This window comes from Eschrichtius robustus, chromosome 7, assembly GCF_028021215.1.
Source record: "Eschrichtius robustus isolate mEscRob2 chromosome 7, mEscRob2.pri, whole genome shotgun sequence".
Taxonomy (NCBI): Eukaryota; Metazoa; Chordata; class Mammalia; order Artiodactyla; family Eschrichtiidae; genus Eschrichtius; species Eschrichtius robustus.
This window is the reverse complement of record NC_090830.1, coordinates 28,341,531-28,413,619: the sequence shown is the minus strand read 5'-3', so window position 1 is coordinate 28,413,619 and position 72,089 is coordinate 28,341,531.

The window sequence follows — 72,089 nt, the reverse complement described above, 5'->3', positions numbered from 1 at the left end:
TGTGAGCTGATAGGTTTTTGTAATTTGGGTTTACATGCCTGTCAAAATTCCTACAATTCATCATTTGTCCACGCCTTTTTCTTTTCTGTTAAAAGAAAAAAGAAAAAAAGTGTGAGTATAATATACCTCTTCAAATTTTCTTTTTGGAAGGTTGCACTCTAGAATTTTTTGGTCGATTTTCGACCTCAGTATTTTTTGGAGGGCAGGTGCCATTTACAGAACTGCCATTGGTGAATATTTAGTGACCTTTGGCAGTGGGTTTAAAGCTGCTGTTGTGGGAAACGGCCACAAGGATGCAGCATTTCTCCATTCCCAAATCTGGGTACTAGGGCAGCAGAGCCGTTCTGGAAGTCGTTTGCCTAGGTTGTAAATTTGGATGGAATGTGCCAGGAAAACCCCCCATAAGTTTATGTCTCATTACTCCTAGTTCGTTGTTTTAATTTTTTCAATTGGGGTAATGGTTAGAATGTTGCTTGTCCAAGGTGTACACACTCTGGTCCATCTACATATTCTATATACCTATTTATGTAGAGATCCTCTTCCCCTGTAAATTATTACAGAGTGTTCCGTAAACCTTCCTTGCTATAGGGTCGGTCTTTTTGATATATGTATATAATATGTATTTGTATACATATGGTAACGCTAATCTTCATTTATCCATCCCCCCCACCTTTCCTTTTAGATAAGCATAGTTTTTTTTTTTAAATAAGTCTGTGATTGACTTTCTTTGTGGAAATATGTTCATTTGTGTCCGTTATTAGATAACGCCTATAAGTGATATCATAGGATATAGGACTTTTGCTTTCCGACTTACCTCATGTTCTGTGATTATCTCCAAGATCATCTATGGTGCCTCAAAGAGCAGTGTTTCACTGTTTTACATGGCTAGTATTCATTGTCTACATGGACCACCACTTCTTCTTTATCCTTTCATCTGTTGATGGACATTTTGGTTGCTTCACTGTCTTGTCTATTGTGAATAAGGCTGCAGTGCAGCTTTTGCAACCCGGGTCTTCTTCATTCTGGTCTTCTCAGGTGAGAGGCCCATTGGTGCGCCTGCTGGATTGAATGGTACCTCAGTTTTTCCTTTTCAACGCAGCTCCTTTCTGTTCTCATTATTAGCGTTTAACCCTTTTACATCTCACCAGCAGCTAGAGGATACACAGTTCTCTAAAACCTCTTCAGCATTTATTGTTTGTAGACTTTTTGCCAATGGTCAGTCGACTGGTGTGAGTTGAAAACTTTTTGTAGATTAGATTGCATGAGTCTAATACTTCCTGAGGTGGAACTTTTATCCATTTTCCTTTCTTTAAAAAGAGAGTGAGTAAAACTTACCTCTTTATACTATCTTGAAAATCCTGCGTGTTTTGAATTTTTTTTTATCCATTCCCTACCTCAGCACACTTTTTTAGGGCAGGTGTCCTTTACAGCCCTGAGTCCTTGTGAATGGTAAGTGACCATTAGCTGTGGGTTAAAAGCTGCTCTTGCGGGAATCGGCCACAAGGCGGCAGCATTTCTCCTTTACCAAATCTGGTTACTAGGGCAACAGAGCCTTACTGGAAGTGGTGTTCTAGGTTGTAAATTAGAATGGAATGTGCGAGGAAAAAGCCCTTTAAGTTTATGTCTCATTACTTCTTGTTGGTATTTTTAACTTAATTTTTATTTTTTATCACAGCAAACTTGATTACAATGTTTTCTTTGTTCTAGGTGTGCAAGATGTGGTTCTTTCACACATATGCATATATCTATTCTTCTTCGGATCCTTTTCCCATGTCGGTTATGACACAATGTTGAGTAGTCTCCTCTTGGTATTGCGTAGGTCTTTGGTGATTATATATTTCACATGTGTTTGTATCTCTCTGTTAACCTCAATATGGTAATGTATCCAATCTCACACCTTTCCATTTGGTGAACCATAAGTTTTTTTAATGAAGCTATGATAGTGTTTCTCTGTGGAAATATCTTTGTTTGTATCATTTTTTAGGTAACACCTATATGTGATATGATAGGATATGGGTCTTTCGCTTTCTCACTTACTCCAAGTGGCGTGATTACTTCTAGACTCATCTATGGTGCTGCAAATGGCATTGTTTCATTTTTTCACAAGCTCATATTCCATCTGTACATGTAGCAGTCCTTCTTTGTCCGCCCATCTGTCGGTGGACTTTCTGGTTACTTCCATATCTTGGCTATGGGAATACTATGCAATGCAGATTTGCGTACCTGTGTCCTTCCAATTCTGTCTTCTTAGTTTATAGGTCCAGGAATAGGTCTGCTGGATCCTATGGTAGCTCAATGTTTACATTTTAAAGGCACCTCTATTCTGTTCTCTTTAGTGGCTCTTTCCAGGTTACGTCCCACATAAAGTTGAGGGTATGCATTTCTTCCCAGCACCTTCAGCATTTATTCTTTGTAGTTTTTGCTGATGGTTATTCTGAGTGGTGTGAGCTGATACCTCTTTGTGGTTGAATTTGCATGTGTCTCATAATGCGTTGAAATTGAGCTTTTAGACATGTCCTTTTTATTTTTCCAGCTGTGATTAGAGCTTATTTCTTCAAAGTGTTTTCTTAAAGTATGTGTCACCATTTGAAATATTTTGGCCATTATCTCCCTCAAGATATTTTGAGGGCAGGTTTCATTTACAGCCCTGCAGTACTTGTTCATATGAAGTGACCATTAGCTCAGGCTTTAAACCTGCTTTTGCAGGTAACGGCCAGAGAGCGGCAGCCTTTCTACGTTCCCCATGCTGGTACCAGGGAAACAGACCTACCGGCCAGTGGTGTTCTTCGGTTATAAACTAGAGTGCAATGTGCCCGGATAAACCCACAAATGTTGATGTCTCCTTGCTTTTGTTTGTTTTTAAATTTAATTTATATTTATTATTAGAGTAATATTCCATTGTGTACGTGGACCACTTCTTCTTGGTGCATTCCTCGGTTGATGGACATTTTCATTGCTTCCAAGTACTGACTATGGTAAATCTTGCTGGCGTACAGGTTTGCCAGCCTGTGACTTTTTGATTCACATTTTCTCAGGTGATAGGCCAAGCAGTGGTTGTGATTGATTGACTGGTAGCTCAATGTTTCCCTGTTCAAAGCGCCTACATTGTGTTTTCATTAGTGGCTCTTTACATGCCCCCCCCTTACAACCGAGTGTATGCATTTCTCCACACTCCCTTCACTATTTATTTTTTGCAGCATTTTTCCTAATGGCCATTCTGACTGCTCTGAGCTGATAGGTTTTGTAATATGGGTATGCATGTCATTAAAATTTTTAAAATTCATCATATTCCTACGCCTTTGTCTTTTCTCTTAAAAGAAAAAAAACGTGAGTACAATATAGCTCTTGAAATTGTCTTCTTCGAAGGTTGCCCTCTTTTGAATTTTTTGGTCGATTTTTGACCGCAGAAATTTTCTGGAGGGCGGGTGCCATTTACAGAACTGCAAGTTGGTGAAAATTTAGTGACCTTTTGCAGTGGGTTCAAAGCTGCTCTTGTGGGAAACGGCCACAAGGAGGTAGCATTTCTCCATTCCCCAATCAGGGTTCTAGGGCAGCAGAGCCTTTCTGGAAGTCATTGTCCTAGGTTGTAAATTAGAATGGAATTTGCCAGGAGAAATCCCTATAAGTTTATGTCTCATTACTTCTTCTTGGTTTTTAATTTTTTTTTTTTAATCTGGGTAAAGTTTAGAACATTGTCTGTCCTAGGTGTACACAATCTGGTTCATTTGTACATTATGTATGTCTATGAATGTACAGATCCTCTTCCCATGTAAAATATTACAGTGTTCCGTCGACCTCCCTTGCTATATGTTCGGTCTTTTTGATACATGGATATAATATGTATTTGTACATGTATAGTAACACTAATCTTCATTTCTCAATTTCCCCCCTCCTTTCCTTTTAGATGAGCATAGTTTGTTTTCTAAGCCTGTGAGTGTCTTTCTCTTTGGAAATATGTTCATCTGTGTCAGTTATTAGATAATGCCATAAGTGATAATATAGGCTATAGGTCTTTGGCTTTCCGACCTACTTCATGTTTTGTGATTATCTCCAGGCTCATCTATGGTGCCTCAAAGAGCAGTGCTTCAAGGTTTTCCATGGCTAATATTCCATTGTGTACATGGACCACTTCTTCTTGGTGCATTCCTCTGTTGATGGACATGTCCGTTGCTTCCAAGTGTTGCCTATGGTAAATATTGCTGGAGTGCAGGATTGCCAGGCTGTGATTATTGATTTTCATTTTCTCAGGTGATAGACCCAGCAGTGGGTATGATTGATTGACTGCTATGGTAGCTCAACGTTTACCTTTTCAAGGCACCTCAATTGTCCTTTCATTAGTGACTCTTACCACGTCCCCCTTAGAATCGAGGGGACGCATTTCTCCACAATCACGTCAGCATATATTGTTTGCAGGATTTTTGTTGATGGCCATTCTGACTGGTGTGAGCTGATAGGTTTTTGTAATTTGGGTTTACATGCCTGTCAAAATTCCTACAATTCATCATTTGTCCACGCCTTTTTCTTTTCTGTTAAAAGAAAAAAGAAAAAAACTGTGAGTATAATATACCTCTTCAAATTTTCTTTTTGGAAGGTTGCACTCTAGAATTTTTTGGTCGATTTTCGACCTCAGTATTTTTTGGAGGGCAGGTGCCATTTACAGAACTGCCATTGGTGAATATTTAGTGACCTTTGGCAGTGGGTTTAAAGCTGCTGTTGTGGGAAACGGCCACAAGGATGCAGCATTTCTCCATTCCCAAATCTGGGTACTAGGGCAGCAGAGCCCTTCTGGAAGTTGTTTGCCTAGGTTGTAAATTTGGATGGAATGTGCCAGGAAAACCCCCCATAAGTTTATGTCTCATTACTCCTAGTTCGTTGTTTTAATTTTTTCAATTGGGGTAATGGTTAGAATGTTGCTTGTCCAAGGTGTACACACTCTGGTTCATCTACATATTCTATATACCTATTTATGTAGAGATCCTCTTCCCCTGTAAATTATTACAGAGTGTTCTGTAAACCTTCCTTGCTATAGGGTCGGTCTTTTTGATATATGTATATAATATGTATCTGTATACATATGGTAACGCTAATCTTCATTTATCCATCCCCCCCACCTTTCCTTTTAGATAAGCATAGTTTTTTTTTAAATAAGTCTGTGATTGACTTTCTTTGTGGAAATATGTTCATTTGTGTCCGTTATTAGATAACGCCTATAAGTGATATCATAGGATATAGGACTTTTGCTTTCCGACTTACCTCATGTTCTGTGATTATCTCCAAGATCATCTATGGTGCCTCAAAGAGCAGTGTTTCACTGTTTTCCATGGCTAGTATTCATTGTCTACATGGACCACCACTTCTTCTTTATCCTTTCATCTGTTGATGGACATTTTGGTTGCTTCACTGTCTTGTCTATTGTGAATAAGGCTGCAGTGCAGCTTTTGCAACCCGGGTCTTCTTCATTCTGGTCTTCTCAGGTGAGAGGCCCATTGGTGCGCCTGCTGGATTGAATGGTACCTCAGTTTTTCCTTTTCAACGCAGCTCCTTTCTGTTCTCATTATTAGCGTTTAACCCTTTTACATCTCACCAGCAGCTAGAGGATACACAGTTCTCTAAAACCTCTTCAGCATTTATTGTTTGTAGACTTTTTGCCAATGGTCAGTCGACTGGTGTGAGTTGAAAACTTTTTGTAGATTAGATTGCATGAGTCTAATACTTCCTGAGGTGGAACTTTTATCCATTTTCCTTTCTTTAAAAAGAGAGTGAGTAAAACTTACCTCTTTATACTATCTTGAAAATCCTGCGTGTTTTGAATTTTTTTTTATCCATTCCCTACCTCAGCACACTTTTTTAGGGCAGGTGTCCTTTACAGCCCTGAGTCCTTGTGAATGGTAAGTGACCATTAGCTGTGGGTTAAAAGCTGCTCTTGCGGGAATCGGCCACAAGGCGGCAGCATTTCTCCTTTACCAAATCTGGTTACTAGGGCAACAGAGCCTTACTGGAAGTGGTGTTCTAGGTTGTAAATTAGAATGGAATGTGCGAGGAAAAAGCCCTTTAAGTTTATGTCTCATTACTTCTTGTTGGTATTTTTAACTTAATTTTTATTTTTTATCACAGCAAACTTGATTACAATGTTTTCTTTGTTCTAGGTGTGCAAGATGTGGTTCTTTCACACATATGCATATATCTATTCTTCTTCGGATCCTTTTCCCATGTCGGTTATGACACAATGTTGAGTAGTCTCCTCTTGGTATTGCGTAGGTCTTTGGTGATTATATATTTCACATGTGTTTGTATCTCTCTGTTAACCTCAATATGGTAATGTATCCAATCTCACACCTTTCCATTTGGTGAACCATAAGTTTTTTTAATGAAGCTATGATAGTGTTTCTCTGTGGAAATATCTTTGTTTGTATCATTTTTTAGGTAACACCTATATGTGATATGATAGGATATGGGTCTTTCGCTTTCTCACTTACTCCAAGTGGCGTGATTACTTCTAGACTCATCTATGGTGCTGCAAATGGCATTGTTTCATTTTTTCACAAGCTCATATTCCATCTGTACATGTAGCAGTCCTTCTTTGTCCGCCCATCTGTCGGTGGACTTTCTGGTTACTTCCATATCTTGGCTATGGGAATACTATGCAATGCAGATTTGCGTACCTGTGTCCTTCCAATTCTGTCTTCTTAGTTTATAGGTCCAGGAATAGGTCTGCTGGATCCTATGGTAGCTCAATGTTTACATTTTAAAGGCACCTCTATTCTGTTCTCTTTAGTGGCTCTTTCCAGGTTACGTCCCACATAAAGTTGAGGGTATGCATTTCTTCCCAGCACCTTCAGCATTTATTCTTTGTAGTTTTTGCTGATGGTTATTCTGAGTGGTGTGAGCTGATACCTCTTTGTGGTTGAATTTGCATGTGTCTCATAATGCGTTGAAATTGAGCTTTTAGACATGTCCTTTTTATTTTTCCAGCTGTGATTAGAGCTTATTTCTTCAAAGTGTTTTCTTAAAGTATGTGTCACCATTTGAAATATTTTGGCCATTATCTCCCTCAAGATATTTTGAGGGCAGGTTTCATTTACAGCCCTGCAGTACTTGTTCATATGAAGTGACCATTAGCTCAGGCTTTAAACCTGCTTTTGCAGGTAACGGCCAGAGAGCGGCAGCCTTTCTACGTTCCCCATGCTGGTACCAGGGAAACAGACCTACCGGCCAGTGGTGTTCTTCAGTTATAAACTAGAGTGCAATGTGCCCGGATAAACCCACAAATGTTGATGTCTCCTTGCTTTTGTTTGTTTTTAAATTTAATTTATATTTATTATTAGAGTAATATTCCATTGTGTACGTGGACCACTTCTTCTTGGTGCATTCCTCGGTTGATGGACATTTTCATTGCTTCCAAGTACTGACTATGGTAAATCTTGCTGGCGTACAGGTTTGCCAGCCTGTGACTTTTTGATTCACATTTTCTCAGGTGATAGGCCAAGCAGTGGTTGTGATTGATTGACAGGTAGCTCAATGTTTCCCTGTTCAAAGCGCCTACATTGTGTTTTCATTAGTGGCTCTTTACATGCCCCCCCCTTACAACCGAGGGTATGCATTTCTCCACACTCCCTTCACTATTTATTTTTTGCAGCATTTTTCCTAATGGCCATTCTGACTGCTCTGAGCTGATAGGTTTTGTAATATGGGTATGCATGTCATTAAAATTTTTAAAATTCATCATATTCCTACGCCTTTGTCTTTTCTCTTAAAAGAAAAAAAACGTGAGTACAATATAGCTCTTGAAATTGTCTTCTTCGAAGGTTGCCCTCTTTTGAATTTTTTGGTCGATTTTTGACCGCAGAAATTTTCTGGAGGGCGGGTGCCATTTACAGAACTGCAAGTTGGTGAAAATTTAGTGACCTTTTGCAGTGGGTTCAAAGCTGCTGTTGTGGGAAACGGCCACAAGGAGGTAGCATTTCACCATTCCCCAATCTGGGTTCTAGGGCAGCAGAGCCTTTCTGGAAGTCATTGTCCTAGGTTGTAAATTAGAATGGAATTTGCCAGGAGAAATCCCCATAAGTTTATATCTCATTAATTCTTCTTGGTTTTTAAATTTTTTTTTTTAATCTGGGTAAATTTAGAACATTCTCTGTCCTAGGTGTACACAATCTGGTTCATTTGTACATTATGCATGTCTATGAATGTACAGATCCTCTTCCCATGTAAAATATTACAGTGTTCCGTCGACCTCCCTTGCTATATGTTCGGTCTTTTTGATACATGGATATAATATGTATTTGTATATGTATAGTAACACTAATCTTCATTTCTCAATTTCCCCCCTCCTTTCCTTTTAGATGAGCATAGTTTGTTTTCTAAGCCTGTGAGTGTCTTTCTCTTTGGAAATATGTTCATCTGTGTCAGTTATTAGATAATGCCATAAGTGATAATATAGGCTATAGGTCTTTGGCTTTCCGACCTACTTCATGTTTTTTGATTATCTCCAGGCTCATCTATGGTGCCTCAAAGAGCAGTGCTTCAAGGTTTTCCATGGCTAATATTCCATTGTGTACATGGACCACTTCTTCTTGGTGCATTCCTCTGTTGATGGACATGTCCGTTGCTTCCAAGTGTTGCCTATGGTAAATATTGCTGGAGTGCAGGATTGCCAGCCTGTGATTATTGATTTTCATTTTCTCAGGTGATAGACCCAGCAGTGGGTATGATTGATTGACTGCTATGGTAGCTCAACATTTACCTTTTCAAGGCACCTCAATTGTCCTTTCATTAGTGACTCTTACCACGTCCCCCTTAGAATCGAGGGGACGCATTTCTCCACAATCACGTCAGCATATATTGTTTGCAGGATTTTTGTTGATGGCCATTCTGACTGGTGTGAGCTGATAGGTTTTTGTAATTTGGGTTTACATGCCTGTCAAAATTCCTACAATTCATCATTTGTCCACGCCTTTTTCTTTTCTGTTAAAAGAAAAAAGAAAAAAACTGTGAGTATAATATACCTCTTCAAATTTTCTTTTTGGAAGGTTGCACTCTAGAATTTTTTGGTCGATTTTCGACCTCAGTATTTTTTGGAGGGCAGGTGCCATTTACAGAACTGCCATTGGTGAATATTTAGTGACCTTTGGCAGTGGGTTTAAAGCTGCTGTTGTGGGAAACGACCACAAGGATGCAGCATTTCTCCATTGCCAAATCTGGGTACCAGGGCAGCAGAGCCGTTCTGGAAGTCGTTTGCCTAGGTTGTAAATTTGGATGGAATGTGCCAGGAAAACCCCCCATAAGTTTATGTCTCATTACTCCTAGTTCGTTGTTTTAATTTTTTCATTTGGGGTAATGGTTAGAATGTTGCTTGTCCAAGGTGTACACACTCTGGTTCATCTACATATTCTATATACCTATTTATGTAGAGATCCTCTTCCCCTGTAAATTATTACAGAGTGTTCCGTAAACCTTCCTTGCTATAGGGTCGGTCTTTTTGATATATGTATATAATATGTATTTGTATACATATGGTAACGCTAATCTTCATTTATCCATCCCCCCCACCTTTCCTTTTAGATAAGCATAGTTTTTTTTTTAAATAAGTCTGTGATTGACTTTCTTTGTGGAAATATGTTCATTTGTGTCCGTTATTAGATAACGCCTATAAGTGATATCATAGGATATAGGACTTTTGCTTTCCGACTTACCTCATGTTCTGTGATTATCTCCAAGATCATCTATGGTGCCTCAAAGAGCAGTGTTTCACTGTTTTCCATGCCTAGTATTCATTGTCTACATGGACCACCACTTCTTCTTTATCCTTTCATCTGTTGATGGACATTTTGGTTGCTTCACTGTCTTGTCTATTGTGAATAAGGCTGCAGTGCAGCTTTTGCAACCCGGGTCTTCTTCATTCTGGTCTTCTCAGGTGAGAGGCCCATTGGTGCGCCTGCTGGATTGAATGGTACCTCAGTTTTTCCTTTTCAACGCAGCTCCTTTCTGTTCTCATTATTAGCGTTTAGCCCTTTTACATCTCACCAGCAGCTAGAGGGTACACATTTCTCTAAAACCTCTTCAGCATTTATTGTTTGTAGACTTTTTGCCAATGGTCAGTCGACTGGTGTGAGTTGAAAACTTTTTGTAGATTAGATTGCATGAGTCTAATACTTCCTGAGGTGGAACTTTTATCCATTTTCCTTTCTTTAAAAAGAGAGTGAGTAAAACTTACCTCTTTATACTATCTTGAAAATCCTGCGTGTTTTGAATTTTTTTTTTATCCATTCCCTACCTCAGCACACTTTTTTAGGGCAGGTGTCCTTTACAGCCCTGAGTCCTTGTGAATGGTAAGTGACCATTAGCTGTGGGTTAAAAGCTGCTCTTGCGGGAATCGGCCACAAGGCGGCAGCATTTCTCCTTTACCAAATCTGGTTACTAGGGCAACAGAGCCTTACTGGAAGTGGTGTTCTTGGTTGTAAATTAGAATGGAATGTGCGAGGAAAAAGCCCTTTAAGTTTATGTCTCATTACTTCTTGTTGGTATTTTTAACTTAATTTTTATTTTTTATCACAGCAAACTTGATTACAATGTTTTCTTTGTTCTAGGTGTGCAAGATGTGGTTCTTTCACACATATGCATATATCTATTCTTCTTCGGATCCTTTTCCCATGTCGGTTATGACACAATGTTGAGTAGTCTCCTCTTGGTATTGCGTAGGTCTTTGGTGATTATATATTTCACATGTGTTTGTATCTCTCTGTTAACCTCAATATGGTAATGTATCCAATCTCACACCTTTCCATTTGGTGAACCATAAGTTTTTTTAATGAAGCTATGATAGTGTTTCTCTGTGGAAATATCTTTGTTTGTATCATTTTTTAGGTAACACCTATATGTGATATGATAGGATATGGGTCTTTCGCTTTCTCACTTACTCCAAGTGGCGTGATTACTTCTAGACTCATCTATGGTGCTGCAAATGGCATTGTTTCATTTTTTCACAAGCTCATATTCCATCTGTACATGTAGCAGTCCTTCTTTGTCCGCCCATCTGTCGGTGGACTTTCTGGTTACTTCCATATCTTGGCTATGGGAATACTATGCAATGCAGATTTGCGTACCTGTGTCCTTCCAATTCTGTCTTCTTAGTTTATAGGTCCAGGAATAGGTCTGCTGGATCCTATGGTAGCTCAATGTTTACATTTTAAAGGCACCTCTATTCTGTTCTCTTTAGTGGCTCTTTCCAGGTTACGTCCCACATAAAGTTGAGGGTATGCATTTCTTCCCAGCACCTTCAGCATTTATTCTTTGTAGTTTTTGCTGATGGTTATTCTGAGTGGTGTGAGCTGATACCTCTTTGTGGTTGAATTTGCATGTGTCTCATAATGCGTTGAAATTGAGCTTTTAGACATGTCCTTTTTATTTTTCCAGCTGTGATTAGAGCTTATTTCTTCAAAGTGTTTTCTTAAAGTATGTGTCACCATTTGAAATATTTTGGCCATTATCTCCCTCAAGATATTTTGAGGGCAGGTTTCATTTACAGCCCTGCAGTACTTGTTCATATGAAGTGACCATTAGCTCAGGCTTTAAACCTGCTTTTGCAGGTAACGGCCAGAGAGCGGCAGCCTTTCTACGTTCCCCATGCTGGTACCAGGGAAACAGACCTACCGGCCAGTGGTGTTCTTCGGTTATAAACTAGAGTGCAATGTGCCCGGATAAACCCACAAATGTTGATGTCTCCTTGCTTTTGTTTGTTTTTAAATTTAATTTATATTTATTATTAGAGTAATATTCCATTGTGTACGTGGACCACTTCTTCTTGGTGCATTCCTCGGTTGATGGACATTTTCATTGCTTCCAAGTACTGACTATGGTAAATCTTGCTGGCGTACAGGTTTGCCAGCCTGTGACTTTTTGATTCTCATTTTCTCAGGTGATAGGCCAAGCAGTGGTTGTGATTGATTGACTGGTAGCTCAATTTTTCCCTGTTCAAAGCGCCTACATTGTGTTTTCATTAGTGGCTCTTTACATGCCCCCCCCCTTACAACCGAGGGTACGCATTTCTCCACACTCCCTTCACCATTTATTTTTTGCAGCATTTTTCCTAATGGCCATTCTGACTGCTCTGAGCTGATAGGTTTTGTAATATGGGTATGCATGTCATTAAAATTTTTAAAATTCATCATATTCCTACGCCTTTGTCTTTCTCTTAAAAGAAAAAACCGTGAGTACAATATAGCTCTTGAAATTGTCTTCTTCGAAGGTTGCCCTCTTTTGAATTTTTTGGTCGATTTTTGACCGCAGAAATTTTCTGGAGGGCGGGTGCCATTTACAGAACTGCAAGTTGGTGAAAATTTAGTGACCTTTTGCAGTGGGTTCAAAGCTGCTGTTGTGGGAAACGGCCTCAAGGAGGTAGCATTTCTCCATTCCCCAATCTGGGTACTAGGGCAGCAGAGCCTTTCTGGAAGTCATTGTCCTAGGTTGTAAATTAGAATGGAATTTGCCAGGAGAAATCCCCATAAGTTTATATCTCATTACTTCTTCTTGGTTTTTAAATTTTTTTTTAATCTGTGTAAAGTTTGGAACATTGTCTGTCCTAGGTGTACACAATCTGGTTCATTTGTACATTATGTATGTCTATGAATGTACAGATCCTCTTCCCATGTAAAATATTACAGTGTTCCGTCGACCTCCCTTGCTATATGTTCGGTCTTTTTGATACATGGATATAATATGTATTTGTATATGTATAGTAACACTAATCTTCATTTCTCAATTTCCCCCCTCCTTTCCTTTTAGATGAGCATAGTTTGTTTTCTAAGCCTGTGAGTGTCTTTCTCTTTGGAAATATGTTCATCTGTGTCAGTTATTAGATAATGCCATAAGTGATAATATAGGCTATAGGTCTTTGGCTTTCCGACCTACTTCATGTTTTGTGATTATCTCCAGGCTCATCTATGGTGCCTCAAAGAGCAGTGCTTCAAGGTTTTCCATGGCTAATATTCCATTGTGTACATGGACCACTTCTTCTTGGTGCATTCCTCTGTTGATGGACATGTCCGTTGCTTCCAAGTGTTGCCTATGGTAAATATTGCTGGAGTGCAGGATTGCCAGCCTGTGATTATTGATTTTCATTTTCTCAGGTGATAGACCCAGCAGTGGGTATGATTGATTGACTGCTATGGTAGCTCAACGTTTACCTTTTCAAGGCACCTCAATTGTCCTTTCATTAGTGACTCTTACCACGTCCCCCTTAGAATCGAGGGGACGCATTTCTCCACAATCACGTCAGCATATATTGTTTGCAGGATTTTTGTTGATGGCCATTCTGACTGGTGTGAGCTGATAGGTTTTTGTAATTTGGGTTTACATGCCTGTCAAAATTCCTACAATTCATCATTTGTCCACGCCTTTTTCTTTTCTGTTAAAAGAAAAAAGAAAAAAAGTGTGAGTATAATATACCTCTTCAAATTTTCTTTTTGGAAGGTTGCACTCTAGAATTTTTTGGTCGATTTTCGACCTCAGTATTTTTTGGAGGGCAGGTGCCATTTACAGAACTGCCATTGGTGAATATTTAGTGACCTTTGGCAGTGGGTTTAAAGCTGCTGTTGTGGGAAACGGCCACAAGGATGCAGCATTTCTCCATTCCCAAATCTGGGTACTAGGGCAGCAGAGCCGTTCTGGAAGTCGTTTGCCTAGGTTGTAAATTTGGATGGAATGTGCCAGGAAAACCCCCCATAAGTTTATGTCTCATTACTCCTAGTTCGTTGTTTTAATTTTTTCAATTGGGGTAATGGTTAGAATGTTGCTTGTCCAAGGTGTACACACTCTGGTCCATCTACATATTCTATATACCTATTTATGTAGAGATCCTCTTCCCCTGTAAATTATTACAGAGTGTTCCGTAAACCTTCCTTGCTATAGGGTCGGTCTTTTTGATATATGTATATAATATGTATTTGTATACATATGGTAACGCTAATCTTCATTTATCCATCCCCCCCACCTTTCCTTTTAGATAAGCATAGTTTTTTTTTTAAATAAGTCTGTGATTGACTTTCTTTGTGGAAATATGTTCATTTGTGTCCGTTATTAGATAACGCCTATAAGTGATATCATAGGATATAGGACTTTTGCTTTCCGACTTACCTCATGTTCTGTGATTATCTCCAAGATCATCTATGGTGCCTCAAAGAGCAGTGTTTCACTGTTTTACATGGCTAGTATTCATTGTCTACATGGACCACCACTTCTTCTTTATCCTTTCATCTGTTGATGGACATTTTGGTTGCTTCACTGTCTTGTCTATTGTGAATAAGGCTGCAGTGCAGCTTTTGCAACCCGGGTCTTCTTCATTCTGGTCTTCTCAGGTGAGAGGCCCATTGGTGCGCCTGCTGGATTGAATGGTACCTCAGTTTTTCCTTTTCAACGCAGCTCCTTTCTGTTCTCATTATTAGCGTTTAACCCTTTTACATCTCACCAGCAGCTAGAGGATACACAGTTCTCTAAAACCTCTTCAGCATTTATTGTTTGTAGACTTTTTGCCAATGGTCAGTCGACTGGTGTGAGTTGAAAACTTTTTGTAGATTAGATTGCATGAGTCTAATACTTCCTGAGGTGGAACTTTTATCCATTTTCCTTTCTTTAAAAAGAGAGTGAGTAAAACTTACCTCTTTATACTATCTTGAAAATCCTGCGTGTTTTGAATTTTTTTTTATCCATTCCCTACCTCAGCACACTTTTTTAGGGCAGGTGTCCTTTACAGCCCTGAGTCCTTGTGAATGGTAAGTGACCATTAGCTGTGGGTTAAAAGCTGCTCTTGCGGGAATCGGCCACAAGGCGGCAGCATTTCTCCTTTACCAAATCTGGTTACTAGGGCAACAGAGCCTTACTGGAAGTGGTGTTCTAGGTTGTAAATTAGAATGGAATGTGCGAGGAAAAAGCCCTTTAAGTTTATGTCTCATTACTTCTTGTTGGTATTTTTAACTTAATTTTTATTTTTTATCACAGCAAACTTGATTACAATGTTTTCTTTGTTCTAGGTGTGCAAGATGTGGTTCTTTCACACATATGCATATATCTATTCTTCTTCGGATCCTTTTCCCATGTCGGTTATGACACAATGTTGAGTAGTCTCCTCTTGGTATTGCGTAGGTCTTTGGTGATTATATATTTCACATGTGTTTGTATCTCTCTGTTAACCTCAATATGGTAATGTATCCAATCTCACACCTTTCCATTTGGTGAACCATAAGTTTTTTTAATGAAGCTATGATAGTGTTTCTCTGTGGAAATATCTTTGTTTGTATCATTTTTTAGGTAACACCTATATGTGATATGATAGGATATGGGTCTTTCGCTTTCTCACTTACTCCAAGTGGCGTGATTACTTCTAGACTCATCTATGGTGCTGCAAATGGCATTGTTTCATTTTTTCACAAGCTCATATTCCATCTGTACATGTAGCAGTCCTTCTTTGTCCGCCCATCTGTCGGTGGACTTTCTGGTTACTTCCATATCTTGGCTATGGGAATACTATGCAATGCAGATTTGCGTACCTGTGTCCTTCCAATTCTGTCTTCTTAGTTTATAGGTCCAGGAATAGGTCTGCTGGATCCTATGGTAGCTCAATGTTTACATTTTAAAGGCACCTCTATTCTGTTCTCTTTAGTGGCTCTTTCCAGGTTACGTCCCACATAAAGTTGAGGGTATGCATTTCTTCCCAGCACCTTCAGCATTTATTCTTTGTAGTTTTTGCTGATGGTTATTCTGAGTGGTGTGAGCTGATACCTCTTTGTGGTTGAATTTGCATGTGTCTCATAATGCGTTGAAATTGAGCTTTTAGACATGTCCTTTTTATTTTTCCAGCTGTGATTAGAGCTTATTTCTTCAAAGTGTTTTCTTAAAGTATGTGTCACCATTTGAAATATTTTGGCCATTATCTCCCTCAAGATATTTTGAGGGCAGGTTTCATTTACAGCCCTGCAGTACTTGTTCATATGAAGTGACCATTAGCTCAGGCTTTAAACCTGCTTTTGCAGGTAACGGCCAGAGAGCGGCAGCCTTTCTACGTTCCCCATGCTGGTACCAGGGAAACAGACCTACCGGCCAGTGGTGTTCTTCGGTTATAAACTAGAGTGCAATGTGCCCGGATAAACCCACAAATGTTGATGTCTCCTTGCTTTTGTTTGTTTTTAAATTTAATTTATATTTATTATTAGAGTAATATTCCATTGTGTACGTGGACCACTTCTTCTTGGTGCATTCCTCGGTTGATGGACATTTTCATTGCTTCCAAGTACTGACTATGGTAAATCTTGCTGGCGTACAGGTTTGCCAGCCTGTGACTTTTTGATTCACATTTTCTCAGGTGATAGGCCAAGCAGTGGTTGTGATTGATTGACTGGTAGCTCAATGTTTCCCTGTTCAAAGCGCCTACATTGTGTTTTCATTAGTGGCTCTTTACATGCCCCCCCCTTACAACCGAGGGTATGCATTTCTCCACACTCCCTTCACTATTTATTTTTTGCAGCATTTTTCCTAATGGCCATTCTGACTGCTCTGAGCTGATAGGTTTTGTAATATGGGTATGCATGTCATTAAAATTTTTAAAATTCATCATATTCCTACGCCTTTGTCTTTTCTCTTAAAAGAAAAAAAACGTGAGTACAATATAGCTCTTGAAATTGTCTTCTTCGAAGGTTGCCCTCTTTTGAATTTTTTGGTCGATTTTTGACCGCAGAAATTTTCTGGAGGGCGGGTGCCATTTACAGAACTGCAAGTTGGTGAAAATTTAGTGACCTTTTGCAGTGGGTTCAAAGCTGCTGTTGTGGGAAACGGCCACAAGGAGGTAGCATTTCTCCATTCCCCAATCAGGGTTCTAGGGCAGCAGAGCCTTTCTGGAAGTCATTGTCCTAGGTTGTAAATTAGAATGGAATTTGCCAGGAGAAATCCCTATAAGTTTATGTCTCATTACTTCTTCTTGGTTTTTAATTTTTTTTTTTTTAATCTGGGTAAAGTTTAGAACATTGTCTGTCCTAGGTGTACACAATCTGGTTCATTTGTACATTATGTATGTCTATGAATGTACAGATCCTCTTCCCATGTAAAATATTACAGTGTTCCGTCGACCTCCCTTGCTATATGTTCGGTCTTTTTAATACATGGATATAATATGTATTTGTACATGTATAGTAACACTAATCTTCATTTCTCAATTTCCCCCCTCCTTTCCTTTTAGATGAGCATAGTTTGTTTTCTAAGCCTGTGAGTGTCTTTCTCTTTGGAAATATGTTCATCTGTGTCAGTTATTAGATAATGCCATAAGTGATAATATAGGCTATAGGTCTTTGGCTTTCCGACCTACTTCATGTTTTGTGATTATCTCCAGGCTCATCTATGGTGCCTCAAAGAGCAGTGCTTCAAGGTTTTCCATGGCTAATATTCCATTGTGTACATGGACCACTTCTTCTTGGTGCATTCCTCTGTTGATGGACATGTCCGTTGCTTCCAAGTGTTGCCTATGGTAAATATTGCTGGAGTGCAGGATTGCCAGCCTGTGATTATTGATTTTCATTTTCTCAGGTGATAGACCCAGCAGTGGGTATGATTGATTGACTGCTATGGTAGCTCAACGTTTACCTTTTCAAGGCACCTCAATTGTCCTTTCATTAGTGACTCTTACCACGTCCCCCTTAGAATCGAGGGGACGCATTTCTCCACAATCACGTCAGCATATATTGTTTGCAGGATTTTTGTTGATGGCCATTCTGACTGGTGTGAGCTGATAGGTTTTTGTAATTTGGGTTTACATGCCTGTCAAAATTCCTACAATTCATCATTTGTCCACGCCTTTTTCTTTTCTGTTAAAAGAAAAAAGAAAAAAACTGTGAGTATAATATACCTCTTCAAATTTTCTTTTTGGAAGGTTGCACTCTAGAATTTTTTGGTCGATTTTCGACCTCAGTATTTTTTGGAGGGCAGGTGCCATTTACAGAACTGCCATTGGTGAATATTTAGTGACCTTTGGCAGTGGGTTTAAAGCTGCTGTTGTGGGAAACGGCCACAAGGATGCAGCATTTCTCCATTCCCAAATCTGGGTACTAGGGCAGCAGAGCCCTTCTGGAAGTTGTTTGCCTAGGTTGTAAATTTGGATGGAATGTGCCAGGAAAACCCCCCATAAGTTTATGTCTCATTACTCCTAGTTCGTTGTTTTAATTTTTTCAATTGGGGTAATGGTTAGAATGTTGCTTGTCCAAGGTGTACACACTCTGGTTCATCTACATATTCTATATACCTATTTATGTAGAGATCCTCTTCCCCTGTAAATTATTACAGAGTGTTCTGTAAACCTTCCTTGCTATAGGGTCGGTCTTTTTGATATATGTATATAATATGTATCTGTATACATATGGTAACGCTAATCTTCATTTATCCATCCCCCCCTCCTTTCCTTTTAGATAAGCATAGTTTTTTTTTAAATAAGTCTGTGATTGACTTTCTTTGTGGAAATATGTTCATTTGTGTCCGTTATTAGATAACGCCTATAAGTGATATCATAGGATATAGGACTTTTGCTTTCCGACTTACCTCATGTTCTGTGATTATCTCCAAGATCATCTATGGTGCCTCAAAGAGCAGTGTTTCACTGTTTTCCATGGCTAGTATTCATTGTCTACATGGACCACCACTTCTTCTTTATCCTTTCATCTGTTGATGGACATTTTGGTTGCTTCACTGTCTTGTCTATTGTGAATAAGGCTGCAGTGCAGCTTTTGCAACCCGGGTCTTCTTCATTCTGGTCTTCTCAGGTGAGAGGCCCATTGGTGCGCCTGCTGGATTGAATGGTACCTCAGTTTTTCCTTTTCAACGCAGCTCCTTTCTGTTCTCATTATTAGCGTTTAACCCTTTTACATCTCACCAGCAGCTAGAGGATACACAGTTCTCTAAAACCTCTTCAGCATTTATTGTTTGTAGACTTTTTGCCAATGGTCAGTCGACTGGTGTGAGTTGAAAACTTTTTGTAGATTAGATTGCATGAGTCTAATACTTCCTGAGGTGGAACTTTTATCCATTTTCCTTTCTTTAAAAAGAGAGTGAGTAAAACTTACCTCTTTATACTATCTTGAAAATCCTGCGTGTTTTGAATTTTTTTTTATCCATTCCCTACCTCAGCACACTTTTTTAGGGCAGGTGTCCTTTACAGCCCTGAGTCCTTGTGAATGGTAAGTGACCATTAGCTGTGGGTTAAAAGCTGCTCTTGCGGGAATCGGCCACAAGGCGGCAGCATTTCTCCTTTACCAAATCTGGTTACTAGGGCAACAGAGCCTTACTGGAAGTGGTGTTCTAGGTTGTAAATTAGAATGGAATGTGCGAGGAAAAAGCCCTTTAAGTTTATGTCTCATTACTTCTTGTTGGTATTTTTAACTTAATTTTTATTTTTTATCACAGCAAACTTGATTACAATGTTTTCTTTGTTCTAGGTGTGCAAGATGTGGTTCTTTCACACATATGCATATATCTATTCTTCTTCGGATCCTTTTCCCATGTCGGTTATGACACAATGTTGAGTAGTCTCCTCTTGGTATTGCGTAGGTCTTTGGTGATTATATATTTCACATGTGTTTGTATCTCTCTGTTAACCTCAATATGGTAATGTATCCAATCTCACACCTTTCCATTTGGTGAACCATAAGTTTTTTTAATGAAGCTATGATAGTGTTTCTCTGTGGAAATATCTTTGTTTGTATCATTTTTTAGGTAACACCTATATGTGATATGATAGGATATGGGTCTTTCGCTTTCTCACTTACTCCAAGTGGCGTGATTACTTCTAGACTCATCTATGGTGCTGCAAATGGCATTGTTTCATTTTTTCACAAGCTCATATTCCATCTGTACATGTAGCAGTCCTTCTTTGTCCGCCCATCTGTCGGTGGACTTTCTGGTTACTTCCATATCTTGGCTATGGGAATACTATGCAATGCAGATTTGCGTACCTGTGTCCTTCCAATTCTGTCTTCTTAGTTTATAGGTCCAGGAATAGGTCTGCTGGATCCTATGGTAGCTCAATGTTTACATTTTAAAGGCACCTCTATTCTGTTCTCTTTAGTGGCTCTTTCCAGGTTACGTCCCACATAAAGTTGAGGGTATGCATTTCTTCCCAGCACCTTCAGCATTTATTCTTTGTAGTTTTTGCTGATGGTTATTCTGAGTGGTGTGAGCTGATACCTCTTTGTGGTTGAATTTGCATGTGTCTCATAATGCGTTGAAATTGAGCTTTTAGACATGTCCTTTTTATTTTTCCAGCTGTGATTAGAGCTTATTTCTTCAAAGTGTTTTCTTAAAGTATGTGTCACCATTTGAAATATTTTGGCCATTATCTCCCTCAAGATATTTTGAGGGCAGGTTTCATTTACAGCCCTGCAGTACTTGTTCATATGAAGTGACCATTAGCTCAGGCTTTAAACCTGCTTTTGCAGGTAACGGCCAGAGAGCGGCAGCCTTTCTACGTTCCCCATGCTGGTACCAGGGAAACAGACCTACCGGCCAGTGGTGTTCTTCAGTTATAAACTAGAGTGCAATGTGCCCGGATAAACCCACAAATGTTGATGTCTCCTTGCTTTTGTTTGTTTTTAAATTTAATTTATATTTATTATTAGAGTAATATTCCATTGTGTACGTGGACCACTTCTTCTTGGTGCATTCCTCGGTTGATGGACATTTTCATTGCTTCCAAGTACTGACTATGGTAAATCTTGCTGGCGTACAGGTTTGCCAGCCTGTGACTTTTTGATTCACATTTTCTCAGGTGATAGGCCAAGCAGTGGTTGTGATTGATTGACAGGTAGCTCAATGTTTCCCTGTTCAAAGCGCCTACATTGTGTTTTCATTAGTGGCTCTTTACATGCCCCCCCCTTACAACCGAGGGTATGCATTTCTCCACACTCCCTTCACTATTTATTTTTTGCAGCATTTTTCCTAATGGCCATTCTGACTGCTCTGAGCTGATAGGTTTTGTAATATGGGTATGCATGTCATTAAAATTTTTAAAATTCATCATATTCCTACGCCTTTGTCTTTTCTCTTAAAAGAAAAAAAACGTGAGTACAATATAGCTCTTGAAATTGTCTTCTTCGAAGGTTGCCCTCTTTTGAATTTTTTGGTCGATTTTTGACCGCAGAAATTTTCTGGAGGGCGGGTGCCATTTACAGAACTGCAAGTTGGTGAAAATTTAGTGACCTTTTGCAGTGGGTTCAAAGCTGCTGTTGTGGGAAACGGCCACAAGGAGGTAGCATTTCACCATTCCCCAATCTGGGTTCTAGGGCAGCAGAGCCTTTCTGGAAGTCATTGTCCTAGGTTGTAAATTAGAATGGAATTTGCCAGGAGAAATCCCTATAAGTTTATGTCTCATTACTTCTTCTTGGTTTTTAATTTTTTTTTTTTAATCTGGGTAAAGTTTAGAACATTGTCTGTCCTAGGTGTACACAATCTGGTTCATTTGTACATTATGTATGTCTATGAATGTACAGATCCTCTTCCCATGTAAAATATTACAGTGTTCCGTCGACCTCCCTTGCTATATGTTCGGTCTTTTTGATACATGGATATAATATGTATTTGTATATGTATAGTAACACTAATCTTCATTTCTCAATTTCCCCCCTCCTTTCCTTTTAGATGAGCATAGTTTGTTTTCTAAGCCTGTGAGTGTCTTTCTCTTTGGAAATATGTTCATCTGTGTCAGTTATTAGATCATGCCATAAGTGATAATATAGGCTATAGGTCTTTGGCTTTCCGACCTACTTCATGTTTTGTGATTATCTCCAGGCTCATCTATGGTGCCTCAAAGAGCAGTGCTTCAAGGTTTTCCATGGCTAATATTCCATTGTGTACATGGACCACTTCTTCTTGGTGCATTCCTCTGTTGATGGACATGTCCGTTGCTTCCAAGTGTTGCCTATGGTAAATATTGCTGGAGTGCAGGATTGCCAGCCTGTGATTATTGATTTTCATTTTCTCAGGTGATAGACCCAGCAGTGGGTATGATTGATTGACTGCTATGGTAGCTCAACGTTTACCTTTTCAAGGCACCTCAATTGTCCTTTCATTAGTGACTCTTACCACGTCCCCCTTAGAATCGAGGGGACGCATTTCTCCACAATCACGTCAGCATATATTGTTTGCAGGATTTTTGTTGATGGCCATTCTGACTGGTGTGAGCTGATAGGTTTTTGTAATTTGGGTTTACATGCCTGTCAAAATTCCTACAATTCATCATTTGTCCACGCCTTTTTCTTTTCTGTTAAAAGAAAAAAGAAAAAAACTGTGAGTATAATATACCTCTTCAAATTTTCTTTTTGGAAGGTTGCACTCTAGAATTTTTTGGTCGATTTTCGACCTCAGTATTTTTTGGAGGGCAGGTGCCATTTACAGAACTGCCATTGGTGAATATTTAGTGACCTTTGGCAGTGGGTTTAAAGCTGCTGTTGTGGGAAACGGCCACAAGGATGCAGCATTTCTCCATTCCCAAATCTGGGTACTAGGGCAGCAGAGCCGTTCTGGAAGTCGTTTGCCTAGGTTGTAAATTTGGATGGAATGTGCCAGGAAAACCCCCCATAAGTTTATGTCTCATTACTCCTAGTTCGTTGTTTTAATTTTTTCAATTGGGGTAATGGTTAGAATGTTGCTTGTCCAAGGTGTACACACTCTGGTTCATCTACATATTCTATATACCTATTTATGTAGAGATCCTCTTCCCCTGTAAATTATTACAGAGTGTTCTGTAAACCTTCCTTGCTATAGGGTCGGTCTTTTTGATATATGTATATAATATGTATCTGTATACATATGGTAACGCTAATCTTCATTTATCCATCCCCCCCACCTTTCCTTTTAGATAAGCATAGTTTTTTTTTAAATAAGTCTGTGATTGACTTTCTTTGTGGAAATATGTTCATTTGTGTCCGTTATTAGATAACGCCTATAAGTGATATCATAGGATATAGGACTTTTGCTTTCCGACTTACCTCATGTTCTGTGATTATCTCCAAGATCATCTATGGTGCCTCAAAGAGCAGTGTTTCACTGTTTTCCATGGCTAGTATTCATTGTCTACATGGACCACCACTTCTTCTTTATCCTTTCATCTGTTGATGGACATTTTGGTTGCTTCACTGTCTTGTCTATTGTGAATAAGGCTGCAGTGCAGCTTTTGCAACCCGGGTCTTCTTCATTCTGGTCTTCTCAGGTGAGAGGCCCATTGGTGCGCCTGCTGGATTGAATGGTACCTCAGTTTTTCCTTTTCAACGCAGCTCCTTTCTGTTCTCATTATTAGCGTTTAACCCTTTTACATCTCACCAGCAGCTAGAGGATACACAGTTCTCTAAAACCTCTTCAGCATTTATTGTTTGTAGACTTTTTGCCAATGGTCAGTCGACTGGTGTGAGTTGAAAACTTTTTGTAGATTAGATTGCATGAGTCTAATACTTCCTGAGGTGGAACTTTTATCCATTTTCCTTTCTTTAAAAAGAGAGTGAGTAAAACTTACCTCTTTATACTATCTTGAAAATCCTGCGTGTTTTGAATTTTTTTTTATCCATTCCCTACCTCAGCACACTTTTTTAGGGCAGGTGTCCTTTACAGCCCTGAGTCCTTGTGAATGGTAAGTGACCATTAGCTGTGGGTTAAAAGCTGCTCTTGCGGGAATCGGCCACAAGGCGGCAGCATTTCTCCTTTACCAAATCTGGTTACTAGGGCAACAGAGCCTTACTGGAAGTGGTGTTCTAGGTTGTAAATTAGAATGGAATGTGCGAGGAAAAAGCCCTTTAAGTTTATGTCTCATTACTTCTTGTTGGTATTTTTAACTTAATTTTTATTTTTTATCACAGCAAACTTGATTACAATGTTTTCTTTGTTCTAGGTGTGCAAGATGTGGTTCTTTCACACATATGCATATATCTATTCTTCTTCGGATCCTTTTCCCATGTCGGTTATGACACAATGTTGAGTAGTCTCCTCTTGGTATTGCGTAGGTCTTTGGTGATTATATATTTCACATGTGTTTGTATCTCTCTGTTAACCTCAATATGGTAATGTATCCAATCTCACACCTTTCCATTTGGTGAACCATAAGTTTTTTTAATGAAGCTATGATAGTGTTTCTCTGTGGAAATATCTTTGTTTGTATCATTTTTTAGGTAACACCTATATGTGATATGATAGGATATGGGTCTTTCGCTTTCTCACTTACTCCAAGTGGCGTGATTACTTCTAGACTCATCTATGGTGCTGCAAATGGCATTGTTTCATTTTTTCACAAGCTCATATTCCATCTGTACATGTAGCAGTCCTTCTTTGTCCGCCCATCTGTCGGTGGACTTTCTGGTTACTTCCATATCTTGGCTATGGGAATACTATGCAATGCAGATTTGCGTACCTGTGTCCTTCCAATTCTGTCTTCTTAGTTTATAGGTCCAGGAATAGGTCTGCTGGATCCTATGGTAGCTCAATGTTTACATTTTAAAGGCACCTCTATTCTGTTCTCTTTAGTGGCTCTTTCCAGGTTACGTCCCACATAAAGTTGAGGGTATGCATTTCTTCCCAGCACCTTCAGCATTTATTCTTTGTAGTTTTTGCTGATGGTTATTCTGAGTGGTGTGAGCTGATACCTCTTTGTGGTTGAATTTGCATGTGTCTCATAATGCGTTGAAATTGAGCTTTTAGACATGTCCTTTTTATTTTTCCAGCTGTGATTAGAGCTTATTTCTTCAAAGTGTTTTCTTAAAGTATGTGTCACCATTTGAAATATTTTGGCCATTATCTCCCTCAAGATATTTTGAGGGCAGGTTTCATTTACAGCCCTGCAGTACTTGTTCATATGAAGTGACCATTAGCTCAGGCTTTAAACCTGCTTTTGCAGGTAACGGCCAGAGAGCGGCAGCCTTTCTACGTTCCCCATGCTGGTACCAGGGAAACAGACCTACCGGCCAGTGGTGTTCTTCAGTTATAAACTAGAGTGCAATGTGCCCGGATAAACCCACAAATGTTGATGTCTCCTTGCTTTTGTTTGTTTTTAAATTTAATTTATATTTATTATTAGAGTAATATTCCATTGTGTACGTGGACCACTTCTTCTTGGTGCATTCCTCGGTTGATGGACATTTTCATTGCTTCCAAGTACTGACTATGGTAAATCTTGCTGGCGTACAGGTTTGCCAGCCTGTGACTTTTTGATTCACATTTTCTCAGGTGATAGGCCAAGCAGTGGTTGTGATTGATTGACAGGTAGCTCAATGTTTCCCTGTTCAAAGCGCCTACATTGTGTTTTCATTAGTGGCTCTTTACATGCCCCCCCCTTACAACCGAGGGTATGCATTTCTCCACACTCCCTTCACTATTTATTTTTTGCAGCATTTTTCCTAATGGCCATTCTGACTGCTCTGAGCTGATAGGTTTTGTAATATGGGTATGCATGTCATTAAAATTTTTAAAATTCATCATATTCCTACGCCTTTGTCTTTTCTCTTAAAAGAAAAAAAACGTGAGTACAATATAGCTCTTGAAATTGTCTTCTTCGAAGGTTGCCCTCTTTTGAATTTTTTGGTCGATTTTTGACCGCAGAAATTTTCTGGAGGGCGGGTGCCATTTACAGAACTGCAAGTTGGTGAAAATTTAGTGACCTTTTGCAGTGGGTTCAAAGCTGCTGTTGTGGGAAACGGCCACAAGGAGGTAGCATTTCACCATTCCCCAATCTGGGTTCTAGGGCAGCAGAGCCTTTCTGGAAGTCATTGTCCTAGGTTGTAAATTAGAATGGAATTTGCCAGGAGAAATCCCCATAAGTTTATATCTCATTAATTCTTCTTGGTTTTTAAATTTTTTTTTTTAATCTGGGTAAATTTAGAACATTCTCTGTCCTAGGTGTACACAATCTGGTTCATTTGTACATTATGCATGTCTATGAATGTACAGATCCTCTTCCCATGTAAAATATTACAGTGTTCCGTCGACCTCCCTTGCTATATGTTCGGTCTTTTTGATACATGGATATAATATGTATTTGTATATGTATAGTAACACTAATCTTCATTTCTCAATTTCCCCCCTCCTTTCCTTTTAGATGAGCATAGTTTGTTTTCTAAGCCTGTGAGTGTCTTTCTCTTTGGAAATATGTTCATCTGTGTCAGTTATTAGATAATGCCATAAGTGATAATATAGGCTATAGGTCTTTGGCTTTCCGACCTACTTCATGTTTTTTGATTATCTCCAGGCTCATCTATGGTGCCTCAAAGAGCAGTGCTTCAAGGTTTTCCATGGCTAATATTCCATTGTGTACATGGACCACTTCTTCTTGGTGCATTCCTCTGTTGATGGACATGTCCGTTGCTTCCAAGTGTTGCCTATGGTAAATATTGCTGGAGTGCAGGATTGCCAGCCTGTGATTATTGATTTTCATTTTCTCAGGTGATAGACCCAGCAGTGGGTATGATTGATTGACTGCTATGGTAGCTCAACATTTACCTTTTCAAGGCACCTCAATTGTCCTTTCATTAGTGACTCTTACCACGTCCCCCTTAGAATCGAGGGGACGCATTTCTCCACAATCACGTCAGCATATATTGTTTGCAGGATTTTTGTTGATGGCCATTCTGACTGGTGTGAGCTGATAGGTTTTTGTAATTTGGGTTTACATGCCTGTCAAAATTCCTACAATTCATCATTTGTCCACGCCTTTTTCTTTTCTGTTAAAAGAAAAAAGAAAAAAACTGTGAGTATAATATACCTCTTCAAATTTTCTTTTTGGAAGGTTGCACTCTAGAATTTTTTGGTCGATTTTCGACCTCAGTATTTTTTGGAGGGCAGGTGCCATTTACAGAACTGCCATTGGTGAATATTTAGTGACCTTTGGCAGTGGGTTTAAAGCTGCTGTTGTGGGAAACGACCACAAGGATGCAGCATTTCTCCATTGCCAAATCTGGGTACCAGGGCAGCAGAGCCGTTCTGGAAGTCGTTTGCCTAGGTTGTAAATTTGGATGGAATGTGCCAGGAAAACCCCCCATAAGTTTATGTCTCATTACTCCTAGTTCGTTGTTTTAATTTTTTCATTTGGGGTAATGGTTAGAATGTTGCTTGTCCAAGGTGTACACACTCTGGTTCATCTACATATTCTATATACCTATTTATGTAGAGATCCTCTTCCCCTGTAAATTATTACAGAGTGTTCCGTAAACCTTCCTTGCTATAGGGTCGGTCTTTTTGATATATGTATATAATATGTATTTGTATACATATGGTAACGCTAATCTTCATTTATCCATCCCCCCCACCTTTCCTTTTAGATAAGCATAGTTTTTTTTTTAAATAAGTCTGTGATTGACTTTCTTTGTGGAAATATGTTCATTTGTGTCCGTTATTAGATAACGCCTATAAGTGATATCATAGGATATAGGACTTTTGCTTTCCGACTTACCTCATGTTCTGTGATTATCTCCAAGATCATCTATGGTGCCTCAAAGAGCAGTGTTTCACTGTTTTCCATGCCTAGTATTCATTGTCTACATGGACCACCACTTCTTCTTTATCCTTTCATCTGTTGATGGACATTTTGGTTGCTTCACTGTCTTGTCTATTGTGAATAAGGCTGCAGTGCAGCTTTTGCAACCCGGGTCTTCTTCATTCTGGTCTTCTCAGGTGAGAGGCCCATTGGTGCGCCTGCTGGATTGAATGGTACCTCAGTTTTTCCTTTTCAACGCAGCTCCTTTCTGTTCTCATTATTAGCGTTTAGCCCTTTTACATCTCACCAGCAGCTAGAGGGTACACATTTCTCTAAAACCTCTTCAGCATTTATTGTTTGTAGACTTTTTGCCAATGGTCAGTCGACTGGTGTGAGTTGAAAACTTTTTGTAGATTAGATTGCATGAGTCTAATACTTCCTGAGGTGGAACTTTTATCCATTTTCCTTTCTTTAAAAAGAGAGTGAGTAAAACTTACCTCTTTATACTATCTTGAAAATCCTGCGTGTTTTGAATTTTTTTTTTATCCATTCCCTACCTCAGCACACTTTTTTAGGGCAGGTGTCCTTTACAGCCCTGAGTCCTTGTGAATGGTAAGTGACCATTAGCTGTGGGTTAAAAGCTGCTCTTGCGGGAATCGGCCACAAGGCGGCAGCATTTCTCCTTTACCAAATCTGGTTACTAGGGCAACAGAGCCTTACTGGAAGTGGTGTTCTTGGTTGTAAATTAGAATGGAATGTGCGAGGAAAAAGCCCTTTAAGTTTATGTCTCATTACTTCTTGTTGGTATTTTTAACTTAATTTTTATTTTTTATCACAGCAAACTTGATTACAATGTTTTCTTTGTTCTAGGTGTGCAAGATGTGGTTCTTTCACACATATGCATATATCTATTCTTCTTCGGATCCTTTTCCCATGTCGGTTATGACACAATGTTGAGTAGTCTCCTCTTGGTATTGCGTAGGTCTTTGGTGATTATATATTTCACATGTGTTTGTATCTCTCTGTTAACCTCAATATGGTAATGTATCCAATCTCACACCTTTCCATTTGGTGAACCATAAGTTTTTTTAATGAAGCTATGATAGTGTTTCTCTGTGGAAATATCTTTGTTTGTATCATTTTTTAGGTAACACCTATATGTGATATGATAGGATATGGGTCTTTCGCTTTCTCACTTACTCCAAGTGGCGTGATTACTTCTAGACTCATCTATGGTGCTGCAAATGGCATTGTTTCATTTTTTCACAAGCTCATATTCCATCTGTACATGTAGCAGTCCTTCTTTGTCCGCCCATCTGTCGGTGGACTTTCTGGTTACTTCCATATCTTGGCTATGGGAATACTATGCAATGCAGATTTGCGTACCTGTGTCCTTCCAATTCTGTCTTCTTAGTTTATAGGTCCAGGAATAGGTCTGCTGGATCCTATGGTAGCTCAATGTTTACATTTTAAAGGCACCTCTATTCTGTTCTCTTTAGTGGCTCTTTCCAGGTTACGTCCCACATAAAGTTGAGGGTATGCATTTCTTCCCAGCACCTTCAGCCTTTATTCTTTGTAGTTTTTGCTGATGGTTATTCTGAGTGGTGTGAGCTGATACCTCTTTGTGGTTGAATTTGCATGTGTCTCATAATGCGTTGAAATTGAGCTTTTAGACATGTCCTTTTTATTTTTCCAGCTGTGATTAGAGCTTATTTCTTCAAAGTGTTTTCTTAAAGTATGTGTCACCATTTGAAATATTTTGGCCATTATCTCCCTCAAGATATTTTGAGGGCAGGTTTCATTTACAGCCCTGCAGTACTTGTTCATATGAAGTGACCATTAGCTCAGGCTTTAAACCTGCTTTTGCAGGTAACGGCCAGAGAGCGGCAGCCTTTCTACGTTCCCCATGCTGGTACCAGGGAAACAGACCTACCGGCCAGTGGTGTTCTTCGGTTATAAACTAGAGTGCAATGTGCCCGGATAAACCCACAAATGTTGATGTCTCCTTGCTTTTGTTTGTTTTTAAATTTAATTTATATTTATTATTAGAGTAATATTCCATTGTGTACGTGGACCACTTCTTCTTGGTGCATTCCTCGGTTGATGGACATTTTCATTGCTTCCAAGTACTGACTATGGTAAATCTTGCTGGCGTACAGGTTTGCCAGCCTGTGACTTTTTGATTCTCATTTTCTCAGGTGATAGGCCAAGCAGTGGTTGTGATTGATTGACTGGTAGCTCAATTTTTCCCTGTTCAAAGCGCCTACATTGTGTTTTCATTAGTGGCTCTTTACATGCCCCCCCCCTTACAACCGAGGGTACGCATTTCTCCACACTCCCTTCACCATTTATTTTTTGCAGCATTTTTCCTAATGGCCATTCTGACTGCTCTGAGCTGATAGGTTTTGTAATATGGGTATGCATGTCATTAAAATTTTTAAAATTCATCATATTCCTACGCCTTTGTCTTTCTCTTAAAAGAAAAAACCGTGAGTACAATATAGCTCTTGAAATTGTCTTCTTCGAAGGTTGCCCTCTTTTGAATTTTTTGGTCGATTTTTGACCGCAGAAATTTTCTGGAGGGCGGGTGCCATTTACAGAACTGCAAGTTGGTGAAAATTTAGTGACCTTTTGCAGTGGGTTCAAAGCTGCTGTTGTGGGAAACGGCCTCAAGGAGGTAGCATTTCTCCATTCCCCAATCTGGGTACTAGGGCAGCAGAGCCTTTCTGGAAGTCATTGTCCTAGGTTGTAAATTAGAATGGAATTTGCCAGGAGAAATCCCCATAAGTTTATATCTCATTACTTCTTCTTGGTTTTTAAATTTTTTTTTAATCTGTGTAAAGTTTGGAACATTGTCTGTCCTAGGTGTACACAATCTGGTTCATTTGTACATTATGTATGTCTATGAATGTACAGATCCTCTTCCCATGTAAAATATTACAGTGTTCCGTCGACCTCCCTTGCTATATGTTCGGTCTTTTTGATACATGGATATAATATGTATTTGTATATGTATAGTAACACTAATCTTCATTTCTCAATTTCCCCCCTCCTTTCCTTTTAGATGAGCATAGTTTGTTTTCTAAGCCTGTGAGTGTCTTTCTCTTTGGAAATATGTTCATCTGTGTCAGTTATTAGATAATGCCATAAGTGATAATATAGGCTATAGGTCTTTGGCTTTCCGACCTACTTCATGTTTTGTGATTATCTCCAGGCTCATCTATGGTGCCTCAAAGAGCAGTGCTTCAAGGTTTTCCATGGCTAATATTCCATTGTGTACATGGACCACTTCTTCTTGGTGCATTCCTCTGTTGATGGACATGTCCGTTGCTTCCAAGTGTTGCCTATGGTAAATATTGCTGGAGTGCAGGATTGCCAGCCTGTGATTATTGATTTTCATTTTCTCAGGTGATAGACCCAGCAGTGGGTATGATTGATTGACTGCTATGGTAGCTCAACGTTTACCTTTTCAAGGCACCTCAATTGTCCTTTCATTAGTGACTCTTACCACGTCCCCCTTAGAATCGAGGGGACGCATTTCTCCACAATCACGTCAGCATATATTGTTTGCAGGATTTTTGTTGATGGCCATTCTGACTGGTGTGAGCTGATAGGTTTTTGTAATTTGGGTTTACATGCCTGTCAAAATTCCTACAATTCATCATTTGTCCACGCCTTTTTCTTTTCTGTTAAAAGAAAAAAGAAAAAAAGTGTGAGTATAATATACCTCTTCAAATTTTCTTTTTGGAAGGTTGCACTCTAGAATTTTTTGGTCGATTTTCGACCTCAGTATTTTTTGGAGGGCAGGTGCCATTTACAGAACTGCCATTGGTGAATATTTAGTGACCTTTGGCAGTGGGTTTAAAGCTGCTGTTGTGGGAAACGGCCACAAGGATGCAGCATTTCTCCATTCCCAAATCTGGGTACTAGGGCAGCAGAGCCGTTCTGGAAGTCGTTTGCCTAGGTTGTAAATTTGGATGGAATGTGCCAGGAAAACCCCCCATAAGTTTATGTCTCATTACTCCTAGTTCGTTGTTTTAATTTTTTCAATTGGGGTAATGGTTAGAATGTTGCTTGTCCAAGGTGTACACACTCTGGTCCATCTACATATTCTATATACCTATTTATGTAGAGATCCTCTTCCCCTGTAAATTATTACAGAGTGTTCCGTAAACCTTCCTTGCTATAGGGTCGGTCTTTTTGATATATGTATATAATATGTATTTGTATACATATGGTAACGCTAATCTTCATTTATCCATCCCCCCCACCTTTCCTTTTAGATAAGCATAGTTTTTTTTTTAAATAAGTCTGTGATTGACTTTCTTTGTGGAAATATGTTCATTTGTGTCCGTTATTAGATAACGCCTATAAGTGATATCATAGGATATAGGACTTTTGCTTTCCGACTTACCTCATGTTCTGTGATTATCTCCAAGATCATCTATGGTGCCTCAAAGAGCAGTGTTTCACTGTTTTACATGGCTAGTATTCATTGTCTACATGGACCACCACTTCTTCTTTATCCTTTCATCTGTTGATGGACATTTTGGTTGCTTCACTGTCTTGTCTATTGTGAATAAGGCTGCAGTGCAGCTTTTGCAACCCGGGTCTTCTTCATTCTGGTCTTCTCAGGTGAGAGGCCCATTGGTGCGCCTGCTGGATTGAATGGTACCTCAGTTTTTCCTTTTCAACGCAGCTCCTTTCTGTTCTCATTATTAGCGTTTAACCCTTTTACATCTCACCAGCAGCTAGAGGATACACAGTTCTCTAAAACCTCTTCAGCATTTATTGTTTGTAGACTTTTTGCCAATGGTCAGTCGACTGGTGTGAGTTGAAAACTTTTTGTAGATTAGATTGCATGAGTCTAATACTTCCTGAGGTGGAACTTTTATCCATTTTCCTTTCTTTAAAAAGAGAGTGAGTAAAACTTACCTCTTTATACTATCTTGAAAATCCTGCGTGTTTTGAATTTTTTTTTATCCATTCCCTACCTCAGCACACTTTTTTAGGGCAGGTGTCCTTTACAGCCCTGAGTCCTTGTGAATGGTAAGTGACCATTAGCTGTGGGTTAAAAGCTGCTCTTGCGGGAATCGGCCACAAGGCGGCAGCATTTCTCCTTTACCAAATCTGGTTACTAGGGCAACAGAGCCTTACTGGAAGTGGTGTTCTAGGTTGTAAATTAGAATGGAATGTGCGAGGAAAAAGCCCTTTAAGTTTATGTCTCATTACTTCTTGTTGGTATTTTTAACTTAATTTTTATTTTTTATCACAGCAAACTTGATTACAATGTTTTCTTTGTTCTAGGTGTGCAAGATGTGGTTCTTTCACACATATGCATATATCTATTCTTCTTCGGATCCTTTTCCCATGTCGGTTATGACACAATGTTGAGTAGTCTCCTCTTGGTATTGCGTAGGTCTTTGGTGATTATATATTTCACATGTGTTTGTATCTCTCTGTTAACCTCAATATGGTAATGTATCCAATCTCACACCTTTCCATTTGGTGAACCATAAGTTTTTTTAATGAAGCTATGATAGTGTTTCTCTGTGGAAATATCTTTGTTTGTATCATTTTTTAGGTAACACCTATATGTGATATGATAGGATATGGGTCTTTCGCTTTCTCACTTACTCCAAGTGGCGTGATTACTTCTAGACTCATCTATGGTGCTGCAAATGGCATTGTTTCATTTTTTCACAAGCTCATATTCCATCTGTACATGTAGCAGTCCTTCTTTGTCCGCCCATCTGTCGGTGGACTTTCTGGTTACTTCCATATCTTGGCTATGGGAATACTATGCAATGCAGATTTGCGTACCTGTGTCCTTCCAATTCTGTCTTCTTAGTTTATAGGTCCAGGAATAGGTCTGCTGGATCCTATGGTAGCTCAATGTTTACATTTTAAAGGCACCTCTATTCTGTTCTCTTTAGTGGCTCTTTCCAGGTTACGTCCCACATAAAGTTGAGGGTATGCATTTCTTCCCAGCACCTTCAGCATTTATTCTTTGTAGTTTTTGCTGATGGTTATTCTGAGTGGTGTGAGCTGATACCTCTTTGTGGTTGAATTTGCATGTGTCTCATAATGCGTTGAAATTGAGCTTTTAGACATGTCCTTTTTATTTTTCCAGCTGTGATTAGAGCTTATTTCTTCAAAGTGTTTTCTTAAAGTATGTGTCACCATTTGAAATATTTTGGCCATTATCTCCCTCAAGATATTTTGAGGGCAGGTTTCATTTACAGCCCTGCAGTACTTGTTCATATGAAGTGACCATTAGCTCAGGCTTTAAACCTGCTTTTGCAGGTAACGGCCAGAGAGCGGCAGCCTTTCTACGTTCCCCATGCTGGTACCAGGGAAACAGACCTACCGGCCAGTGGTGTTCTTCGGTTATAAACTAGAGTGCAATGTGCCCGGATAAACCCACAAATGTTGATGTCTCCTTGCTTTTGTTTGTTTTTAAATTTAATTTATATTTATTATTAGAGTAATATTCCATTGTGTACGTGGACCACTTCTTCTTGGTGCATTCCTCGGTTGATGGACATTTTCATTGCTTCCAAGTACTGACTATGGTAAATCTTGCTGGCGTACAGGTTTGCCAGCCTGTGACTTTTTGATTCACATTTTCTCAGGTGATAGGCCAAGCAGTGGTTGTGATTGATTGACTGGTAGCTCAATGTTTCCCTGTTCAAAGCGCCTACATTGTGTTTTCATTAGTGGCTCTTTACATGCCCCCCCCTTACAACCGAGGGTATGCATTTCTCCACACTCCCTTCACTATTTATTTTTTGCAGCATTTTTCCTAATGGCCATTCTGACTGCTCTGAGCTGATAGGTTTTGTAATATGGGTATGCATGTCATTAAAATTTTTAAAATTCATCATATTCCTACGCCTTTGTCTTTTCTCTTAAAAGAAAAAAAAACGTGAGTACAATATAGCTCTTGAAATTGTCTTCTTCGAAGGTTGCCCTCTTTTGAATTTTTTGGTCGATTTTTGACCGCAGAAATTTTCTGGAGGGCGGGTGCCATTTACAGAACTGCAAGTTGGTGAAAATTTAGTGACCTTTTGCAGTGGGTTCAAAGCTGCTCTTGTGGGAAACGGCCACAAGGAGGTAGCATTTCTCCATTCCCCAATCAGGGTTCTAGGGCAGCAGAGCCTTTCTGGAAGTCATTGTCCTAGGTTGTAAATTAGAATGGAATTTGCCAGGAGAAATCCCTATAAGTTTATGTCTCATTACTTCTTCTTGGTTTTTAATTTTTTTTTTTTTAATCTGGGTAAAGTTTAGAACATTGTCTGTCCTAGGTGTACACAATCTGGTTCATTTGTACATTATGTATGTCTATGAATGTACAGATCCTCTTCCCATGTAAAATATTACAGTGTTCCGTCGACCTCCCTTGCTATATGTTCGGTCTTTTTAATACATGGATATAATATGTATTTGTACATGTATAGTAACACTAATCTTCATTTCTCAATTTCCCCCCTCCTTTCCTTTTAGATGAGCATAGTTTGTTTTCTAAGCCTGTGAGTGTCTTTCTCTTTGGAAATATGTTCATCTGTGTCAGTTATTAGATAATGCCATAAGTGATAATATAGGCTATAGGTCTTTGGCTTTCCGACCTACTTCATGTTTTTTGATTATCTCCAGGCTCATCTATGGTGCCTCAAAGAGCAGTGCTTCAAGGTTTTCCATGGCTAATATTCCATTGTGTACATGGACCACTTCTTCTTGGTGCATTCCTCTGTTGATGGACATGTCCGTTGCTTCCAAGTGTTGCCTATGGTAAATATTGCTGGAGTGCAGGATTGCCAGCCTGTGATTATTGATTTTCATTTTCTCAGGTGATAGACCCAGCAGTGGGTATGATTGATTGACTGCTATGGTAGCTCAACGTTTACCTTTTCAAGGCACCTCAATTGTCCTTTCATTAGTGACTCTTACCACGTCCCCCTTAGAATCGAGGGGACGCATTTCTCCACAATCACGTCAGCATATATTGTTTGCAGGATTTTTGTTGATGGCCATTCTGACTGGTGTGAGCTGATAGGTTTTTGTAATTTGGGTTTACATGCCTGTCAAAATTCCTACAATTCATCATTTGTCCACGCCTTTTTCTTTTCTGTTAAAAGAAAAAAGAAAAAAACTGTGAGTATAATATACCTCTTCAAATTTTCTTTTTGGAAGGTTGCACTCTAGAATTTTTTGGTCGATTTTCGACCTCAGTATTTTTTGGAGGGCAGGTGCCATTTACAGAACTGCCATTGGTGAATATTTAGTGACCTTTGGCAGTGGGTTTAAAGCTGCTGTTGTGGGAAACGGCCACAAGGATGCAGCATTTCTCCATTCCCAAATCTGGGTACTAGGGCAGCAGAGCCCTTCTGGAAGTTGTTTGCCTAGGTTGTAAATTTGGATGGAATGTGCCAGGAAAACCCCCCATAAGTTTATGTCTCATTACTCCTAGTTCGTTGTTTTAATTTTTTCAATTGGGGTAATGGTTAGAATGTTGCTTGTCCAAGGTGTACACACTCTGGTTCATCTACATATTCTATATACCTATTTATGTAGAGATCCTCTTCCCCTGTAAATTATTACAGAGTGTTCTGTAAACCTTCCTTGCTATAGGGTCGGTCTTTTTGATATATGTATATAATATGTATCTGTATACATATGGTAACGCTAATCTTCATTTATCCATCCCCCCCACCTTTCCTTTTAGATAAGCATAGTTTTTTTTTAAATAAGTCTGTGATTGACTTTCTTTGTGGAAATATGTTCATTTGTGTCCGTTATTAGATAACGCCTATAAGTGATATCATAGGATATAGGACTTTTGCTTTCCGACTTACCTCATGTTCTGTGATTATCTCCAAGATCATCTATGGTGCCTCAAAGAGCAGTGTTTCACTGTTTTCCATGGCTAGTATTCATTGTCTACATGGACCACCACTTCTTCTTTATCCTTTCATCTGTTGATGGACATTTTGGTTGCTTCACTGTCTTGTCTATTGTGAATAAGGCTGCAGTGCAGCTTTTGCAACCCGGGTCTTCTTCATTCTGGTCTTCTCAGGTGAGAGGCCCATTGGTGCGCCTGCTGGATTGAATGGTACCTCAGTTTTTCCTTTTCAACGCAGCTCCTTTCTGTTCTCATTATTAGCGTTTAACCCTTTTACATCTCACCAGCAGCTAGAGGATACACAGTTCTCTAAAACCTCTTCAGCATTTATTGTTTGTAGACTTTTTGCCAATGGTCAGTCGACTGGTGTGAGTTGAAAACTTTTTGTAGATTAGATTGCATGAGTCTAATACTTCCTGAGGTGGAACTTTTATCCATTTTCCTTTCTTTAAAAAGAGAGTGAGTAAAACTTACCTCTTTATACTATCTTGAAAATCCTGCGTGTTTTGAATTTTTTTTTATCCATTCCCTACCTCAGCACACTTTTTTAGGGCAGGTGTCCTTTACAGCCCTGAGTCCTTGTGAATGGTAAGTGACCATTAGCTGTGGGTTAAAAGCTGCTCTTGCGGGAATCGGCCACAAGGCGGCAGCATTTCTCCTTTACCAAATCTGGTTACTAGGGCAACAGAGCCTTACTGGAAGTGGTGTTCTAGGTTGTAAATTAGAATGGAATGTGCGAGGAAAAAGCCCTTTAAGTTTATGTCTCATTACTTCTTGTTGGTATTTTTAACTTAATTTTTATTTTTTATCACAGCAAACTTGATTACAATGTTTTCTTTGTTCTAGGTGTGCAAGATGTGGTTCTTTCACACATATGCATATATCTATTCTTCTTCGGATCCTTTTCCCATGTCGGTTATGACACAATGTTGAGTAGTCTCCTCTTGGTATTGCGTAGGTCTTTGGTGATTATATATTTCACATGTGTTTGTATCTCTCTGTTAACCTCAATATGGTAATGTATCCAATCTCACACCTTTCCATTTGGTGAACCATAAGTTTTTTTAATGAAGCTATGATAGTGTTTCTCTGTGGAAATATCTTTGTTTGTATCATTTTTTAGGTAACACCTATATGTGATATGATAGGATATGGGTCTTTCGCTTTCTCACTTACTCCAAGTGGCGTGATTACTTCTAGACTCATCTATGGTGCTGCAAATGGCATTGTTTCATTTTTTCACAAGCTCATATTCCATCTGTACATGTAGCAGTCCTTCTTTGTCCGCCCATCTGTCGGTGGACTTTCTGGTTACTTCCATATCTTGGCTATGGGAATACTATGCAATGCAGATTTGCGTACCTGTGTCCTTCCAATTCTGTCTTCTTAGTTTATAGGTCCAGGAATAGGTCTGCTGGATCCTATGGTAGCTCAATGTTTACATTTTAAAGGCACCTCTATTCTGTTCTCTTTAGTGGCTCTTTCCAGGTTACGTCCCACATAAAGTTGAGGGTATGCATTTCTTCCCAGCACCTTCAGCATTTATTCTTTGTAGTTTTTGCTGATGGTTATTCTGAGTGGTGTGAGCTGATACCTCTTTGTGGTTGAATTTGCATGTGTCTCATAATGCGTTGAAATTGAGCTTTTAGACATGTCCTTTTTATTTTTCCAGCTGTGATTAGAGCTTATTTCTTCAAAGTGTTTTCTTAAAGTATGTGTCACCATTTGAAATATTTTGGCCATTATCTCCCTCAAGATATTTTGAGGGCAGGTTTCATTTACAGCCCTGCAGTACTTGTTCATATGAAGTGACCATTAGCTCAGGCTTTAAACCTGCTTTTGCAGGTAACGGCCAGAGAGCGGCAGCCTTTCTACGTTCCCCATGCTGGTACCAGGGAAACAGACCTACCGGCCAGTGGTGTTCTTCAGTTATAAACTAGAGTGCAATGTGCCCGGATAAACCCACAAATGTTGATGTCTCCTTGCTTTTGTTTGTTTTTAAATTTAATTTATATTTATTATTAGAGTAATATTCCATTGTGTACGTGGACCACTTCTTCTTGGTGCATTCCTCGGTTGATGGACATTTTCATTGCTTCCAAGTACTGACTATGGTAAATCTTGCTGGCGTACAGGTTTGCCAGCCTGTGACTTTTTGATTCACATTTTCTCAGGTGATAGGCCAAGCAGTGGTTGTGATTGATTGACAGGTAGCTCAATGTTTCCCTGTTCAAAGCGCCTACATTGTGTTTTCATTAGTGGCTCTTTACATGCCCCCCCCTTACAACCGAGGGTATGCATTTCTCCACACTCCCTTCACTATTTATTTTTTGCAGCATTTTTCCTAATGGCCATTCTGACTGCTCTGAGCTGATAGGTTTTGTAATATGGGTATGCATGTCATTAAAATTTTTAAAATTCATCATATTCCTACGCCTTTGTCTTTTCTCTTAAAAGAAAAAAAACGTGAGTACAATATAGCTCTTGAAATTGTCTTCTTCGAAGGTTGCCCTCTTTTGAATTTTTTGGTCGATTTTTGACCGCAGAAATTTTCTGGAGGGCGGGTGCCATTTACAGAACTGCAAGTTGGTGAAAATTTAGTGACCTTTTGCAGTGGGTTCAAAGCTGCTGTTGTGGGAAACGGCCACAAGGAGGTAGCATTTCACCATTCCCCAATCTGGGTTCTAGGGCAGCAGAGCCTTTCTGGAAGTCATTGTCCTAGGTTGTAAATTAGAATGGAATTTGCCAGGAGAAATCCCTATAAGTTTATGTCTCATTACTTCTTCTTGGTTTTTAATTTTTTTTTTTTAATCTGGGTAAAGTTTAGAACATTGTCTGTCCTAGGTGTACACAATCTGGTTCATTTGTACATTATGTATGTCTATGAATGTACAGATCCTCTTCCCATGTAAAATATTACAGTGTTCCGTCGACCTCCCTTGCTATATGTTCGGTCTTTTTGATACATGGATATAATATGTATTTGTATATGTATAGTAACACTAATCTTCATTTCTCAATTTCCCCCCTCCTTTCCTTTTAGATGAGCATAGTTTGTTTTCTAAGCCTGTGAGTGTCTTTCTCTTTGGAAATATGTTCATCTGTGTCAGTTATTAGATCATGCCATAAGTGATAATATAGGCTATAGGTCTTTGGCTTTCCGACCTACTTCATGTTTTGTGATTATCTCCAGGCTCATCTATGGTGCCTCAAAGAGCAGTGCTTCAAGGTTTTCCATGGCTAATATTCCATTGTGTACATGGACCACTTCTTCTTGGTGCATTCCTCTGTTGATGGACATGTCCGTTGCTTCCAAGTGTTGCCTATGGTAAATATTGCTGGAGTGCAGGATTGCCAGCCTGTGATTATTGATTTTCATTTTCTCAGGTGATAGACCCAGCAGTGGGTATGATTGATTGACTGCTATGGTAGCTCAACGTTTACCTTTTCAAGGCACCTCAATTGTCCTTTCATTAGTGACTCTTACCACGTCCCCCTTAGAATCGAGGGGACGCATTTCTCCACAATCACGTCAGCATATATTGTTTGCAGGATTTTTGTTGATGGCCATTCTGACTGGTGTGAGCTGATAGGTTTTTGTAATTTGGGTTTACATGCCTGTCAAAATTCCTACAATTCATCATTTGTCCACGCCTTTTTCTTTTCTGTTAAAAGAAAAAAGAAAAAAACTGTGAGTATAATATACCTCTTCAAATTTTCTTTTTGGAAGGTTGCACTCTAGAATTTTTTGGTCGATTTTCGACCTCAGTATTTTTTGGAGGGCAGGTGCCATTTACAGAACTGCCATTGGTGAATATTTAGTGACCTTTGGCAGTGGGTTTAAAGCTGCTGTTGTGGGAAACGGCCACAAGGATGCAGCATTTCTCCATTCCCAAATCTGGGTACTAGGGCAGCAGAGCCGTTCTGGAAGTCGTTTGCCTAGGTTGTAAATTTGGATGGAATGTGCCAGGAAAACCCCCCATAAGTTTATGTCTCATTACTCCTAGTTCGTTGTTTTAATTTTTTCAATTGGGGTAATGGTTAGAATGTTGCTTGTCCAAGGTGTACACACTCTGGTTCATCTACATATTCTATATACCTATTTATGTAGAGATCCTCTTCCCCTGTAAATTATTACAGAGTGTTCTGTAAACCTTCCTTGCTATAGGGTCGGTCTTTTTGATATATGTATATAATATGTATCTGTATACATATGGTAACGCTAATCTTCATTTATCCATCCCCCCCACCTTTCCTTTTAGATAAGCATAGTTTTTTTTTAAATAAGTCTGTGATTGACTTTCTTTGTGGAAATATGTTCATTTGTGTCCGTTATTAGATAACGCCTATAAGTGATATCATAGGATATAGGACTTTTGCTTTCCGACTTACCTCATGTTCTGTGATTATCTCCAAGATCATCTATGGTGCCTCAAAGAGCAGTGTTTCACTGTTTTCCATGGCTAGTATTCATTGTCTACATGGACCACCACTTCTTCTTTATCCTTTCATCTGTTGATGGACATTTTGGTTGCTTCACTGTCTTGTCTATTGTGAATAAGGCTGCAGTGCAGCTTTTGCAACCCGGGTCTTCTTCATTCTGGTCTTCTCAGGTGAGAGGCCCATTGGTGCGCCTGCTGGATTGAATGGTACCTCAGTTTTTCCTTTTCAACGCAGCTCCTTTCTGTTCTCATTATTAGCGTTTAACCCTTTTACATCTCACCAGCAGCTAGAGGATACACAGTTCTCTAAAACCTCTTCAGCATTTATTGTTTGTAGACTTTTTGCCAATGGTCAGTCGACTGGTGTGAGTTGAAAACTTTTTGTAGATTAGATTGCATGAGTCTAATACTTCCTGAGGTGGAACTTTTATCCATTTTCCTTTCTTTAAAAAGAGAGTGAGTAAAACTTACCTCTTTATACTATCTTGAAAATCCTGCGTGTTTTGATTTTTTTTTTTTATCCATTCCCTACCTCAGCACACTTTTTTAGGGCAGGTGTCCTTTACAGCCCTGAGTCCTTGTGAATGGTAAGTGACCATTAGCTGTGGGTTAAAAGCTGCTCTTGCGGGAATCGGCCACAAGGCGGCAGCATTTCTCCTTTACCAAATCTGGTTACTAGGGCAACAGAGCCTTACTGGAAGTGGTGTTCTAGGTTGTAAATTAGAATGGAATGTGCGAGGAAAAAGCCCTTTTAGTTTATGTCTCATTACTTCTTGTTGGTATTTTTAACTTAATTTTTATTTTTTATCACAGCAAACTTGATTACAATGTTTTCTTTGTTCTAGGTGTGCAAGATGTGGTTCTTTCACACATATGCATATATCTATTCTTCTTCGGATCCTTTTCCCATGTCGGTTATGACACAATGTTGAGTAGTCTCCTCTTGGTATTGCGTAGGTCTTTGGTGATTATATATTTCACATGTGTTTGTATCTCTCTGTTAACCTCAATATGGTAATGTATCCAATCTCACACCTTTCCATTTGGTGAACTATAAGTTTTTTTAATGAAGCTATGATAGTGTTTCTCTGTGGAAATATCTTTGTTTGTATCATTTTTTAGGTAACACCTATATGTGATATGATAGGATATGGGTCTTTCGCTTTCTCACTTACTCCAAGTGGTGTGATTACTTCTAGACTCATCTATGGTGCTGCAAATGGCATTGTTTCATTTTTTCACAAGCTCATATTCCATCTGTACATGTAGCAGTCCTTCTTTGTCCGCCCATCTGTCGGTGGACTTTCTGGTTACTTCCATATCTTGGCTATGGGAATACTATGCAATGCAGATTTGCGTACCTGTGTCCTTCCAATTCTGTCTTCTTAGTTTATAGGTCCAGGAATAGGTCTGCTGGATCCTATGGTAGCTCAATGTTTACATTTTAAAGGCACCTCTATTCTGTTCTCTTTAGTGGCTCTTTCCAGGTTACGTCCCACATAAAGTTGAGGGTATGCATTTCTTCCCAGCACCTTCAGCATTTATTCTTTGTAGTTTTTGCTGATGGTTATTCTGAGTGGTGTGAGCTGATACCTCTTTGTGGTTGAATTTGCATGTGTCTCATAATGCGTTGAAATTGAGCTTTTAGACATGTCCTTTTTATTTTTCCAGCTGTGATTAGAGCTTATTTCTTCAAAGTGTTTTCTTAAAGTATGTGTCACCATTTGAAATATTTTGGCCATTATCTCCCTCAAGATATTTTGAGGGCAGGTTTCATTTACAGCCCTGCAGTACTTGTTCATATGAAGTGACCATTAGCTCAGGCTTTAAACCTGCTTTTGCAGGTAACGGCCAGAGAGCGGCAGCCTTTCTACGTTCCCCATGCTGGTACCAGGGAAACAGACCTACCGGCCAGTGGTGTTCTTCGGTTATAAACTAGAGTGCAATGTGCCTGGATAAACCCACAAATGTTGATGTCTCCTTGCTTTTGTTTGTTTTTAAATTTAATTTATATTTATTATTAGAGTAATATTCCATTGTGTACGTGGACCACTTCTTCTTGGTGCATTCCTCGGTTGATGGACATTTTCATTGCTTCCAAGTACTGACTATGGTAAATCTTGCTGGCGTACAGGTTTGCCAGCCTGTGACTTTTTGATTCTCATTTTCTCAGGTGATAGGCCAAGCAGTGGTTGTGATTGATTGACTGGTAGCTCAATGTTTCCCTGTTCAAAGCGCCTACATTGTGTTTTCATTAGTGGCTCTTTACATGCCCCGCCCTTACAACCGAGGGTACGCATTTCTCCACACTCCCTTCACCATTTATTTTTTGTAGCATTTTTCCTAATGGCCATTCTGACTGCTCTGAGCTGATAGGTTTTGTAATATGGGTATGCATGTCATTAAAATTTTTAAAATTCATCATATTCCTACGCCTTTGTCTTTTCTCTTAAAAGAAAAAACCGTGAGTACAATATAGCTCTTGAAATTGTCTTCTTCGAAGGTTGCCCTCTTTTGAATTTTTTGGTCGATTTTTGACCGCAGAAATTTTCTGGAGGGCGGGTGCCATTTACAGAACTGCAAGTTGGTGAAAATTTAGTGACCTTTTGCAGTGGGTTCAAAGCTGCTGTTGTGGGAAACGGCCTCAAGGAGGTAGCATTTCTCCATTCCCCAATCTGGGTACTAGGGCAGCAGAGCCTTTCTGGAAGTCATTGTCCTAGGTTGTAAATTAGAATGGAATTTGCCAGGAGAAATCCCCATAAGTTTATATCTCATTACTTCTTCTTGGTTTTTAATTTTTTTTTTTTAATCTGGGTAAATTTAGAACATTGTCTGTCCTAGGTGTACACAATCTGGTTCATTTGTACATTATGCATGTCTATGAATGTACAGATCCTCTTCCCATGTAAAATATTACAGTGTTCCGTCGACCTCCCTTGCTATATGTTCGGTCTTTTTGATACATGGATATAATATGTATTTGTATATGTATAGTAACACTAATCTTCATTTCTCAATTTCCCCCCTCCTTTCCTTTTAGATGAGCATAGTTTGTTTTCTAAGCCTGTGAGTGTCTTTCTCTTTGGAAATATGTTCATCTGTGTCAGTTATTAGATCATGCCATAAGTGATAATATAGGCTATAGGTCTTTGGCTTTCCGACCTACTTCATGTTTTGTGATTATCTCCAGGCTCATCTATGGTGCCTCAAAGAGCAGTGCTTCAAGGTTTTCCATGGCTAATATTCCATTGTGTACATGGACCACTTCTTCTTGGTGCATTCCTCTGTTGATGGACATGTCCGTTGCTTCCAAGTGTTGCCTATGGTAAATATTGCTGGAGTGCAGGATTGCCAGCCTGTGATTATTGATTTTCATTTTCTCAGGTGATAGACCCAGCAGTGGGTATGATTGATTGACTGCTATGGTAGCTCAACGTTTACCTTTTCAAGGCACCTCAATTGTCCTTTCATTAGTGACTCTTACCACGTCCCCCTTAGAATCGAGGGGACGCATTTCTCCACAATCACGTCAGCATATATTGTTTGCAGGATTTTTGTTGATGGCCATTCTGACTGGTGTGAGCTGATAGGTTTTTGTAATTTGGGTTTACATGCCTGTCAAAATTCCTACAATTCATCATTTGTCCACGCCTTTTTCTTTTCTGTTAAAAGAAAAAAGAAAAAAAGTGTGAGTATAATATACCTCTTCAAATTTTCTTTTTGGAAGGTTGCACTCTAGAATTTTTTGGTCGATTTTCGACCTCAGTATTTTTTGGAGGGCAGGTGCCATTTACAGAACTGCCATTGGTGAATATTTAGTGACCTTTGGCAGTGGGTTTAAAGCTGCTGTTGTGGGAAACGGCCACAAGGATGCAGCATTTCTCCATTCCCAAATCTGGGTACTAGGGCAGCAGAGCCGTTCTGGAAGTCGTTTGCCTAGGTTGTAAATTTGGATGGAATGTGCCAGGAAAACCCCCCATAAGTTTATGTCTCATTACTCCTAGTTCGTTGTTTTAATTTTTTCATTTGGGGTAATGGTTAGAATGTTGCTTGTCCAAGGTGTACACACTCTGGTTCATCTACATATTCTATATACCTATTTATGTAGAGATCCTCTTCCCCTGTAAATTATTACAGAGTGTTCCGTAAACCTTCCTTGCTATAGGGTCGGTCTTTTTGATATATGTATATAATATGTATTTGTATACATATGGTAACGCTAATCTTCATTTATCCATCCCCCCCACCTTTCCTTTAGGTAAGCATAGTTGTTTTTTTTTTAAATAAGTCTGTGATTGACTTTCTTTGTGGAAATATGTTCATTTGTGTCCGTTATTAGATAACGCCTATAAGTGATATCATAGGATATAGGACTTTTGCTTTCCGACTTACCTCATGTTCTGTGATTATCTCCAAGATCATCTATGGTGCCTCAAAGAGCAGTGTTTCACTGTTTTCCATGGCTAGTATTCATTGTCTACATGGACCACCACTTCTTCTTTATCCTTTCATCTGTTGATGGACATTTTGGTTGCTTCACTGTCTTGTCTATTGTGAATAAGGCTGCAGTGCAGCTTTTGCAACCCGGGCCTTCTTCATTCTGGTCTTCTCAGGTGAGAGGCCCATTGGTGCGCCTGCTGGATTGAATGGTACCTCAGTTTTTCCTTTTCAACGCAGCTCCTTTCTGTTCTCATTATTAGCGTTTAACCCTTTTACATCTCACCAGCAGCTAGAGGATACACAGTTCTCTAAAACCTCTTCAGCATTTATTGTTTGTAGACTTTTTGCCAATGGTCAGTCGACTGGTGTGAGTTGAAAACTTTTTGTAGATTAGATTGCATGAGTCTAATACTTCCTGAGGTGGAACTTTTATCCATTTTCCTTTCTTTAAAAAGAGAGTGAGTAAAACTTACCTCTTTATACTATCTTGAAAATCCTGCGTGTTTTGATTTTTTTTTTTTATCCATTCCCTACCTCAGCACACTTTTTTAGGGCAGGTGTCCTTTACAGCCCTGAGTCCTTGTGAATGGTAAGTGACCATTAGCTGTGGGTTAAAAGCTGCTCTTGCGGGAATCGGCCACAAGGCGGCAGCATTTCTCCTTTACCAAATCTGGTTACTAGGGCAACAGAGCCTTACTGGAAGTGGTGTTCTAGGTTGTAAATTAGAATGGAATGTGCGAGGAAAAAGCCCTTTAAGTTTATGTCTCATTACTTCTTGTTGGTATTTTTAACTTAATTTTTATTTTTTATCACAGCAAACTTGATTACAATGTTTTCTTTGTTCTAGGTGTGCAAGATGTGGTTCTTTCACACATATGCATATATCTATTCTTCTTCGGATCCTTTTCCCATGTCGGTTATGACACAATGTTGAGTAGTCTCCTCTTGGTATTGCGTAGGTCTTTGGTGATTATATATTTCACATGTGTTTGTATCTCTCTGTTAACCTCAATATGGTAATGTATCCAATCTCACACCTTTCCATTTGGTGAACCATAAGTTTTTTTAATGAAGCTATGATAGTGTTTCTCTGTGGAAATATCTTTGTTTGTATCATTTTTTAGGTAACACCTATATGTGATATGATAGGATATGGGTCTTTCGCTTTCTCACTTACTCCAAGTTGCGTGATTACTTCTAGACTCATCTATGGTGCTGCAAATGGCATTGTTTCATTTTTTCACAAGCTCATATTCCATCTGTACATGTAGCAGTCCTTCTTTGTCCGCCCATCTGTCGGTGGACTTTCTGGTTACTTCCATATCTTGGCTATGGGAATACTATGCAATGCAGATTTGCGTACCTGTGTCCTTCCAATTCTGTCTTCTTAGTTTATAGGTCCAGGAATAGGTCTGCTGGATCCTATGGTAGCTCAATGTTTACATTTTAAAGGCACCTCTATTCTGTTCTCTTTAGTGGCTCTTTCCAGGTTACGTCCCACATAAAGTTGAGGGTATGCATTTCTTCCCAGCACCTTCAGCATTTATTCTTTGTAGTTTTTGCTGATGGTTATTCTGAGTGGTGTGAGCTGATACCTCTTTGTGGTTGAATTTGCATGTGTCTCATAATGCGTTGAAATTGAGCTTTTAGACATGTCCTTTTTATTTTTCCAGCTGTGATTAGAGCTTATTTCTTCAAAGTGTTTTCTTAAAGTATGTGTCACCATTTGAAATATTTTGGCCATTATCTCCCTCAAGATATTTTGAGGGCAGGTTTCATTTACAGCCCTGCAGTACTTGTTCATATGAAGTGACCATTAGCTCAGGCTTTAAACCTGCTTTTGCAGGTAACGGCCAGAGAGCGGCAGCCTTTCTACGTTCCCCATGCTGGTAACAGGGAAACAGACCTACCGGCCAGTGGTGTTCTTCGGTTATAAACTAGAGTGCAATGTGCCTGGATAAACCCACAAATGTTGATGTCTCCTTGCTTTTGTTTGTTTTTAAATTTAATTTATATTTATTATTAGAGTAATATTCCATTGTGTACGTGGACCACTTCTTCTTGGTGCATTCCTCGGTTGATGGACATTTTCATTGCTTCCAAGTACTGACTATGGTAAATCTTGCTGGCGTACAGGTTTGCCAGCCTGTGACTTTTTGATTCTCATTTTCTCAGGTGATAGGCCAAGCAGTGGTTGTGATTGATTGACTGGTAGCTCAATGTTTCCCTGTTCAAAGCGCCTACATTGTGTTTTCATTAGTGGCTCTTTACATGCCCCGCCCTTACAACCGAGGGTACGCATTTCTCCACACTCCCTTCACCATTTATTTTTTGTAGCATTTTTCCTAATGGCCATTCTGACTGCTCTGAGCTGATAGGTTTTGTAATATGGGTATGCATGTCATTAAAATTTTTAAAATTCATCATATTCCTACGCCTTTGTCTTTTCTCTTAAAAGAAAAAACCGTGAGTACAATATAGCTCTTGAAATTGTCTTCTTCGAAGGTTGCCCTCTTTTGAATTTTTTGGTCGATTTTTGACCGCAGAAATTTTCTGGAGGGCGGGTGCCATTTACAGAACTGCAAGTTGGTGAAAATTTAGTGACCTTTTGCAGTGGGTTCAAAGCTGCTGTTGTGGGAAACGGCCTCAAGGAGGTAGCATTTCTCCATTCCCCAATCTGGGTACTAGGGCAGCAGAGCCTTTCTGGAAGTCATTGTCCTAGGTTGTAAATTAGAATGGAATTTGCCAGGAGAAATCCCCATAAGTTTATATCTCATTAATTCTTCTTGGTTTTTAAATTTTTTTTTTTAATCTGGGTAAATTTAGAACATTCTCTGTCCTAGGTGTACACAATCTGGTTCATTTGTACATTATGCATGTCTATGAATGTACAGATCCTCTTCCCATGTAAAATATTACAGTGTTCCGTCGACCTCCCTTGCTATATGTTCGGTCTTTTTGATACATGGATATAATATGTATTTGTATATGTATAGTAACACTAATCTTCATTTCTCAATTTCCCCCCTCCTTTCCTTTTAGATGAGCATAGTTTGTTTTCTAAGCCTGTGAGTGTCTTTCTCTTTGGAAATATGTTCATCTGTGTCAGTTATTAGATAATGCCATAAGTGATAATATAGGCTATAGGTCTTTGGCTTTCCGACCTACTTCATGTTTTGTGATTATCTCCAGGCTCATCTATGGTGCCTCAAAGAGCAGTGCTTCAAGGTTTTCCATGGCTAATATTCCATTGTGTACATGGACCACTTCTTCTTGGTGCATTCCTCTGTTGATGGACATGTCCGTTGCTTCCAAGTGTTGCCTATGGTAAATATTGCTGGAGTGCAGGATTGCCAGCCTGTGATTATTGATTTTCATTTTCTCAGGTGATAGACCCAGCAGTGGGTATGATTGATTGACTGCTATGGTAGCTCAACGTTTACCTTTTCAAGGCACCTCAATTGTCCTTTCATTAGTGACTCTTACCACGTCCCCCTTAGAATCGAGGGGACGCATTTCTCCACAATCACGTCAGCATATATTGTTTGCAGGATTTTTGTTGATGGCCATTCTGACTGGTGTGAGCTGATAGGTTTTTGTAATTTGGGTTTACATGCCTGTCAAAATTCCTACAATTCATCATTTGTCCACGCCTTTTTCTTTTCTGTTAAAAGAAAAAAGAAAAAAACTGTGAGTATAATATACCTCTTCAAATTTTCTTTTTGGAAGGTTGCACTCTAGAATTTTTTGGTCGATTTTCGACCTCAGTATTTTTTGGAGGGCAGGTGCCATTTACAGAACTGCCATTGGTGAATATTTAGTGACCTTTGGCAGTGGGTTTAAAGCTGCTGTTGTGGGAAACGGCCACAAGGATGCAGCATTTCTCCATTCCCAAATCTGGGTACTAGGGCAGCAGAGCCGTTCTGGAAGTCGTTTGCCTAGGTTGTAAATTTGGATGGAATGTGCCAGGAAAACCCCCCATAAGTTTATGTCTCATTACTCCTAGTTCGTTGTTTTAATTTTTTCATTTGGGGTAATGGTTAGAATGTTGCTTGTCCAAGGTGTACACACTCTGGTTCATCTACATATTCTATATACCTATTTATGTAGAGATCCTCTTCCCCTGTAAATTATTACAGAGTGTTCCGTAAACCTTCCTTGCTATAGGGTCGGTCTTTTTGATATATGTATATAATATGTATTTGTATACATATGGTAACGCTAATCTTCATTTATCCATCCCCCCCACCTTTCCTTTAGGTAAGCATAGTTGTTTTTTTTTTAAATAAGTCTGTGATTGACTTTCTTTGTGGAAATATGTTCATTTGTGTCCGTTATTAGATAACGCCTATAAGTGATATCATAGGATATAGGACTTTTGCTTTCCGACTTACCTCATGTTCTGTGATTATCTCCAAGATCATCTATGGTGCCTCAAAGAGCAGTGTTTCACTGTTTTCCATGCCTAGTATTCATTGTCTACATGGACCACCACTTCTTCTTTATCCTTTCATCTGTTGATGGACATTTTGGTTGCTTCACTGTCTTGTCTATTGTGAATAAGGCTGCAGTGCAGCTTTTGCAACCCGGGTCTTCTTCATTCTGGTCTTCTCAGGTGAGAGGCCCATTGGTGCGCCTGCTGGATTGAATGGTACCTCAGTTTTTCCTTTTCAACGCAGCTCCTTTCTGTTCTCATTATTAGCGTTTAACCCTTTTACATCTCACCAGCAGCTAGAGGATACACAGTTCTCTAAAACCTCTTCAGCATTTATTGTTTGTAGACTTTTTGCCAATGGTCAGTCGACTGGTGTGAGTTGAAAACTTTTTGTAGATTAGATTGCATGAGTCTAATACTTCCTGAGGTGGAACTTTTATCCATTTTCCTTTCTTTAAAAAGAGAGTGAGTAAAACTTACCTCTTTATACTATCTTGAAAATCCTGCGTGTTTTGATTTTTTTTTTTTATCCATTCCCTACCTCAGCACACTTTTTTAGGGCAGGTGTCCTTTACAGCCCTGAGTCCTTGTGAATGGTAAGTGACCATTAGCTGTGGGTTAAAAGCTGCTCTTGCGGGAATCGGCCACAAGGCGGCAGCATTTCTCCTTTACCAAATCTGGTTACTAGGGCAACAGAGCCTTACTGGAAGTGGTGTTCTAGGTTGTAAATTAGAATGGAATGTGCGAGGAAAAAGCCCTTTAAGTTTATGTCTCATTACTGCTTGTTGGTATTTTTAACTTAATTTTTATTTTTTATCACAGCAAACTTGATTACAATGTTTTCTTTGTTCTAGGTGTGCAAGATGTGGTTCTTTCACACATATGCATATATCTATTCTTCTTCGGATCCTTTTCCCATGTCGGTTATGACACAATGTTGAGTAGTCTCCTCTTGGTATTGCGTAGGTCTTTGGTGATTATATATTTCACATGTGTTTGTATCTCTCTGTTAACCTCAATATGGTAATGTATCCAATCTCACACCTTTCCATTTGGTGAACCATAAGTTTTTTTAATGAAGCTATGATAGTGTTTCTCTGTGGAAATATCTTTGTTTGTATCATTTTTTAGGTAACACCTATATGTGATATGATAGGATATGGGTCTTTCGCTTTCTCACTTACTCCAAGTGGCGTGATTACTTCTAGACTCATCTATGGTGCTGCAAATGGCATTGTTTCATTTTTTCACAAGCTCATATTCCATCTGTACATGTAGCAGTCCTTCTTTGTCCGCCCATCTGTCGGTGGACTTTCTGGTTACTTCCATATCTTGGCTATGGGAATACTATGCAATGCAGATTTGCGTACCTGTGTCCTTCCAATTCTGTCTTCTTAGTTTATAGGTCCAGGAATAGGTCTGCTGGATCCTATGGTAGCTCAATGTTTACATTTTAAAGGCACCTCTATTCTGTTCTCTTTAGTGGCTCTTTCCAGGTTACGTCCCACATAAAGTTGAGGGTATGCATTTCTTCCCAGCACCTTCAGCATTTATTCTTTGTAGTTTTTGCTGATGGTTATTCTGAGTGGTGTGAGCTGATACCTCTTTGTGGTTGAATTTGCATGTGTCTCATAATGCGTTGAAATTGAGCTTTTAGACATGTCCTTTTTATTTTTCCAGCTGTGATTAGAGCTTATTTCTTCAAAGTGTTTTCTTAAAGTATGTGTCACCATTTGAAATATTTTGGCCATTATCTCCCTCAAGATATTTTGAGGGCAGGTTTCATTTACAGCCCTGCAGTACTTGTTCATATGAAGTGACCATTAGCTCAGGCTTTAAACCTGCTTTTGCAGGTAACGGCCAGAGAGCGGCAGCCTTTCTACGTTCCCCATGCTGGTACCAGGGAAACAGACCTACCGGCCAGTGGTGTTCTTCAGTTATAAACTAGAGTGCAATGTGCCCGGATAAACCCACAAATGTTGATGTCTCCTTGCTTTTGTTTGTTTTTAAATTTAATTTATATTTATTATTAGAGTAATATTCCATTGTGTACGTGGACCACTTCTTCTTGGTGCATTCCTCGGTTGATGGACATTTTCATTGCTTCCAAGTACTGACTATGGTAAATCTTGCTGGCGTACAGGTTTGCCAGCCTGTGACTTTTTGATTCACATTTTCTCAGGTGATAGGCCAAGCAGTGGTTGTGATTGATTGACAGGTAGCTCAATGTTTCCCTGTTCAAAGCGCCTACATTGTGTTTTCATTAGTGGCTCTTTACATGCCCCCCCCTTACAACCGAGGGTATGCATTTCTCCACACTCCCTTCACTATTTATTTTTTGCAGCATTTTTCCTAATGGCCATTCTGACTGCTCTGAGCTGATAGGTTTTGTAATATGGGTATGCATGTCATTAAAATTTTTAAAATTCATCATATTCCTACGCCTTTGTCTTTTCTCTTAAAAGAAAAAAAACGTGAGTACAATATAGCTCTTGAAATTGTCTTCTTCGAAGGTTGCCCTCTTTTGAATTTTTTGGTCGATTTTTGACCGCAGAAATTTTCTGGAGGGCGGGTGCCATTTACAGAACTGCAAGTTGGTGAAAATTTAGTGACCTTTTGCAGTGGGTTCAAAGCTGCTGTTGTGGGAAACGGCCACAAGGAGGTAGCATTTCACCATTCCCCAATCTGGGTTCTAGGGCAGCAGAGCCTTTCTGGAAGTCATTGTCCTAGGTTGTAAATTAGAATGGAATTTGCCAGGAGAAATCCCTATAAGTTTATGTCTCATTACTTCTTCTTGGTTTTTAATTTTTTTTTTTTAATCTGGGTAAATTTTAGAACATTGTCTGTCCTAGGTGTACACAATCTGGTTCATTTGTACATTATGTATGTCTATGAATGTACAGATCCTCTTCCCATGTAAAATATTACAGTGTTCCGTCGACCTCCCTTGCTATATGTTCGGTCTTTTTGATACATGGATATAATATGTATTTGTATATGTATAGTAACACTAATCTTCATTTCTCAATTTCCCCCCTCCTTTCCTTTTAGATGAGCATAGTTTGTTTTCTAAGCCTGTGAGTGTCTTTCTCTTTGGAAATATGTTCATCTGTGTCAGTTATTAGATCATGCCATAAGTGATAATATAGGCTATAGGTCTTTGGCTTTCCGACCTACTTCATGTTTTGTGATTATCTCCAGGCTCATCTATGGTGCCTCAAAGAGCAGTGCTTCAAGGTTTTCCATGGCTAATATTCCATTGTGTACATGGACCACTTCTTCTTGGTGCATTCCTCTGTTGATGGACATGTCCGTTGCTTCCAAGTGTTGCCTATGGTAAATATTGCTGGAGTGCAGGATTGCCAGCCTGTGATTATTGATTTTCATTTTCTCAGGTGATATACCCAGCAGTGGGTATGATTGATTGACTGCTATGGTAGCTCAACGTTTACCTTTTCAAGGCACCTCAATTGTCCTTTCATTAGTGACTCTTACCACGTCCCCCTTAGAATCGAGGGGACGCATTTCTCCACAATCACGTCAGCATATATTGTTTGCAGGATTTTTGTTGATGGCCATTCTGACTGGTGTGAGCTGATAGGTTTTTGTAATTTGGGTTTACATGCCTGTCAAAATTCCTACAATTCATCATTTGTCCACGCCTTTTTCTTTTCTGTTAAAAGAAAAAAGAAAAAAACTGTGAGTATAATATACCTCTTCAAATTTTCTTTTTGGAAGGTTGCACTCTAGAATTTTTTGGTCGATTTTCGACCTCAGTATTTTTTGGAGGGCAGGTGCCATTTACAGAACTGCCATTGGTGAATATTTAGTGACCTTTGGCAGTGGGTTTAAAGCTGCTGTTGTGGGAAACGGCCACAAGGATGCAGCATTTCTCCATTCCCAAATCTGGGTACTAGGGCAGCAGAGCCGTTCTGGAAGTCGTTTGCCTAGGTTGTAAATTTGGATGGAATGTGCCAGGAAAACCCCCCATAAGTTTATGTCTCATTACTCCTAGTTCGTTGTTTTAATTTTTTCAATTGGGGTAATGGTTAGAATGTTGCTTGTCCAAGGTGTACACACTCTGGTTCATCTACATATTCTATATACCTATTTATGTAGAGATCCTCTTCCCCTGTAAATTATTACAGAGTGTTCTGTAAACCTTCCTTGCTATAGGGTCGGTCTTTTTGATATATGTATATAATATGTATCTGTATACATATGGTAACGCTAATCTTCATTTATCCATCCCCCCCACCTTTCCTTTTAGATAAGCATAGTTTTTTTTTAAATAAGTCTGTGATTGACTTTCTTTGTGGAAATATGTTCATTTGTGTCCGTTATTAGATAACGCCTATAAGTGATATCATAGGATATAGGACTTTTGCTTTCCGACTTACCTCATGTTCTGTGATTATCTCCAAGATCATCTATGGTGCCTCAAAGAGCAGTGTTTCACTGTTTTCCATGGCTAGTATTCATTGTCTACATGGACCACCACTTCTTCTTTATCCTTTCATCTGTTGATGGACATTTTGGTTGCTTCACTGTCTTGTCTATTGTGAATAAGGCTGCAGTGCAGCTTTTGCAACCCGGGTCTTCTTCATTCTGGTCTTCTCAGGTGAGAGGCCCATTGGTGCGCCTGCTGGATTGAATGGTACCTCAGTTTTTCCTTTTCAACGCAGCTCCTTTCTGTTCTCATTATTAGCGTTTAACCCTTTTACATCTCACCAGCAGCTAGAGGATACACAGTTCTCTAAAACCTCTTCAGCATTTATTGTTTGTAGACTTTTTGCCAATGGTCAGTCGACTGGTGTGAGTTGAAAACTTTTTGTAGATTAGATTGCATGAGTCTAATACTTCCTGAGGTGGAACTTTTATCCATTTTCCTTTCTTTAAAAAGAGAGTGAGTAAAACTTACCTCTTTATACTATCTTGAAAATCCTGCGTGTTTTGATTTTTTTTTTTTATCCATTCCCTACCTCAGCACACTTTTTTAGGGCAGGTGTCCTTTACAGCCCTGAGTCCTTGTGAATGGTAAGTGACCATTAGCTGTGGGTTAAAAGCTGCTCTTGCGGGAATCGGCCACAAGGCGGCAGCATTTCTCCTTTACCAAATCTGGTTACTAGGGCAACAGAGCCTTACTGGAAGTGGTGTTCTAGGTTGTAAATTAGAATGGAATGTGCGAGGAAAAAGCCCTTTTAGTTTATGTCTCATTACTTCTTGTTGGTATTTTTAACTTAATTTTTATTTTTTATCACAGCAAACTTGATTACAATGTTTTCTTTGTTCTAGGTGTGCAAGATGTGGTTCTTTCACACATATGCATATATCTATTCTTCTTCGGATCCTTTTCCCATGTCGGTTATGACACAATGTTGAGTAGTCTCCTCTTGGTATTGCGTAGGTCTTTGGTGATTATATATTTCACATGTGTTTGTATCTCTCTGTTAACCTCAATATGGTAATGTATCCAATCTCACACCTTTCCATTTGGTGAACTATAAGTTTTTTTTAATGAAGCTATGATAGTGTTTCTCTGTGGAAATATCTTTGTTTGTATCATTTTTTAGGTAACACCTATATGTGATATGATAGGATATGGGTCTTTCGCTTTCTCACTTACTCCAAGTGGCGTGATTACTTCTAGACTCATCTATGGTGCTGCAAATGGCATTGTTTCATTTTTTCACAAGCTCATATTCCATCTGTACATGTAGCAGTCCTTCTTTGTCCGCCCATCTGTCGGTGGACTTTCTGGTTACTTCCATATCTTGGCTATGGGAATACTATGCAATGCAGATTTGCGTACCTGTGTCCTTCCAATTCTGTCTTCTTAGTTTATAGGTCCAGGAATAGGTCTGCTGGATCCTATGGTAGCTCAATGTTTACATTTTAAAGGCACCTCTATTCTGTTCTCTTTAGTGGCTCTTTCCAGGTTACGTCCCACATAAAGTTGAGGGTATGCATTTCTTCCCAGCACCTTCAGCATTTATTCTTTGTAGTTTTTGCTGATGGTTATTCTGAGTGGTGTGAGCTGATACCTCTTTGTGGTTGAATTTGCATGTGTCTCATAATGCGTTGAAATTGAGCTTTTAGACATGTCCTTTTTATTTTTCCAGCTGTGATTAGAGCTTATTTCTTCAAAGTGTTTTCTTAAAGTATGTGTCACCATTTGAAATATTTTGGCCATTATCTCCCTCAAGATATTTTGAGGGCAGGTTTCATTTACAGCCCTGCAGTACTTGTTCATATGAAGTGACCATTAGCTCAGGCTTTAAACCTGCTTTTGCAGGTAACGGCCAGAGAGCGGCAGCCTTTCTACGTTCCCCATGCTGGTACCAGGGAAACAGACCTACCGGCCAGTGGTGTTCTTCGGTTATAAACTAGAGTGCAATGTGCCTGGATAAACCCACAAATGTTGATGTCTCCTTGCTTTTGTTTGTTTTTAAATTTAATTTATATTTATTATTAGAGTAATATTCCATTGTGTACGTGGACCACTTCTTCTTGGTGCATTCCTCGGTTGATGGACATTTTCATTGCTTCCAAGTACTGACTATGGTAAATCTTGCTGGCGTACAGGTTTGCCAGCCTGTGACTTTTTGATTCTCATTTTCTCAGGTGATAGGCCAAGCAGTGGTTGTGATTGATTGACTGGTAGCTCAATGTTTCCCTGTTCAAAGCGCCTACATTGTGTTTTCATTAGTGGCTCTTTACATGCCCCGCCCTTACAACCGAGGGTACGCATTTCTCCACACTCCCTTCACCATTTATTTTTTGTAGCATTTTTCCTAATGGCCATTCTGACTGCTCTGAGCTGATAGGTTTTGTAATATGGGTATGCATGTCATTAAAATTTTTAAAATTCATCATATTCCTACGCCTTTGTCTTTTCTCTTAAAAGAAAAAACCGTGAGTACAATATAGCTCTTGAAATTGTCTTCTTCGAAGGTTGCCCTCTTTTGAATTTTTTGGTCGATTTTTGACCGCAGAAATTTTCTGGAGGGCGGGTGCCATTTACAGAACTGCAAGTTGGTGAAAATTTAGTGACCTTTTGCAGTGGGTTCAAAGCTGCTGTTGTGGGAAACGGCCTCAAGGAGGTAGCATTTCTCCATTCCCCAATCTGGGTACTAGGGCAGCAGAGCCTTTCTGGAAGTCATTGTCCTAGGTTGTAAATTAGAATGGAATTTGCCAGGAGAAATCCCCATAAGTTTATATCTCATTACTTCTTCTTGGTTTTTAATTTTTTTTTTTTTAATCTGGGTAAATTTAGAACATTGTCTGTCCTAGGTGTACACAATCTGGTTCATTTGTACATTATGCATGTCTATGAATGTACAGATCCTCTTCCCATGTAAAATATTACAGTGTTCCGTCGACCTCCCTTGCTATATGTTCGGTCTTTTTGATACATGGATATAATATGTATTTGTATATGTATAGTAACACTAATCTTCATTTCTCAATTTCCCCCCTCCTTTCCTTTTAGATGAGCATAGTTTGTTTTCTAAGCCTGTGAGTGTCTTTCTCTTTGGAAATATGTTCATCTGTGTCAGTTATTAGATCATGCCATAAGTGATAATATAGGCTATAGGTCTTTGGCTTTCCGACCTACTTCATGTTTTGTGATTATCTCCAGGCTCATCTATGGTGCCTCAAAGAGCAGTGCTTCAAGGTTTTCCATGGCTAATATTCCATTGTGTACATGGACCACTTCTTCTTGGTGCATTCCTCTGTTGATGGACATGTCCGTTGCTTCCAAGTGTTGCCTATGGTAAATATTGCTGGAGTGCAGGATTGCCAGCCTGTGATTATTGATTTTCATTTTCTCAGGTGATAGACCCAGCAGTGGGTATGATTGATTGACTGCTATGGTAGCTCAACGTTTACCTTTTCAAGGCACCTCAATTGTCCTTTCATTAGTGACTCTTACCACGTCCCCCTTAGAATCGAGGGGACGCATTTCTCCACAATCACGTCAGCATATATTGTTTGCAGGATTTTTGTTGATGGCCATTCTGACTGGTGTGAGCTGATAGGTTTTTGTAATTTGGGTTTACATGCCTGTCAAAATTCCTACAATTCATCATTTGTCCACGCCTTTTTCTTTTCTGTTAAAAGAAAAAAGAAAAAAACTGTGAGTATAATATACCTCTTCAAATTTTCTTTTTGGAAGGTTGCACTCTAGAATTTTTTGGTCGATTTTCGACCTCAGTATTTTTTGGAGGGCAGGTGCCATTTACAGAACTGCCATTGGTGAATATTTAGTGACCTTTGGCAGTGGGTTTAAAGCTGCTGTTGTGGGAAACGGCCACAAGGATGCAGCATTTCTCCATTCCCAAATCTGGGTACTAGGGCAGCAGAGCCGTTCTGGAAGTCGTTTGCCTAGGTTGTAAATTTGGATGGAATGTGCCAGGAAAACCCCCCATAAGTTTATGTCTCATTACTCCTAGTTCGTTGTTTTAATTTTTTCATTTGGGGTAATGGTTAGAATGTTGCTTGTCCAAGGTGTACACACTCTGGTTCATCTACATATTCTATATACCTATTTATGTAGAGATCCTCTTCCCCTGTAAATTATTACAGAGTGTTCCGTAAACCTTCCTTGCTATAGGGTCGGTCTTTTTGATATATGTATATAATATGTATTTGTATACATATGGTAACGCTAATCTTCATTTATCCATCCCCCCCACCTTTCCTTTAGGTAAGCATAGTTGTTTTTTTTTTAAATAAGTCTGTGATTGACTTTCTTTGTGGAAATATGTTCATTTGTGTCCGTTATTAGATAACGCCTATAAGTGATATCATAGGATATAGGACTTTTGCTTTCCGACTTACCTCATGTTCTGTGATTATCTCCAAGATCATCTATGGTGCCTCAAAGAGCAGTGTTTCACTGTTTTCCATGCCTAGTATTCATTGTCTACATGGACCACCACTTCTTCTTTATCCTTTCATCTGTTGATGGACATTTTGGTTGCTTCACTGTCTTGTCTATTGTGAATAAGGCTGCAGTGCAGCTTTTGCAACCCGGGTCTTCTTCATTCTGGTCTTCTCAGGTGAGAGGCCCATTGGTGCGCCTGCTGGATTGAATGGTACCTCAGTTTTTCCTTTTCAACGCAGCTCCTTTCTGTTCTCATTATTAGCGTTTAACCCTTTTACATCTCACCAGCAGCTAGAGGATACACAGTTCTCTAAAACCTCTTCAGCATTTATTGTTTGTAGACTTTTTGCCAATGGTCAGTCGACTGGTGTGAGTTGAAAACTTTTTGTAGATTAGATTGCATGAGTCTAATACTTCCTGAGGTGGAACTTTTATCCATTTTCCTTTCTTTAAAAAGAGAGTGAGTAAAACTTACCTCTTTATACTATCTTGAAAATCCTGCGTGTTTTGATTTTTTTTTTTTATCCATTCCCTACCTCAGCACACTTTTTTAGGGCAGGTGTCCTTTACAGCCCTGAGTCCTTGTGAATGGTAAGTGACCATTAGCTGTGGGTTAAAAGCTGCTCTTGCGGGAATCGGCCACAAGGCGGCAGCATTTCTCCTTTACCAAATCTGGTTACTAGGGCAACAGAGCCTTACTGGAAGTGGTGTTCTAGGTTGTAAATTAGAATGGAATGTGCGAGGAAAAAGCCCTTTAAGTTTATGTCTCATTACTTCTTGTTGGTATTTTTAACTTAATTTTTATTTTTTATCACAGCAAACTTGATTACAATGTTTTCTTTGTTCTAGGTGTGCAAGATGTGGTTCTTTCACACATATGCATATATCTATTCTTCTTCGGATCCTTTTCCCATGTCGGTTATGACACAATGTTGAGTAGTCTCCTCTTGGTATTGCGTAGGTCTTTGGTGATTATATATTTCACATGTGTTTGTATCTCTCTGTTAACCTCAATATGGTAATGTATCCAATCTCACACCTTTCCATTTGGTGAACCATAAGTTTTTTTAATGAAGCTATGATAGTGTTTCTCTGTGGAAATATCTTTGTTTGTATCATTTTTTAGGTAACACCTATATGTGATATGATAGGATATGGGTCTTTCGCTTTCTCACTTACTCCAAGTTGCGTGATTACTTCTAGACTCATCTATGGTGCTGCAAATGGCATTGTTTCATTTTTTCACAAGCTCATATTCCATCTGTACATGTAGCAGTCCTTCTTTGTCCGCCCATCTGTCGGTGGACTTTCTGGTTACTTCCATATCTTGGCTATGGGAATACTATGCAATGCAGATTTGCGTACCTGTGTCCTTCCAATTCTGTCTTCTTAGTTTATAGGTCCAGGAATAGGTCTGCTGGATCCTATGGTAGCTCAATGTTTACATTTTAAAGGCACCTCTATTCTGTTCTCTTTAGTGGCTCTTTCCAGGTTACGTCCCACATAAAGTTGAGGGTATGCATTTCTTCCCAGCACCTTCAGCATTTATTCTTTGTAGTTTTTGCTGATGGTTATTCTGAGTGGTGTGAGCTGATACCTCTTTGTGGTTGAATTTGCATGTGTCTCATAATGCGTTGAAATTGAGCTTTTAGACATGTCCTTTTTATTTTTCCAGCTGTGATTAGAGCTTATTTCTTCAAAGTGTTTTCTTAAAGTATGTGTCACCATTTGAAATATTTTGGCCATTATCTCCCTCAAGATATTTTGAGGGCAGGTTTCATTTACAGCCCTGCAGTACTTGTTCATATGAAGTGACCATTAGCTGAGGCTTTAAACCTGCTTTTGCAGGTAACGGCCAGAGAGCGGCAGCCTTTCTACGTTCCCCATGCTGGTAACAGGGAAACAGACCTACCGGCCAGTGGTGTTCTTCGGTTATAAACTAGAGTGCAATGTGCCTGGATAAACCCACAAATGTTGATGTCTCCTTGCTTTTGTTTGTTTTTAAATTTAATTTATATTTATTATTAGAGTAATATTCCATTGTGTACGTGGACCACTTCTTCTTGGTGCATTCCTCGGTTGATGGACATTTTCATTGCTTCCAAGTACTGACTATGGTAAATCTTGCTGGCGTACAGGTTTGCCAGCCTGTGACTTTTTGATTCTCATTTTCTCAGGTGATAGGCCAAGCAGTGGTTGTGATTGATTGACTGGTAGCTCAATGTTTCCCTGTTCAAAGCGCCTACATTGTGTTTTCATTAGTGGCTCTTTACATGCCCCGCCCTTACAACCGAGGGTACGCATTTCTCCACACTCCCTTCACCATTTATTTTTTGTAGCATTTTTCCTAATGGCCATTCTGACTGCTCTGAGCTGATAGGTTTTGTAATATGGGTATGCATGTCATTAAAATTTTTAAAATTCATCATATTCCTACGCCTTTGTCTTTTCTCTTAAAAGAAAAAACCGTGAGTACAATATAGCTCTTGAAATTGTCTTCTTCGAAGGTTGCCCTCTTTTGAATTTTTTGGTCGATTTTTGACCGCAGAAATTTTCTGGAGGGCGGGTGCCATTTACAGAACTGCAAGTTGGTGAAAATTTAGTGACCTTTTGCAGTGGGTTCAAAGCTGCTGTTGTGGGAAACGGCCTCAAGGAGGTAGCATTTCTCCATTCCCCAATCTGGGTACTAGGGCAGCAGAGCCTTTCTGGAAGTCATTGTCCTAGGTTGTAAATTAGAATGGAATTTGCCAGGAGAAATCCCCATAAGTTTATATCTCATTAATTCTTCTTGGTTTTTAAATTTTTTTTTTTAATCTGGGTAAATTTAGAACATTCTCTGTCCTAGGTGTACACAATCTGGTTCATTTGTACATTATGCATGTCTATGAATGTACAGATCCTCTTCCCATGTAAAATATTACAGTGTTCCGTCGACCTCCCTTGCTATATGTTCGGTCTTTTTGATACATGGATATAATATGTATTTGTATATGTATAGTAACACTAATCTTCATTTCTCAATTTCCCCCCTCCTTTCCTTTTAGATGAGCATAGTTTGTTTTCTAAGCCTGTGAGTGTCTTTCTCTTTGGAAATATGTTCATCTGTGTCAGTTATTAGATAATGCCATAAGTGATAATATAGGCTATAGGTCTTTGGCTTTCCGACCTACTTCATGTTTTTTGATTATCTCCAGGCTCATCTATGGTGCCTCAAAGAGCAGTGCTTCAAGGTTTTCCATGGCTAATATTCCATTGTGTACATGGACCACTTCTTCTTGGTGCATTCCTCTGTTGATGGACATGTCCGTTGCTTCCAAGTGTTGCCTATGGTAAATATTGCTGGAGTGCAGGATTGCCAGCCTGTGATTATTGATTTTCATTTTCTCAGGTGATAGACCCAGCAGTGGGTATGATTGATTGACTGCTATGGTAGCTCAACGTTTACCTTTTCAAGGCACCTCAATTGTCCTTTCATTAGTGACTCTTACCACGTCCCCCTTAGAATCGAGGGGACGCATTTCTCCACAATCACGTCAGCATATATTGTTTGCAGGATTTTTGTTGATGGCCATTCTGACTGGTGTGAGCTGATAGGTTTTTGTAATTTGGGTTTACATGCCTGTCAAAATTCCTACAATTCATCATTTGTCCACGCCTTTTTCTTTTCTGTTAAAAGAAAAAAGAAAAAAACTGTGAGTATAATATACCTCTTCAAATTTTCTTTTTGGAAGGTTGCACTCTAGAATTTTTTGGTCGATTTTCGACCTCAGTATTTTTTGGAGGGCAGGTGCCATTTACAGAACTGCCATTGGTGAATATTTAGTGACCTTTGGCAGTGGGTTTAAAGCTGCTGTTGTGGGAAACGGCCACAAGGATGCAGCATTTCTCCATTCCCAAATCTGGGTACTAGGGCAGCAGAGCCGTTCTGGAAGTCGTTTGCCTAGGTTGTAAATTTGGATGGAATGTGCCAGGAAAACCCCCCATAAGTTTATGTCTCATTACTCCTAGTTCGTTGTTTTAATTTTTTCATTTGGGGTAATGGTTAGAATGTTGCTTGTCCAAGGTGTACACACTCTGGTTCATCTACATATTCTATATACCTATTTATGTAGAGATCCTCTTCCCCTGTAAATTATTACAGAGTGTTCCGTAAACCTTCCTTGCTATAGGGTCGGTCTTTTTGATATATGTATATAATATGTATTTGTATACATATGGTAACGCTAATCTTCATTTATCCATCCCCCCCACCTTTCCTTTAGGTAAGCATAGTTGTTTTTTTTTTTAAATAAGTCTGTGATTGACTTTCTTTGTGGAAATATGTTCATTTGTGTCCGTTATTAGATAACGCCTATAAGTGATATCATAGGATATAGGACTTTTGCTTTCCGACTTACCTCATGTTCTGTGATTATCTCCAAGATCATCTATGGTGCCTCAAAGAGCAGTGTTTCACTGTTTTCCATGCCTAGTATTCATTGTCTACATGGACCACCACTTCTTCTTTATCCTTTCATCTGTTGATGGACATTTTGGTTGCTTCACTGTCTTGTCTATTGTGAATAAGGCTGCAGTGCAGCTTTTGCAACCCGGGTCTTCTTCATTCTGGTCTTCTCAGGTGAGAGGCCCATTGGTGCGCCTGCTGGATTGAATGGTACCTCAGTTTTTCCTTTTCAACGCAGCTCCTTTCTGTTCTCATTATTAGCGTTTAACCCTTTTACATCTCACCAGCAGCTAGAGGATACACAGTTCTCTAAAACCTCTTCAGCATTTATTGTTTGTAGACTTTTTGCCAATGGTCAGTCGACTGGTGTGAGTTGAAAACTTTTTGTAGATTAGATTGCATGAGTCTAATACTTCCTGAGGTGGAACTTTTATCCATTTTCCTTTCTTTAAAAAGAGAGTGAGTAAAACTTACCTCTTTATACTATCTTGAAAATCCTGCGTGTTTTGATTTTTTTTTTTATCCATTCCCTACCTCAGCACACTTTTTTAAGGCAGGTGTCCTTTACAGCCCTGAGTCCTTGTGAATGGTAAGTGACCATTAGCTGTGGGTTAAAAGCTGCTCTTGCGGGAATCGGCCACAAGGCGGCAGCATTTCTCCTTTACCAAATCTGGTTACTAGGGCAACAGAGCCTTACTGGAAGTGGTGTTCTAGGTTGTAAATTAGAATGGAATGTGCGAGGAAAAAGCCCTTTAAGTTTATGTCTCATTACTGCTTGTTGGTATTTTTAACTTAATTTTTATTTTTTATCACAGCAAACTTGATTACAATGTTTTCTTTGTTCTAGGTGTGCAAGATGTGGTTCTTTCACACATATGCATATATCTATTCTTCTTCGGATCCTTTTCCCATGTCGGTTATGACACAATGTTGAGTAGTCTCCTCTTGGTATTGCGTAGGTCTTTGGTGATTATATATTTCACATGTGTTTGTATCTCTCTGTTAACCTCAATATGGTAATGTATCCAATCTCACACCTTTCCATTTGGTGAACCATAAGTTTTTTTAATGAAGCTATGATAGTGTTTCTCTGTGGAAATATCTTTGTTTGTATCATTTTTTAGGTAACACCTATATGTGATATGATAGGATATGGGTCTTTCGCTTTCTCACTTACTCCAAGTTGCGTGATTACTTCTAGACTCATCTATGGTGCTGCAAATGGCATTGTTTCATTTTTTCACAAGCTCATATTCCATCTGTACATGTAGCAGTCCTTCTTTGTCCGCCCATCTGTCGGTGGACTTTCTGGTTACTTCCATATCTTGGCTATGGGAATACTATGCAATGCAGATTTGCGTACCTGTGTCCTTCCAATTCTGTCTTCTTAGTTTATAGGTCCAGGAATAGGTCTGCTGGATCCTATGGTAGCTCAATGTTTACATTTTAAAGGCACCTCTATTCTGTTCTCTTTAGTGGCTCTTTCCAGGTTACGTCCCACATAAAGTTGAGGGTATGCATTTCTTCCCAGCACCTTCAGCATTTATTCTTTGTAGTTTTTGCTGATGGTTATTCTGAGTGGTGTGAGCTGATACCTCTTTGTGGTTGAATTTGCATGTGTCTCATAATGCGTTGAAATTGAGCTTTTAGACATGTCCTTTTTATTTTTCCAGCTGTGATTAGAGCTTATTTCTTCAAAGTGTTTTCTTAAAGTGTGTGTCACCATTTGAAATATTTTGGCCATTATCTCCCTCAAGATATTTTGAGGGCAGGTTTCATTTACAGCCCTGCAGTACTTGTTCATATGAAGTGACCATTAGCTCAGGCTTTAAACCTGCTTTTGCAGGTAACGGCCAGAGAGCGGCAGCCTTTCTACGTTCCCCATGCTGGTACCAGGGAAACAGACCTACCGGCCAGTGGTGTTCTTCGGTTATAAACTAGAGTGCAATGTGCCTGGATAAACCCACAAATGTTGATGTCTCCTTGCTTTTGTTTGTTTTTAAATTTAATTTATATTTATTATTAGAGTAATATTCCATTGTGTACGTGGACCACTTCTTCTTGGTGCATTCCTCGGTTGATGGACATTTTCATTGCTTCCAAGTACTGACTATGGTAAATCTTGCTGGCGTACAGGTTTGCCAGCCTGTGACTTTTTGATTCTCATTTTCTCAGGTGATAGGCCAAGCAGTGGTTGTGATTGATTGACTGGTAGCTCAATGTTTCCCTGTTCAAAGCGCCTACATTGTGTTTTCATTAGTGGCTCTTTACATGCCCCGCCCTTACAACCGAGGGTACGCATTTCTCCACACTCCCTTCACCATTTATTTTTTGTAGCATTTTTCCTAATGGCCATTCTGACTGCTCTGAGCTGATAGGTTTTGTAATATGGGTATGCATGTCATTAAAATTTTTAAAATTCATCATATTCCTACGCCTTTGTCTTTTCTCTTAAAAGAAAAAACCGTGAGTACAATATAGCTCTTGAAATTGTCTTCTTCGAAGGTTGCCCTCTTTTGAATTTTTTGGTCGATTTTTGACCGCAGAAATTTTCTGGAGGGCGGGTGCCATTTACAGAACTGCAAGTTGGTGAAAATTTAGTGACCTTTTGCAGTGGGTTCAAAGCTGCTGTTGTGGGAAACGGCCTCAAGGAGGTAGCATTTCTCCATTCCCCAATCTGGGTACTAGGGCAGCAGAGCCTTTCTGGAAGTCATTGTCCTAGGTTGTAAATTAGAATGGAATTTGCCAGGAGAAATCCCCATAAGTTTATATCTCATTAATTCTTCTTGGTTTTTAATTTTTTTTTTTAATCTGGGTAAATTTAGAACATTCTCTGTCCTAGGTGTACACAATCTGGTTCATTTGTACATTATGCATGTCTATGAATGTACAGATCCTCTTCCCATGTAAAATATTACAGTGTTCCGTCGACCTCCCTTGCTATATGTTCGGTCTTTTTGATACATGGATATAATATGTATTTGTATATGTATAGTAACACTAATCTTCATTTCTCAATTTCCCCCCTCCTTTCCTTTTAGATGAGCATAGTTTGTTTTCTAAGCCTGTGAGTGTCTTTCTCTTTGGAAATATGTTCATCTGTGTCAGTTATTAGATAATGCCATAAGTGATAATATAGGCTATAGGTCTTTGGCTTTCCGACCTACTTCATGTTTTTTGATTATCTCCAGGCTCATCTATGGTGCCTCAAAGAGCAGTGCTTCAAGGTTTTCCATGGCTAATATTCCATTGTGTACATGGACCACTTCTTCTTGGTGCATTCCTCTGTTGATGGACATGTCCGTTGCTTCCAAGTGTTGCCTATGGTAAATATTGCTGGAGTGCAGGATTGCCAGCCTGTGATTATTGATTTTCATTTTCTCAGGTGATAGACCCAGCAGTGGGTATGATTGATTGACTGCTATGGTAGCTCAACGTTTACCTTTTCAAGGCACCTCAATTGTCCTTTCATTAGTGACTCTTACCACGTCCCCCTTAGAATCGAGGGGACGCATTTCTCCACAATCACGTCAGCATATATTGTTTGCAGGATTTTTGTTGATGGCCATTCTGACTGGTGTGAGCTGATAGGTTTTTGTAATTTGGGTTTACATGCCTGTCAAAATTCCTACAATTCATCATTTGTCCACGCCTTTTTCTTTTCTGTTAAAAGAAAAAAGAAAAAAACTGTGAGTATAATATACCTCTTCAAATTTTCTTTTTGGAAGGTTGCACTCTAGAATTTTTTGGTCGATTTTCGACCTCAGTATTTTTTGGAGGGCAGGTGCCATTTACAGAACTGCCATTGGTGAATATTTAGTGACCTTTGGCAGTGGGTTTAAAGCTGCTGTTGTGGGAAACGGCCACAAGGATGCAGCATTTCTCCATTCCCAAATCTGGGTACTAGGGCAGCAGAGCCGTTCTGGAAGTCGTTTGCCTAGGTTGTAAATTTGGATGGAATGTGCCAGGAAAACCCCCCATAAGTTTATGTCTCATTACTCCTAGTTCGTTGTTTTAATTTTTTCATTTGGGGTAATGGTTAGAATGTTGCTTGTCCAAGGTGTACACACTCTGGTTCATCTACATATTCTATATACCTATTTATGTAGAGATCCTCTTCCCCTGTAAATTATTACAGAGTGTTCCGTAAACCTTCCTTGCTATAGGGTCGGTCTTTTTGATATATGTATATAATATGTATTTGTATACATATGGTAACGCTAATCTTCATTTATCCATCCCCCCCACCTTTCCTTTAGGTAAGCATAGTTGTTTTTTTTTTAAATAAGTCTGTGATTGACTTTCTTTGTGGAAATATGTTCATTTGTGTCCGTTATTAGATAACGCCTATAAGTGATATCATAGGATATAGGACTTTTGCTTTCCGACTTACCTCATGTTCTGTGATTATCTCCAAGATCATCTATGGTGCCTCAAAGAGCAGTGTTTCACTGTTTTCCATGCCTAGTATTCATTGTCTACATGGACCACCACTTCTTCTTTATCCTTTCATCTGTTGATGGACATTTTGGTTGCTTCACTGTCTTGTCTATTGTGAATAAGGCTGCAGTGCAGCTTTTGCAACCCGGGTCTTCTTCATTCTGGTCTTCTCAGGTGAGAGGCCCATTGGTGCGCCTGCTGGATTGAATGGTACCTCAGTTTTTCCTTTTCAACGCAGCTCCTTTCTGTTCTCATTATTAGCGTTTAACCCTTTTACATCTCACCAGCAGCTAGAGGATACACAGTTCTCTAAAACCTCTTCAGCATTTATTGTTTGTAGACTTTTTGCCAATGGTCAGTCGACTGGTGTGAGTTGAAAACTTTTTGTAGATTAGATTGCATGAGTCTAATACTTCCTGAGGTGGAACTTTTATCCATTTTCCTTTCTTTAAAAAGAGAGTGAGTAAAACTTACCTCTTTATACTATCTTGAAAATCCTGCGTGTTTTGATTTTTTTTTTTTATCCATTCCCTACCTCAGCACACTTTTTTAGGGCAGGTGTCCTTTACAGCCCTGAGTCCTTGTGAATGGTAAGTGACCATTAGCTGTGGGTTAAAAGCTGCTCTTGCGGGAATCGGCCACAAGGCGGCAGCATTTCTCCTTTACCAAATCTGGTTACTAGGGCAACAGAGCCTTACTGGAAGTGGTGTTCTAGGTTGTAAATTAGAATGGAATGTGCGAGGAAAAAGCCCTTTAAGTTTATGTCTCATTACTGCTTGTTGGTATTTTTAACTTAATTTTTATTTTTTATCACAGCAAACTTGATTACAATGTTTTCTTTGTTCTAGGTGTGCAAGATGTGGTTCTTTCACACATATGCATATATCTATTCTTCTTCGGATCCTTTTCCCATGTCGGTTATGACACAATGTTGAGTAGTCTCCTCTTGGTATTGCGTAGGTCTTTGGTGATTATATATTTCACATGTGTTTGTATCTCTCTGTTAACCTCAATATGGTAATGTATCCAATCTCACACCTTTCCATTTGGTGAACCATAAGTTTTTTTAATGAAGCTATGATAGTGTTTCTCTGTGGAAATATCTTTGTTTGTATCATTTTTTAGGTAACACCTATATGTGATATGATAGGATATGGGTCTTTCGCTTTCTCACTTACTCCAAGTTGTGTGATTACTTCTAGACTCATCTATGGTGCTGCAAATGGCATTGTTTCATTTTTTCACAAGCTCATATTCCATCTGTACATGTAGCAGTCCTTCTTTGTCCGCCCATCTGTCGGTGGACTTTCTGGTTACTTCCATATCTTGGCTATGGGAATACTATGCAATGCAGATTTGCGTACCTGTGTCCTTCCAATTCTGTCTTCTTAGTTTATAGGTCCAGGAATAGGTCTGCTGGATCCTATGGTAGCTCAATGTTTACATTTTAAAGGCACCTCTATTCTGTTCTCTTTAGTGGCTCTTTCCAGGTTACGTCCCACATAAAGTTGAGGGTATGCATTTCTTCCCAGCACCTTCAGCATTTATTCTTTGTAGTTTTTGCTGATGGTTATTCTGAGTGGTGTGAGCTGATACCTCTTTGTGGTTGAATTTGCATGTGTCTCATAATGCGTTGAAATTGAGCTTTTAGACATGTCCTTTTTATTTTTCCAGCTGTGATTAGAGCTTATTTCTTCAAAGTGTTTTCTTAAAGTATGTGTCACCATTTGAAATATTTTGGCCATTATCTCCCTCAAGATATTTTGAGGGCAGGTTTCATTTACAGCCCTGCAGTACTTGTTCATATGAAGTGACCATTAGCTCAGGCTTTAAACCTGCTTTTGCAGGTAACGGCCAGAGAGCGGCAGCCTTTCTACGTTCCCCATGCTGGTACCAGGGAAACAGACCTACCGGCCAGTGGTGTTCTTCGGTTATAAACTAGAGTGCAATGTGCCCGGATAAACCCACAAATGTTGATGTCTCCTTGCTTTTGTTTGTTTTTAAATTTAATTTATATTTATTATTAGAGTAATATTCCATTGTGTACGTGGACCACTTCTTCTTGGTGCATTCCTCGGTTGATGGACATTTTCATTGCTTCCAAGTACTGACTATGGTAAATCTTGCTGGCGTACAGGTTTGCCAGCCTGTGACTTTTTGATTCTCATTTTCTCAGGTGATAGGCCAAGCAGTGGTTGTGATTGATTGACTGGTAGCTCAATGTTTCCCTGTTCAAAGCGCCTACATTGTGTTTTCATTAGTGGCTCTTTACATGCCCCGCCCTTACAACCGAGGGTACGCATTTCTCCACACTCCCTTCACCATTTATTTTTTGTAGCATTTTTCCTAATGGCCATTCTGACTGCTCTGAGCTGATAGGTTTTGTAATATGGGTATGCATGTCATTAAAATTTTTAAAATTCATCATATTCCTACGCCTTTGTCTTTTCTCTTAAAAGAAAAAACCGTGAGTACAATATAGCTCTTGAAATTGTCTTCTTCGAAGGTTGCCCTCTTTTGAATTTTTTGGTCGATTTTTGACCGCAGAAATTTTCTGGAGGGCGGGTGCCATTTACAGAACTGCAAGTTGGTGAAAATTTAGTGACCTTTTGCAGTGGGTTCAAAGCTGCTGTTGTGGGAAACGGCCTCAAGGAGGTAGCATTTCTCCATTCCCCAATCTGGGTACTAGGGCAGCAGAGCCTTTCTGGAAGTCATTGTCCTAGGTTGTAAATTAGAATGGAATTTGCCAGGAGAAATCCCCATAAGTTTATATCTCATTAATTCTTCTTGGTTTTTAAATTTTTTTTTTTAATCTGGGTAAATTTAGAACATTCTCTGTCCTAGGTGTACACAATCTGGTTCATTTGTACATTATGCATGTCTATGAATGTACAGATCCTCTTCCCATGTAAAATATTACAGTGTTCCGTCGACCTCCCTTGCTATATGTTCGGTCTTTTTGATACATGGATATAATATGTATTTGTATATGTATAGTAACACTAATCTTCATTTCTCAATTTCCCCCCTCCTTTCCTTTTAGATGAGCATAGTTTGTTTTCTAAGCCTGTGAGTGTCTTTCTCTTTGGAAATATGTTCATCTGTGTCAGTTATTAGATAATGCCATAAGTGATAATATAGGCTATAGGTCTTTGGCTTTCCGACCTACTTCATGTTTTTTGATTATCTCCAGGCTCATCTATGGTGCCTCAAAGAGCAGTGCTTCAAGGTTTTCCATGGCTAATATTCCATTGTGTACATGGACCACTTCTTCTTGGTGCATTCCTCTGTTGATGGACATGTCCGTTGCTTCCAAGTGTTGCCTATGGTAAATATTGCTGGAGTGCAGGATTGCCAGCCTGTGATTATTGATTTTCATTTTCTCAGGTGATAGACCCAGCAGTGGGTATGATTGATTGACTGCTATGGTAGCTCAACGTTTACCTTTTCAAGGCACCTCAATTGTCCTTTCATTAGTGACTCTTACCACGTCCCCCTTAGAATCGAGGGGACGCATTTCTCCACAATCACGTCAGCATATATTGTTTGCAGGATTTTTGTTGATGGCCATTCTGACTGGTGTGAGCTGATAGGTTTTTGTAATTTGGGTTTACATGCCTGTCAAAATTCCTACAATTCATCATTTGTCCACGCCTTTTTCTTTTCTGTTAAAAGAAAAAAGAAAAAAACTGTGAGTATAATATACCTCTTCAAATTTTCTTTTTGGAAGGTTGCACTCTAGAATTTTTTGGTCGATTTTCGACCTCAGTATTTTTTGGAGGGCAGGTGCCATTTACAGAACTGCCATTGGTGAATATTTAGTGACCTTTGGCAGTGGGTTTAAAGCTGCTGTTGTGGGAAACGACCACAAGGATGCAGCATTTCTCCATTGCCAAATCTGGGTACCAGGGCAGCAGAGCCGTTCTGGAAGTCGTTTGCCTAGGTTGTAAATTTGGATGGAATGTGCCAGGAAAACCCCCCATAAGTTTATGTCTCATTACTCCTAGTTCGTTGTTTTAATTTTTTCATTTGGGGTAATGGTTAGAATGTTGCTTGTCCAAGGTGTACACACTCTGGTTCATCTACATATTCTATATACCTATTTATGTAGAGATCCTCTTCCCCTGTAAATTATTACAGAGTGTTCCGTAAACCTTCCTTGCTATAAGGTCGGTCTTTTTGATATATGTATATAATATGTATTTGTATACATATGGTAACGCTAATCTTCATTTATCCATCCCCCCCACCTTTCCTTTTAGATAAGCATAGTTTTTTTTTTTAAATAAGTCTGTGATTGACTTTCTTTGTGGAAATATGTTCATTTGTGTCCGTTATTAGATAACGCCTATAAGTGATATCATAGGATATAGGACTTTTGCTTTCCGACTTACCTCATGTTCTGTGATTATCTCCAAGATCATCTATGGTGCCTCAAAGAGCAGTGTTTCACTGTTTTCCATGCCTAGTATTCATTGTCTACATGGACCACCACTTCTTCTTTATCCTTTCATCTGTTGATGGACATTTTGGTTGCTTCACTGTCTTGTCTATTGTGAATAAGGCTGCAGTGCAGCTTTTGCAACCCGGGTCTTCTTCATTCTGGTCTTCTCAGGTGAGAGGC